The 72,089-nt window shown below is 36.9% G+C and overlaps 3 protein-coding genes across 3 annotated transcripts; all 3 read left to right on the top strand.

The window, feature by feature from the left end:
- The first annotated feature begins 8,570 nt into the window (after positions 1–8,570).
- CABS1 (calcium binding protein, spermatid associated 1) lies at positions 8,571–9,954 on the top strand. The gene has a single exon (XM_019468134.2). It carries the CDS (start codon positions 8,613–8,615, stop codon positions 9,819–9,821), a length of 1,209 nt encoding a protein of 402 aa, XP_019323679.2. The 5' UTR covers positions 8,571–8,612; the 3' UTR covers positions 9,822–9,954.
- Positions 9,955–24,413: 14,459 nt separating this feature from the next.
- Positions 24,414–27,894, top strand: LOC109278125 (transcription factor Sox-1-like). The gene is made up of 3 exons (XM_019468157.2): positions 24,414–24,467; positions 25,626–25,658; positions 27,375–27,894. Exons 1-3 carry the CDS (start codon positions 24,414–24,416, stop codon positions 27,837–27,839), a joined length of 552 nt encoding a protein of 183 aa, XP_019323702.2. The 3' UTR covers positions 27,840–27,894.
- A 15,221-nt stretch (positions 27,895–43,115) lies between these two features.
- SMR3A (submaxillary gland androgen regulated protein 3A) lies at positions 43,116–50,317 on the top strand. Its single transcript, XM_019468149.2, has 3 exons — positions 43,116–43,275; positions 44,533–44,600; positions 49,204–50,317. The coding sequence occupies exons 2-3, from the start codon at positions 44,547–44,549 to the stop codon at positions 50,200–50,202; spliced, it is 1,053 nt and encodes a 350-aa protein (XP_019323694.2). The 5' UTR covers positions 43,116–43,275; positions 44,533–44,546; the 3' UTR covers positions 50,203–50,317.
- Positions 50,318–72,089: the final 21,772 nt, after the last annotated feature.

Below are 72,089 nucleotides of genomic sequence, written 5' to 3'. Positions count from 1 at the left end.
GAGGACATAGTAACTATTATACCCGTTGACAGTGCCCTTGAGTATGTTGCAGATAACTATGCCTTTGAACTAGTGAGGGATGGAAATGGTCCCCTTACAAGAAAGACCACACTTAGGAATGACTCCAAAGTATTTGACTCTCATTCACCCCATGCCAGTGCTGCAGCCTCTGAACATGCATCCCAAGGATCTCTAACTGTTATCAAAACTACCAAAAAATACCAAAGCTTCATTCCCAAAGATAAAAATCTTAATTTTGACAATGATGCTACTGTTCTCAAAAGGTCTTCTGTCAATTTTAATACTAAGGTTCCCAGATCCATGATTCATTCTCTTACTGATTCAAGTTGGATTTTTTTACCTGAGTTTCTAGGTGAAACAATTGTGGAAAATACTTCTCCAATTGGTGATAACACCATCAACATTATCCCTGAAGGCAAAAGAATGGAGTACCTGTTTGATTCAGACCCAGAACTAATGATAAGAATGGGAGGGAGCAAGATATTCACTGATTCCACTGATCCTGCTGTGATCACCTATCCTATAGATTATAAAAACCAATTCAATAGGAAAGGTGTATCGTTTGCTTATCATAATAATGATGTACCTGAAGAAGCAAAAACCACTATATCAGCCAAATTGGACGCAAATAAACGTAAACCAAACTTGGCAGATATACTTCATTTGCAGAACAACATTATTCCTTTGGCTGAGTTCAACGTCATTCCTGATGATGATCTTCCCTTCATTGGTAAAAATACTGAGAAAGCAACCAACAGAGCTTCAATCTTTTCCTCATCTATGAATAAGGCAGCCAGGAGTATGGCTGATTCCATTGTTCTTCCCACTGAACGTAGTTATGGAGGAGGTGATTCAATGTTACCTGGAAAAGATGTTAAATCTAGAGGATTCCCATCTCTATTAACACCTGCCATACTTATCCCGAATTCCTCACCTGAAAATCCTGAAACTTCTGGCCTAATGACAGATAAATCTTCATCTGAATCTTTACTAAATAGGTCAGAAATGTTAGAAAGAGCAAATGAATATGCCAATGCCATTAATGGAGATGATGTTTCAGGGAGACAGGTCATAATAACTCAAGCTGACATTCATTCCTATCCATTGGCTTGGAATGTTTCTCCAATTGGATCAACTACTTTCTCAGATAGTACCACAGATGATGAGGCTGACTCATTTTTCTCTCTGAATACAGATACTCCTGAGAATTATATACCTAAGACTGACAAAATATATTTCAAATCTCAAAGAGCAATGATGAAAGCCTTTTTCCTTACAGAAGACTCTCAAGATAGTGTCTATGAAAGAAAGAAAATAGCTAATCTTTTTGATCAAGAAGATCCAGCTTCTAAATTGGAATTACATAATTTTACAAACACAACAGTTTTCATCCCAGCTATGAGGAAAATCCTTCCATCAAGAACTGAGCCCAACCCTCTCTACAAGGGTAACAGCAATATGGAAGATTCTTTTACTGTTAAATTTGATGCTACTTCCTTCAAACCTCAAACAACTCCCAATTTAAAAAGAATCTTTTTAGCCAATCCCACATTAACTCTTCCAGAAGAACCTAGGCCTACCTCTCATGATAAAGTTACTAACACAGGAGGGTCCATCACAAACACTCCAACTGGACTACATAGGCTTCGATGGAGGTCAAATTTTCCTCCTTCTTATTTTACGACATCCATGAGGACTTCCAAATATTCTGAACTTGTTCCTGTTACTAGTATGGGAAAAGACAGGACCAAGAAGATTGATCATAACATTCCACATGAGAAAATAATTATTCCATATGATAAAGGTATCATTTCACCTATTATCATTACCTCTGAAAAAGACATGGCGAACACTTTACAAGGGAATATATCTGAGCATAAAGACCTTATAAAGAGAGAGATGGCAGCTGAATATGAAATCATTTATTTTACAGAAGACATTTCAGAAAGAGTGGATAACATTTCTTCTACAGATAAAATCACTCCAGCATATTTGGACCATACAGCTATTATGTCTGATGACAGTGGATCTGAATATGTCTCAGATATGCATACTGCAGAATTAGAAGATAGAGCAGATAATTCCCTGATAAAAATGAGCACACTCATATATGCCCCCAAGACACATGTGTCTCATGCACCACATACCACAGTTACTCCTCCAGACAGTCTATCTAAAATAATATTACCAGTGTTCAAAGCCAGAGAAAACTACCAAGCTATGATTCTGAGACAGGAAAACAGCACTGACACTGATGTCATTGCTCTCAAGGATTCTAATGCCAATGTCAATACCAAAGCTCACAGACCCACAACTCACTTCCTAATTGACGCAAATGTAAATTTTCCTTCTAGTTTTTCTGACAAAACACCTGTGGGAAAAGGTACCATAAATGATGATGATGGCACCATAATTCCCTCTGAAGGCTTTGATTTAGAACATAAAATAATTGAGCATTCCCTTTCTCCAGACATAAAACTCGTAGCTGATAGCAAGACATTCACAACGGATACTACTAATCATGCTTTTAAAAACAGTGCTAATTTTCTCAGGAGACACATAACACCTATCATTTATAAAACATTTACATCCCAGAGAGGAGACACTACCACATCCAGTATATCTGACTTTACTGAAGATCAAACAGGTATAGCTACAGTATATGATTCAAGGTTTAGTAATTTTCCTTCAGCTCAGCCTTCCAGTGATGGCATCTCCAATGTGAAAGAAAACAAAGAAGATGCAATCAAGACGGCTCTTACTTTCTTTTATCCTTTGAAAAAGATGTCTGCCAACATGCAAAATGCTCCTGCTACTTCTACTAAGAACAAAAATAACATTGACCATTATAGCCTTCCATCATCGGGGAGTGTCAGGTCTCTAAAACTTGCATATATGGGACTACCTGAAATTCTCATCGTAACTTCTAAAGTCCCTACTAAAGAAACCGCATCTCCCAAACTTATAAAAGGCACAAACCTCTACTACCCAACAGTGTTAATATCAGAACCTGTGTCTATAGACTCACATTACTTCAATAAAGGCATTGTCTCAAAAGGAAAAAATACTAAAAGTCAAATAGTCCCCTTGGTCTATACTGTCCTCCAAGCTGATTCCACAGGTTCTTCAGACAACATGGCTAATGTCAAACCTAGCACATCTGCTACTGTTGTCACCAAGAGCAAAATTTTTGGTACTGATGAATTTCGTGATCAAAATGCAGAACCCAAGAAAACAACCACCAAGTTTTCTTCTCTTTTTCCTAATGAATATAGTAAACCAAATTTCTATTACACAAGGAAAATAACTAAAGCTTCTGCAGTGAAAGACACAGCTGAACTGAATCACCTTACAGATGTAAATAGAATAGGAAATGATCCAGTTATTCAGGTGGAAACAAACTCTCTAAAAGATGCTGACCTAAAGCCTTACCTTGTGAATAAAAATGTCATTGCTGATAATAAATCAGTGAACGAGGATTCTGACCGTGTCCCTGTAGCAGCTTACTCAAGCTGTCACATGCCAAAGGATTCCCTCCCAGATGGATCTGGTCCTCAGGGTCAGGTCCTTGAGTTCATTACTGGGAACTCAAACTTGCTAACAGAAGTAATTACCACTATTCCTACTGATGAAAAATCTTTATCTTACACAGAAATCATTTCCATGGTAGAAGGAAATTCTCAGTTGGAATTAAATTAGCCAATTTCAGAGCAACACATACTGAACTTCAAACTTCAGAAAGCACAAATGATACACATTAATCCATTGTCAAGATAAAAAATATATATTATTTAGGTTTCAATTTCTATTGTACCACAAGCTAACAAAGAAGTTGAAGGAAACACTTTCTTTAGTGCTGATATTCTTCAGTCACAGGAACAATTACTCCAAAGGGTATCCCTGAGAAGCCTACAAACAACAAAGCAGAAATGAGGGTCATATCTAACCCTGCTATCTACACCATCTTCCTTGGAAACAACAACAACAACAACAAAAACAACAACAACAACAACAACAAAAATAGTGACACCACAGGCCAACACATCCTTCAATTACAATTTCTTTACTCATGCACCCAGCATTCCAATCACTGGAGGGGAAGAGGCCAAAAATGTGGATGTTGCTATAACCAAATCTCAAGATATAACTGTTCCTCTCACCTCCCTGTTTCTGAAGCTGAGAATTCTCTCATGAATGAAGATATTGAACCTGAAACTTCCTCAGCAGCTACATTCCAACAATGATGATAATCACCTCAACTAAGATCAATAACTCTATTTTCTCCAATAAATTTACAAAATCTGAAGATACACAGACTCTTTTTAAAGTAGGAATTCTAATGTACACATTCAATGCGATCCCAATCAAAATTGCACCAGCATTCTTCTTGAAGCTAGAACAAGCAATCCTAAAATTTGTATGGAACCACAAAAGACCCCTAATAGCCAAAGTAATTTTGAAGAATAAGACCAAAGTGGGAGGCATCACAATCCCAGACTTTAGCCTCTACTACAGAGGTGTAATCATCAAGACAGTATGGTATTGGCACAAAAACAGACACATAGACCAATGGAATAGAATAGAGGACCCAGAATTGGACCCACAAATGTATGGCCAACTAATCTTTGGCAAAGCAGGAAAGAATATCCAATGGAATAAAGACAGTCTCTTCAGCAAGTGGTGCTGGAAAAACTGGACAGCAACATGCAGAAGAATGAAACTAGACCACTTTCTTATACCATACACAAAAATAAATTCAAAATGGATGAAAGACCTAAATGTGAGACAGGAAACCATCAAAACCCTAGAGGAGCAAGCAGGCAACAACGTCTTTGATCTTGGCCGCAGCGACTTCTTAATCAACACGTCTCTGGAGGCAAGGGAAACAAAAGCAAAAATGAACTATTGGGACCTCATCAAGACAAAAAGCATCTGCACTGCAAAAGAAACAACCAACAAAACTAAAAGGCAACCGACAGAATGAGAAAAGATATTTGCAAATGACATATCGGATAAAAGGTTAGTATCTAAAATCTATAAAGAACTTACCAAATTCCACACCCAAAAAACAAATAACCCAGTGAAGAAATGGGCAGAAGACATGAATAGACACTTCTCTAAAGAAGACATCCAGATGGCCAACAGACACATGAAAAGATGCTCAACATCACTCATCATCAGGAAAATACAAATCAAAACCACAATGAGATACCACCTCACACCAGTCAGAGTAGCTAAAAATGAACTAATCAGAAAACAACAGATGCTGGCGAGGATGTGGAGAAACGGGAACCCTCTTGCACTCTTGGTGGGAAGGCAAACTGGTGCAGCCACTCTGGAAAACAGTGTGGAGGTTCCTCAAAAAATTAAAAATAGAATTACCCTACAACCCAGCAATAGCACTATCAGGAATTTATCCAAAGGATACAGGAGTGCTGATGCATAGGGGCACTTGTACCCCAATGTTTATAGCAGCAGTTTCAACAATAGCCAAATTATGGAAAGAGACTAAATATCCATCAACTGATGAATGGATAAAGAAGATGTGGTTTATATATACAATGGAATATTACTTGGCAATGAGAAAGAATGAAATCTGGCCATTTGTAGCAACATGGATGGAACTGGAGAGTACTATGCTGAGTGAAATAAGTCAGGCAGAGAAAGACAGATTTCATATGTTTTCACTCATATGTGGATCTTGAGAAACTTAACAGAAGACCATGAGGAAAGGAAAGGGGAAAAAAATAGTTACAAACAGAGAGGGTGGGAGGCAAACCATAAGAGACTCTTAAATACAGAGAACAAACTGACAGTGGATGGGGGCGTGGGGGAGAGGGAAAGTGGGTGATGGGCATTGAGGAGGGCACTTGTTGGGATGAGCACTGGGTGTTTTATGTAAGTGATAAACCATGGGAATCTACCCCAAAAACCAAGAGCACATTTTACACACTATATGTTAGCCAACTTGACAATAAATTATATTAAAATTAATAAATTAATTAAAATTAAAATAATAATAATAAATAATAATAATAATAATAATAATAAAGTAGGAATTCTAATGTCCATAGGAGACACCACTTGTCTCAGTTAATTCTTTTAAAATTGCACATTACATTTCATCTGATAGATCTGAAGATATTCTCCATACAAAAACAGTCTTAATGGTGGGCATTAGTATGACATCAGCATTTTCAAAGTCTATATCTGAGGACTCTTTCTAGTCAAGTATCACTGAAAATCCTAAACTGTCAGATAACATTCCTGAGGCCTTATTGCAAACTCACCCTCTTTTGCTAACAACTTCCTTTTTTTTTTTTTTTTTCACTTAACAAAAGGGTTTTTTTTTCATCCTGGACCTGAAGAAATTGCTACTTAAATATAAACTTGATGCTCTTCTGAGAAAAGACAAACTGTTTCCATTAGTGTAATAGACACTACAACAATAGAGGAAAGTACTATTCAGATAAAGTGAACCTCACCTATAGAATCTGATCCTCTATCCTTAAGTCAGCTAGTATCTTTGGTGGTAATGACCTGTTGGTCCAATAAGAGTGTCCTATGTTCCCCAGAGCAGATGATTCCAGCTCCACCCTCAAAATTGCTAAAATTCCAGCAGTCCCACCAGGATTTTCACCATATGCTTCTTTCTCTTTGATAGATGACACACACTTACCATGTAAAGTGTCTATGTAAAGAGGTCAATGGTTAAAAAAAAAACAAAAAACAAGATAATGGTAATAATATTCTGTATAGCCAAGAAAAGCCTTTGTATGCTATAATCAATGTGATCCCACCTCACAGTTATATTAGTAGAAGCAGAGTTGATGTGAGCACAAGAGTAATCCCTGAAATTAAAGACTATTTGACAAATTAGTGTCTGCAAAGATGGTATCATTTCACCTGACATTTCTAACCAGGAACTAAATGCCTATAAAAATGAATATTTTGCTCCTTATTCTAACTCTATTCAATATAAGAAATAGTAAGTACTCCAACCTGACTTCTAGCAATTATACAGTTAACACTTCCTTTTTCCCACTTTTTGTACACAGAATAAAAGAATTCCTGCCAAAAAGACACCAATCTTCTGTTTATACTCATGCTTATTCTGAATTAAACCTCATAAACACTAGATAAGGGGGAGGGGGTGGAGTAGAGGTTAAATCAACCCAGTTAATCAACCCAGAGAATAGGTTTACCTTCTCATTTCCTTTCCTGCCACTGAAAATGACTTAGAAATAAAGAGCCATGCCTGTCATTAACTTAAAAGACTTTCCTCCTTGTCCCTGATGCTGACAGCATTTCTTATGTCAATAGAGACACTGAGACCCTTCATAGTGACATCTCCTTGAAGCGAAAACATCGCTGGAGAAGCTACCTGTGTCTTTAAAATGAAAAATTCCCATCTTAAAACCTATCATAGCTCTACAGAGAGTGGTCATGTATATGTCTATACCAGGCCAATCAACTAAGAAAAGACACTGTAAACTTGGAGGTTGAGTCCAAATCTAATGAAGAGAAAGCATTTGCTCTTGAGATGGAAACCACTGCTCTGACTGATACTGTTGCCCTTTTTCATATTTAGTTGTATCTGAGTCTGAAAATTCTCTTTCTTCTAATAATACTGGGAAAATATTAACACCAGACTATAATCTCCTTTCATCTAAATAGCTAAATATTAAGAATGGTAACAAAATGACGATGGTTGAATTAACTAACATCATTACAGGAAACATTCCCTCTGAAATTTGAGGATAAAATTCTTAAGGCTAATACAGTTATTCCACACTTTGATTTTGTTTCTCGGTGAATTCTGACATATAATGCCAACTCCCTGGCATTAGGTTGAAGTAACACACTCTACAGAAAAATTTCCTGAAGAAATTAAATCTACAAGACCTGATATCGTCCTTGTTAAGCATGTTAATTCACAAAAAAAGTAAGAATTGTAATGAAGAAGAAAATTACAAGAACCCTAAATATTACTTACTTATTATCTTTACTGAAAAAGTGAGAATTCACTCTCTGAAGAGGAAAACTAATTGAAATCCTTGCTACCTAATTACCTTCTGCATGCTACATTCATTGCCAAAACTGCCATCAATGTTTTTAGACATTTAAATAACCATAAATCTCAAGAGAAGACACTTCACCTCAAAAACATACTTTTAACTTACTTGAAAGACAGGCCACTTGAAACTAATGCTGATAATCTCATGGCTTCCAGAGTTCTCCCCACTGACACTCAACCCACAAAGTACCTGGCAGACTCTGCTATGTCTGTTTCAAGTGACACTAGCTCCATATTGGAAGGCACATCCCTTATAAACAAAAAGAAGACAAATCCAGCTGTGAATGTTGATTTCATAATCAGAGAGGATTCTACTGCCTTTTAATCTAATATCCATACTCTTGAAACCAGTTGCCCAATCAGACACAGAAACAACCTCCAAGGAGAGCCAGTGCCATTGGCTCTATGGTTGATGCAACAATCACCATGATGACCAATGCCTCAATCACTATCATGAACATCACTCTCCTGCCTAGGGAAACCACTGGGCCCAGAGAAAGGCCTGTGAGTGTGCATGGTGCCATTTTGTCCCATGGCTGAAGATGGTTTGCCAAAAATTTGCTCTCATCCTCCAACAGAAAGCAGCAAAACAACAACTGAAGCAACCATTTTATTTGGGGATGACAACACTATTCCTAAATCAGAAACAACTATGACCTCAGAAGGAGACCACATTACTTCAGTAAATGACAATACACTAGAAAGTGATTTTTCAACAACAGGCAACAAGTTTACATCTCTGAAGGAAAAACCAAAATCAGAAGATGATGCTGAGTCTCATCTTATTAGGTCATCAACCCATCTGGAGAAAGAAATTACTAGTCTGATAGGCACAACAAACTCCATGGCTAATGACTCTATTACTGAAAACTTCATTCCAGTGAAAATTGGTAATATCTCATCACCAAGTGCTACTGTTTCTTTAATAGATTTTTCCACTAACATAGCAAAAGAAGATATTCTCTTGGATGCCACTGGCCCAGGGAATGAATATGTCTCTATAACTTCTGAAGTCTCTGGCACACTGAAGGATGGCACCGCCAGCATTGTGGACACCCCTGCCCTTCCAACTAAGAAGGATGAACCCGATGTTAACAATTACAGTTCCTCAGTTAAATCCAATGTCACTGCTGATGAGGCTGTCCAGATCACTACCTCGTCTATTCCTGAGGCTGAAATCTCTTCTGCTACTGAAAAAGACTTCACCACTATTCCAGATATAGCTGCCCTTACAGAAGAGAAAATGACTGAAATTGACCTCAACATTCCAGAGGATGGCCCCAATGCTGTGCCTAAACTAACAGATTCTGATGAGGAAAAGTTCATCACTGTGTTTGAGCTCACTACCACTGTTGAAAGGTGCAAAGATAACCCAGAAGATGTTCTGATAACTGATGAAGAGTCTATGGATGAAGTCAATGTTTGGATGGAGAAAGATATTACAAATGAAGCAGAGAACCATCCCATTTTGCTTACTGCTGTTGAATCTAGATATGACTTTGTAGTCCCTACATCAGTAGATGTGAACCTCACGGAAGATTCATCTATTACTACAAAAGATCTGTCTGAAAATAATACAATGGAATCTGTAACTAAGGACAGTGAGCCACTTTCAAGAACTACCTCTGATCTAGATGCCCTAAGCCACGAGGACAATGCTTTTACTACTGAAATGGGTGTCTTTAAGCTACTGAAGGAAGAACCAGATGAGTTCCTGATTTGAAAGCAACAAAACATATGCCACATAGACTTGAGTAATAGCCTGGAAAGCTAGTTTTAACATCTAAGAAGTTTGTTCAGCAAAAATCTTATTAAGTTAAAGAATGTGAGAATTTAAGGCAAGTATTAGACTCAGAAAAATGCAGACGTTTAGCAATAGAGGTCATGCAGTAGAATATATTTATGGAAACTTAAAAACTCAAATACAAGAGTTCCCCTTATATCAAAAGGTTTAATTTAGTTATCTATTTACCTTAATATAAAAGTCTTTAATCTCAGCCTTCAGGGATGTGAAGAGAGAGCAATAAAGAAAGCTCACTTCCTACTACATTTAATGATGTATGTCACTTTAGTTAACCCTGAATAGCACATTTTAGTGTGAGTTGAAGAGAACTGAATTAACTTATCTCAAAAAAATTGTTGTAGTATTAAAAGTTTTGAAATGCTAATTCTAAACAGATTTTTTTCATGCAACCAATGATTCTCTTCTATTAAAAAATATATTTGCAATAATTAAGACTATTCAGTAATTGTTTAGCACCCACCTGTAAGAAATGTAAGAAATCTTATTGGGTCCCTGGCTTGTGTTGGACGCAAACTAAGAAAAAATGATTATTTCATAAACTTGTAAATTTGTCAGAAGCAATATTTTGTATAAATGTATGAATTAATTTAATTTTCTTTCTGTAAAATTTCTTTCCTGAATTTTTGTCAATTTTTTCAGGTCTTAATCACTGATATCATACTCTTCTTGTGCTTTTGGTTAGCAGTTGAAGGACATGTATCTTCATTTTTTTTCTGTCACAGACTTTTAAAATGGGTCTGTTTTCATCTTGCTGATTTTCCTTCAATAAATCTTTTGACAGCAACTGATTTACTGTGTGTAGATGTGTTTGATATTCCAGTACAGAATTCTGAAATTACGAGAAACATATAAGCACAGTTGACCTTTGAACGACACGGGGATAAGAGAGGTAAATTCCTCTCCCAGTCAGAAATCCACCTGTAATTTTGAGTCCTCCAGAGCTAAGCTACTAATAGTCTACTGTTGACTGGAATCCTTATCAATAATATAAATAATCAATTAGCGCATATTTTGTGTATCTGTTATATGCTGCATTCATACAATAAAGTATGGCAAGAGAAAAGAAAATGTTATTTAAAAAAAACACATGGAAGAGAAAATACACTTACAATACTATACCATAAAAAATCCGTAGATAAGTGGTCCTGCACAGTTCAAACATGTGCTATTCCAGGGTCAGCTGTAAAATTAAAGTCCATTGTTTGTTTAAAGAACAACTTAGGGGTATCTCAGTGATTCAGTCAGTTAAGTGTCCAACTTTGGCTCAGGTCATAATCATGCAGTTTGTGAGTCTGAGCCCTTCGTGGGGCTCTATGCTGACAGCTCAGAGCCTAGAGCCTGCTTCGGATTCTGTGTCTTCCTCTCTTTCTCTCTGCCCCTCCCCGCTCGCACTCTGTCTCTCTCTCTCTCAAAAATAAACATCTTTTTAAAAATTAAAAAAAAAAAAAAAGAACAGCTTAGCTCCAGATACCAAGGACAGAATTATTACACAGAGGCTCATAATTTTATTATATTTTTAAAAAGGAAAAACAAAGTCAAAACAGTAGGTAAATAGTAAGTGGTACACTCGGGGTGGGGGAGGAGGAGGGATTTACACCATTAGATGGACATACAGACTAGCATAATTACAGTAGCACGTTAAAACTCAGAAACACATTTTAACTAAAAAATTTATTACATGGTAAAGTGAACTTCAAAACCATGAAATATGATAAGTAATTAAGCCTTCCTTGACAGTTGACTATTTGAGAAAAATTAAGCAACAGTGTTAAGACCACAATCTAAAATAAATTCTACATGGACAAGAAGCTTAAATATAAAACCATAAAAAAGTGTAGAAGGAAACATGTATATTTATTCAAATGGAGCCAAAAAATTTAAGCATATAAGAAATGGAAAAAAGAAGATTCATAGATTTGATACCATAAATAGCTAAAATTCTGTACAAAAGAAAATCAACATAAAATCAAAAAGCAAATGATAACTGTGGAAAAATAATTGCATTATACATGGCAGTGAAAAGATTACTATCCTTATTCTATGAAGAACTCCTAAAAAGAAAGCATTTTAAATGAGCAGTAGAGATAAATAATTCATGAAATACAAATTGCCAGTAAACATAAGAAAAACTCAATGATTATAGTATTTAAAGAAAGTGAAACTATTACATACATTTTGTAATATATATATATATATGTATATATATCCATTTGACAATTGACAATGATAATTTTAAATATTCATTGTTGGCTAGTGCAAATTTCTCCACCCTTTCTGGGAGGCAGTTTAAAAGTACACGCAACATGTATTAAAAATATTTAAACTTTTTGGCCTATTTCGCAACTAAGAACTTTCTTAAAATTTTCTTTAAAATAGCTGACAGTTATTACAGGTTTTGTTGGGTTCACATTTAGAATAACACTGGCTTTTCATGACAATCCTATAAGAAAGAACAATATTATACCCATTTTACCGATAAAGAAACTGAGTCAGCAAATCTATATAACATGCCCAAGCCTCATAGTTACTATGTAGTAAAGGCTTCAAACCAGGCAGTCCTTCATAGCTCATGCTCTCTTAATCAGTATGCTCTCCTGGCTCTCACAGTTTTACAAAAAAAGGATGTTGGCAACAGCATTCATTTGATTCTATATGTTTATAAAAGAGAAACACTAAAAGTATAATCTAAAATTCTGGTGACATGGAACTGGTTACATTTCTGTATACCCATATAAAGCAATAGTATGGATTTTTTAAATGGTCTATAAAAGATTTAATCACATAGGGGAAAAGGGAAATTCACACTAAACTTCTAAATGAAGTTTAAATGCATTATTTCATTCTCTGCTTTTGTGCATTTACAAATGCATGAAATCCAGAATATAAAGTGTACACCAGGGGGATGAATGATTGTCAACATCATTTTTCATTTATAAAATATTTATTCTGTACCTGCTATGGTCCAAATACCTCAAAAGCCTCTTGTGGATGCTATAGTGAACCAAATGACAAAGCCTCCACCATCATGGAAATTAATCCACTGGAAAAGAGAAATATTAAACAAATAGTCTCAATCACATATGAAGCAATGCCAACTACAGACTGTGTTGGGTATTACAAACAAAAATAATAAGAGATTATAGCTGCAGACTTCACATAAGTTTAGATCCAGGGAAGTTGTCTCTGAGAAAGTGAGATTTAAACAAAGACTGACAAATATGAAGAGTTGAGGACACAACACGCCCGAAGCCCTGAGGCTAGAAATGGCCCAAGTTTCTCAAGGAAATGAACAGATCACGTGATTGGAACATGTGTCAGTTGAGAAAGACTTCAAGTTGAAACTGAGAAAGTAGCCAAGAACCAAATGTTTCTTGTGCTTGTTGAAAGCTATTTAAGGTTTTAATCATTTTTTTTCCTCAAATCAACTTTAGAATTGAGATAGGCAGCAAGCTGAAAGCATAATTATTTTATAAACTGCAACCATAGTTTCTTTCAGGGGCTTTGTTTAAAAAATAGGGTGTACCTGGATGGCTCAGTCAGTTGAGTGTCTGACTCTTGATTCCAGCTCAGGTCGTGGACCTGACATGACATCAAGCCCCACATCAGACTCTGCACTGAGCATGGAGCCTGCTTAGGATTCTTTCTCTCCCTATGCCCCTCTCCCCCACTCACACATGCTCGCTCTCTCTCTCTTTCACTAAAAAGAGAAAGGAAGAAGGGAAGGAAGGAAGGAAGGAAGGAAGGAAGGAAGGAAGGAAGGAAGGAAGGAAGGGAAAAATAGTTTGGTGTTACCTTTGACTGAAAGAGAGTGAGGCATAAGCTGGACTAGAACAGCTAAGCAATTAAAAAGATAATGTGTGCTAGAAGACAAGATAATGGGAATTTACAGATAGGACTGGACAAAGACAGGAAGAACAGAGCATGTTGGCAACTGGCTAGAGTTCAGAAATAAGAGTGTCCAGTGTTGTGTGTCAAGCAAACCTTTATAATTAAAAAAAAAAAAAAAATACAGTGGCTAGTGAGATTATTGGTGGTCAGAGGACATCAGACTTTTCAAAAAATGGGTACTTAATAATCAATTTTAAATTGTGCACCTTCATAGTAAAGTTTCTCCTTACCCTGAAATTTCATTAAACATCTCAAAGAAACAAGGTCTTGAATGCTATTCTTGAATAAAGGAATTGGTGAGCCTAAGGACCACAGCTAAGATAGGGAATTAAGGAATAAGTGTGAAACAGTCTTTATTCTCAAATGTACTAAATAGTGATGATTCTAGAAAGGAGTTTGGGGCATACAGTGGGTGGCCATTTCAGATAGTCTTATTTTACTGATGACCAAAGTAAAAACAGAAAAGCCACTGGACCAGGGTAACCAAGCCAGTAAGTGGCAAAGCTTAGCTCTCCACACCTGTAGAACTCTAAAGCCCAAGGTCACACAGCTTTGTGTGAATTGTTGAAGAATGAATCACTCAGTTTATAACCCTACTTCTTTCTCTATTTCCACTGCCACTCCCTTCTTTAAGCCTGCCTTCAATCCCGTAACTGGCAATCCACCTCTTGTCTTCTTTCCCACCAATTAATTATGCCCTGAAGTCCTCATCTTTCTTCTAAAGCCCTTTACTTGCTATCTTTACTTACTGTCTTTATGATAAAGTCCAAACTCTTCAGCAAGGCACACAAGCCTCTCTACATGATTTCCCTCCACCCACCTTTTTCCTCATCGCACCTTTACTTCTCCTGCCCTCCTTTCACACACTACACTCTATCTATACAAAATACTAAATGTATACTCCCTGACAGCTGGGATTCATGACTACTGAGCTGAAGAGTACCCAGTATGTACTCAATAAATGTTTATAAATGAAGAAATGTGAGGAATTAAAGTTTCCTTAATGTGAGTGACAATTACTGTTTTTGACCTAGCTTCTAACCCCTGCCTGCTATAGAATTTTATTTGTAATACAACTCTTTTACCTCCACATGTTTCAGTGAGATAGACCCCCCCCCCCAATTCCATCAAAGACCTAATTGCTCAGTGTCCCATACACCTTACCATGGTCATTCAAGAATAAGCACATAAATCAATCAGAGCAAAGAGAACACATTTGTGGAAAATAAACTTCTGAAAGAAATGTCAGTCTGGAAACATGTAGTGCAAGGAGCTTCTGGAGCCATCTAGGGATCACAAAGAGGCATGCTGCTGAAAATAAAGCCAACGCTGAAGAAATAAGAGCCAAAAAATATAAAGAACTGAGTTGTAGTCACATCGTATGTCAAACCTTCATATAATAAGCCTGGTCTGCTTATCTACCTGAGACAATACATTTTACATTCTAGTTAAATGAGTTGGGGTTGAAGTTTTCTGTTGGTTAAAACTGAAGTATCCTACTAAGAATACAAACAGTTTCAAGTTCCTGTGTCTTTATTCTTCATACTCTCTGTCCCCAGAATTCTCTGCAGTTTCACATGGTAAACATTTAATCATCTTTCATGACTCACCTCAAGTACTAGCTTCTCTAACCACCTCTAGATGTAATAACCTGTGTATCCCACTCACCATATATATTCTTCAATAATATCGCTTATACTTTATTGTATTTGATAAAAGATTCTCCTAAGTCACAAGATATCCTATTCATAGTTTGCTTTGACACAAGATACCTCTGTCCAAAGTTCCTCTCTGTCCTAACGTAACCCCTGTTCAAACCCTCATATATTCACAAGCCTCACTGTAACCCTTACCCACAGCTCCTCCTACCCTCTGCCATAAACCTATTTTTCATGTCTTAAGGAATTCCTGATCCAATATGAGAGACAAACAGGGAGAGAGAAAGGGAATGAGAGAGAGAGAGAGAGAGAGAGAGAGAGAGAACCAGTTTCAAAATGAAATGACCCTGACCATAAAGTTCTCCTAAAGAGATGTTCTACATAAGGATACATTAAAGAACATTTGTAACTTCGAGGTACCAAGAAGACTGGGGAACTGGACCAGTATGTGTTAAATATATGTGCATTACCCAATTCTTCCACCTGTTGCAGATTAGAAGCAAATAAATGATACATGAACTAAACTTTGAGTCTGCAGTCTATTTCCACAATACCACTGGTATGTTCTTTTGCATTTTTCACATACACTTCAAAGATAACAGAAGTCTAAATTGAAACTGGCATTCCCCTTCCTTCATTTTTCTCTTCTAATATTTTCTATCTCAAACAAAAGATACCATCTGCACAGTTGTCCAAGCCGGAAACTGGCACTCCTCCTTCACACCCCTCTCCCTTTTCCCACGTGCAACAACAAAAACAAAGTTTTCACCTCTGGGGTCTTCAGGAATCCACTCGCCTCCATTCCCATTGCCTCTTCTTTATTCCAAGTTTTGTCAAGCAAGAATATCATTTTATATCACAAATGTATCATGCCACTTCCAGCTTCATGCTCTAGTGACTTTCCACCAACTTCAGAATAAAGTCCAAAATCATTTTCTTATTTGTCACATTCTCCACAATCAGGACATTGCTAATCTATGTGGCCTCACGACATCCTACTGTCAACTTATACTCTTAAATCTTACCTATATAGATCTATTGGTTTCTTTAGAGCATCAAGTTATGTTTTGTGTCGGTATCACTAAACATGCTATACTCTTCCTGACACTTGTTAAAATTCCCAAAATACCATTTCCTCCAACCAGATAGGCCTCTGTATTTTCCCATCATACTGTCTCATAGCACAAAATATCTTGCGTTATGTAACACACATAATTTTTCAAGTTACCTGTTGTATTGATTTGCTAGGAAAGCTGTAAATAAATTACCACAAACTAGATGACTTAAAACAATAGAAATGTATTCTCTTCACGGTTCTGAAGATTAGAAGTCTGAAGTCAAGGTGTGAGCAGGGCTTCTGCTCTCTGAAATTTCAAGGGGAAGATCTTTTCTTGCTTCTTCTAGCTTCTGGTGGTTGCTAGCTGTCCTTGACATTCTGGCTTATGAACACATCATTACAATCTCTGCCTCCCTCATCAGATGATATTCTCTTGTGTGTCTCCATGTTCAAATTTCTCTCCACTTAGAAAGATACCAGTCATCGGATTAAGACCCTTAATCCAGCATGACCTCCTCTTAACTTTGTTACATCTTCAAAGACCCCAAATTTAATAAGGTCATGTTATCAGGTTCTGGGAGTTAGGACTCCAACATATTTGGAGGTAAGGGAAAGACATAATTCAACTCACAACACCTGCTTAAAGTTTGTCTCCCTTACTAAACTGTATGTTTGATAACGAAGAAGACCACATAATTGATCATCAAAACCAAACTACTTGTGAGACTGAAAGAAGACAGTATTAATAATGGCTCCACAACAACAGTCATAGAGTGTCCTGAATAAACAGCGCTGATCACCCCATTCTAAGAAAAGAGATCATACCCCTCTTGTCCACTGCTCACTTCTGACAGCTTTGGACACAGTAGATGCTCAATAAACATCTACTAAATGAATGAATTAAATGAAAGAGTGAATAGTGATTTCATTTATGAGGCTATGAATGCTCTTGGAGGAAAGATGGCATAAGCTGGATACTCAGAAATAAATAATGAGTTTACCAGGACAAGAAGGGGATTACTGGGTTCAAGCTGAGGGGAGGAAGGGCAAGGGCAAAAATCCAGAAGCATAAAAGTAGAGTTGACCCTTGAATAACACAGGTTTGAGTTCCACAGGTCAATTTACATGGGGTTTTTTTGTTGTTAGTGGTTTGTTTATTTTTGTTTTTGTTTTTGTTTTGTTTTTTTTTTTTGGTAAATACAGTACAGTATTATAAATGTATTTTCTCTTCCTTATGATTTCCTTAATAACATTTTATTTGGTCTAGCTTATTGTAAGAATACAGTATATCATACATGTAACATACAAAATATGTGTCAATAGACTGATTATATTATCAGTAAGACTTCACCAGTAGGTTATTAGCAGTTAAGTTTGGGGGGAGTCAAAAGTTATACATGGATTTTCGACTATGTAGGATGCTGGGACCCCTAACCCGCACATTGTTCAAGTTTCAACTGTACTTGGTGGGCTCAATAATACTCAAGTAAGTTTAGAGCACAGAGAATCTGAGAGAGAATGGTAACATATAAACCAAGTTGTACCTGATATTATAGCCTCACAAAAGCAAAAATAATCGAACTGTGTCAGACTATGTGTATTGGTCAGATTCTCCAGAGAAACAGAACCAATGATTGATGGATAGATGGATGGATAGATGTATGGATGTATGCAGAAAATTTTTAAAAATTCGCTCATGTAATTGTGGAGACTGTGCAGTTTGAAACCCACAACACTAGCTGGCAGGCTAGAAATTCAGGTTGAGTTGATGTTACAATCTTGGGTCCAAAACCCACAGAGCAATACTGCAGGCTGGAACCTCTGACACAGATTCCCTGTTTCAGTCTCTAGGCAGAATTCCTTCTTTTTTAGGAAACTTCAGTCTTTGCTCTTAATGCCTTTGACTGATAAAATGAGGCTCATCCACATTAGGGACGGTAATCAGCTTTAGTTAAAGTCAACGGATCATAAACGTTAGTCACATCCATAAAATACCTTCACAGAAACATCTAGACTAGTATTCGACAAACAGTCACCATAACCTAGGCAAATTAACATAAAATTAGCCATCACACCATGTGTTAACAACTTAGACTTAAAATTTCACATAACAACTCATTCCTGAGCTAGTTTCACAGGAATTAATGGCTTTTTTTTTTTTTTTTTTTTTTTTTTTTGCAGGAGCTAAAAAGACTTCTAAGGTAAAATGCATTGCTAAAATGTTGGGGTGAATATCCTGGAGTCTTTAAATGAGAATATGTATATGAAGTGTTCATTGAGCTGTATTTTCAAGGAGCTCCAGTAAATATCCCTAGGAACTGGGGCGCCTGGGTGGCTCAGTCGGTTAAGCATCTGACTCTTGATTTCGGCTCAGGTCATGATCTCATGGTTCAGTTCATGAGTTCAAGCCCCGCATCAGGCTCCCCACAGACAGTATGAAGCCTGCTGGGGATTCTCTCTCTCTCCTTCTCTCTGCCCCTCCCCTGTTCACACTCTCTGTCTCTCTCAAAATAAAAAAAATTAAAAACTTTAAATAGACTTAGGAGATAATGCTCTATATAACATGGGTTGAGAGATGCTATTGTAGAAAATGGAAAACATCAAAAGTTTTAAGGGGCTAATATGTTAATTGTGTTTTAGAAAGATTATTTTAGTGGAAATGTAAAAGTTGGATTGGGTATGTAGAGGAAGCAAGAAGTAGAGAGAGGAGAAACTAGAGTAGGAATCAGTAAGAATAATTATCAGTATCAATTATCAATATGAATGTATTCCATTTGTACCATCAATCAGAATGGTAATAAAATGAGCACAGCCTTAACTACACAGACACTTCAACATGAAAATTTTAGGTAGAAAGATGAAAGCTCGAGTATGAGCTCCAATTGGTAGTTGTTCTTAACCAAGTTGGCTGCCTCTCTTTAATGAGAACAAGCATCCTATAAGTTGAAATCCTCACATTTTCTCTCACTCTACAGAATTGTTTTTATTTTCATTTTTTGTTAGTCATATTCATTTGAGAGAGACAGAGACAGAGACAGAGAGACAGCAAGGGAGGGGGAGAGGAAGAGGAACAGAGAGAGGGAGAGAGAATCCTAAGCAGGCTCTGCACTGTCTGCATAGAATCCAACGTGGGACTTGAACTCACAAACCATGAGATCGTGACCTGAGCAGAAACCAAGAGTCTGACGCTTAATGACTGAGCCACCCAGGCGCCCCTCTCATTCTGCAGAATTTTGGATTAGATATAATTTACAACAAAATCAGAAAAGGAAAGGAAGTTCATGATATCTATTAACTTGGTCAAAAACACTATTTATCACCTAAATTTTTGCCAGAAAATCTATCAGTTGATAAAGACACAAAAATGCTTAAGACAATTCTCTGTCCATAGCTTATTCAGTATCATAGTTAATCAAAAATTTTCCTAACAGAAGTCAAACATACTTAAAAATATCTTGCTGCAGGGAAAAGTAAAAGCTGTAAAGATCAACAAATTTGGGTTAAAATATTGGCTGTTAAAACTATGACCTAGCTATTTTCTCAAGTCACAGTTTCTTCATATGCAAAAGTATATTCTATGTAAAAGCACACAGATCTAGGTCTGCATCTTGATTTGGATTTTAGGTTGCCTTCATTGTAATAAGCTATCCTTAAAATATATCTATATCTGTATCGATAGATAGATAGATAGATAGATAGATAGATAGATAGATATAATATAGATCTATCATGTAAACAAACTGAAAAACCAATAACCAAGGAGACAGTGTGTCCAGTGCCCTCAAATTCACTGTTAGGAGAAAAAGTCTGGAGGTTCTCACTTGACCTTCAATTCATCACTGGGTAAATTAATGCCCAGAAAACATACAATTGTTAACTTCTAACTTGAAAGAAAACTATTACAAATCCCATTACCCACCAGTAGACCATTCATGTGTAAGTACATGATGTTTACCTATCTTTGTCATGATGTATGACATTTTCAAGTAAGTAAAACTTACATGAAAGCAAATGTCAACTTACTATAATGCTCACATTTTGTATTATTTACTAACTGGTACATTTCTTCTGAGCAAGATAATTACTGTGGCACACAACATATCTTACTTGACAATTTAATTAAGGAATTATTAATCTTAATGCCAGCATGTTAAGTGGTGTCAAAATGGTTCACTAACTACCTTTTTCTCATTTTTATGTCCAGAAAAGGTAAGAAAAGAATGCCGTGTTTGCAGCTACCCTATAGTTACTAATGTTTAAAGTTGAGCTCATGTTAGAATCTCTAAAAATTAACTTTCAGGAATGAAGTACTTTATCCTACAAAGCTAAAGATGAACACAAAAGAAGCGACCATCTTCAAATACTTTCTGCCAGATCAGAGTCCACAACATTATCACACAATAGTAAGGCAAATATAAACAGCAGTCTTAATTATGAAAGTGTTCACAGACCTAGGGTTTATATTCAAGTTTCAATAATTACTGCTTTGTTACTAAAATGTCAAGTTATTTGAGAAAACACTATCTGAAATAAAGGAAAGAAATTGCCTCAGAGCATTATATTTAAATTATGAAGAATAAGCCTTCAATTTTTCTGATGCACAGTTAATCAGCCGTGATGTTTCCAAAAAAAAGGAGAAGGAGAAATGTCAGCTTTTGAAGATTATAACACTCCATTTTTTGCTTCAGGAAAAATTTGGATTAGCCCCGAAGCAAATGCTAAAATAATAATAATAATAATAATAATAATAATGTTTGATAGGAACAAAATAGAAAGGATAATAGAGAGGGGGAAAAATCCTTTATAAGGCATGAATTACTTGCACTCTTTCTCCAAGCTTCCAGACTTCAAAACCTGAGGTAAGGCTGACATTGCTGGACAGGCAGAAAGAGGATCCCTTGTTATGGTATCATTTTTAAAATTTCGAAGACTTAAATCAGTTTTCCTTAGATTTTGATTATATCTTGTTTCTAATTATTATAATCATCATTTTCCATATCTCAAACTGTTTTCCATATAATCCTAATAGACAATGCATTTGAAAGAAAATATGATAGGGGAGCCTGGGTAGCTCAGTCAGCTGAGTGTCTGACTTCGGTTCAGGTCACGATCTCACGGCTTGTGGGTTCCAACCCCGTGTAGGGCTCTACACTGACGCTCAGAGCTTGGAGCCTGCTTTGGATTCTGTGTCTCCTCTCTCTCTGCCCCCACCCCCTTTCGCACTCTGTCTCTCTCTCTCTCTCTCTCTCAAAATAATGAACATGATAAAAAAATTTTTTAAAAATGAAAGAAAATGTGATAAATAGAAAATAAATTGAGTTGCTTTAATAAATCGTCAATCTATAGGTTCTAGTCACTTATACATTAATAAAATGTTAACAATTTCAGTAAAAAATAATAATAAAAATAGCTTGTCCTCTGGAATCCCAGTTTTAAAATGATTCCTTTTTTAGACATGAATCCATATTATAATTTTGTACCTACAATAACAAAACTGTTTTCAGTGGCATGAACATATATGTGTGTGTGTGTGTGTATAAATATATATATATATATACACACACACATTATATATGTATGTACATATATATGTATATATATTATATTTTACTAATTTTGCAAGAAATCAATGGGCCTGCCTTTTTTAATTTTTATCAATTGAATGTTTCCATTCTATTTATCTCTTATTACAAAGGGAAAGGCAGGTAAATATCTAAATGCTCCTTATATTTTACTTGAGATTGTGACTGTTTCACATATGGAGATACACTTATTAATTTGGTTTTCAATTCTTATTCTTGGGTTTATTGAGTTGTGACAATTTCATCATAAATTAATGACTCCATTTTAAAAGCAGAAACTGGACCTCAGATAGGTTAAACAATGTGACCAGGGTTTGACAACTGAAGCTCAATTCCAATGACTATTGATCCAGTGATCTTTCCCTTATAATCAAAAGGAGATGTCCTACTTAATAAAATCATTGCTAAAGATAGTATTAATTCTCCATCAATTGGGTTGTGGCTATCATGGTTTCTTTTTTTTTTTTTTAATGTTTATTTATTTTTGAGAGAGACAGAAAGATAGAGAGCAAGTGGGGGAGGGGCAGGGAGAGAGGGAGACACAGAATCTGAAACAGTCTCCAGGCTCTGAGCTCTCAGCACAGAGTCCCAGCTAGTGTTCAGACTCAGGAACCATGAGATCATGACCTGAGTCGCAGTTGGACGTTTAACCAACTGAGTCACCCAGGCACTCCAACGGCTATCTTGTCTTTAAAGCAGTAACTTAAAGATTAGAAAAGTGGTCACATTTGAACATGAGATTTTGTAAGCATAAACAATTAGTCACTGATTCCTCTACGTAGCTACTTTTCTTCTTTGGGAGAAGAATTAGTTAAATGGATAGTGACAAAAAATATATATATGATTCATTACTGAAGTATGATATATAAATGTAAAGTTATGAAGAAAACATAACTTTTTTTAAGTTTATTTATTTATCTAGAGAGAGAGAGAGAGAGAGAGAGAGAGAGCAGGAGAGAGGCAGACAGAGAAGAAGAGACAGAATTTCAAGCAGGCTCTGTACTGTCAGCCCAGAGCCCAAGGAGGGGCTGGAACTCACAAACCTTGAGATCATGACCTGAGCTGAGATCAAGAGTCAGACACCCAACCAACTGAGCTACCCAAGTTCCCCAAGAAGAGATAACTTTATAATAGACCTCAAAGAACTTCAATTGGAGAGGTTTGGATTTGGTGGATTTGGTTTTTTTGCATTTGCTATCAATAGGAGAATCTAGAAATAATGATCATATCAAAAGAAAATAAAAGATTTAGCAGAAATGTCAAATTTCTAAAAGTTACTCATGAATAATAAAAATAATACTAATGGCAATATTAATATGAATATCTCATTTCTGCTTGTCATATTTTTAAGTTATAAATTAATGTTAAAATTTTTTTGTCTAAAGTCTATGCAAGTATGTAAAGTCTATGTAAGTCTATGTAAGTAGGTAAAGTCAAAATCAGAGCCAGAAGATTATTTTAATGGCAATTTCTTGATTTCTTTTATGTGTTTAAATTATAAAACCAACAAAACACTGTAAAATTTTAATAACGGAAAATACACATACATATTAAACCATCATATCACACTTATTTTATCCTTCATTTACATTTCCTCTCTTATCCATTTGAATAATTTATACAGTGTGCTATTTAAACTTTTCACTTGTGTTATTTGAATAATTTACATACAGTATGGTAGTTAAACTTTTCACTTATTATAACAAGCATTTTTTAAATTTCTATAAAGTCTTCATGATTATCAGTATCCAAGTTTTCTTACCTATAAGTAACATTAAAATGATTTAAATTTTTTCCTATTGGTTAATTTACTAAAGATCATTCTGAAGACAGATTATTTAGGTTAAAGATACAAACATTTTCATCTTTTGCATATTTCCATACTGTTTTTCAAAAAAATTATCTCAGTTAATAGAACCAATGGCTGTGTGCAAAGATATCAACTTCACCGTCTTGATCATAATTTGGTTTTAGGTTCTCAAATAACTCTTCAGTAATTATAAAATAGTAGCTCAAAAAATAAGTTCTCTATGTTTTCTTGACAGTAAGACAAGGGTTAACTTCTGTCTACATTTTTATCTATATTGGTATTGCCATGGTAATTCCTTATTCGTAAACTTTCCACATATTTGTTGGACTATTCTTCTTATAAATTTGATAATTTTTTATTATACCGTATATATAACATATGCCATAGACATGCTTTGACATATATAAATGTTTTTCCTTTGGTTAAAATTTAGCAAAAACAAAATGATATTTTTTTATTCTTCTACCAATAAAGCATCACCTTTTGCTGCCTGCTTCTAGAAGACCCTAAGACAAAATGAAGGCTCTCATTTGGATCGGTGCCATCTTGATTGTCACTGCTTGCTTCTCGGTAAATATCACATATCCTCACCTGTGTTAATTTCCTTATTTAGTTCTTAATCATAAGGTGTACATTCAGTTCATTGTTTTATGTTAACCTAACTTTAATCCACACAAACCTTGTTTAATTTTATTTTTGCCTAAGATCTTAATTTAACTTTCTTTGTAACCTTTTTGTTGACCTTCAGATTCAATCAACATTTTTATTTTTTTCCACACATTTTTAGTCTTTAGAATTGCCAACATGTGTAAGTAGGATATTGTAGTGTTATGATTTTAAATTATGTATTCTGATTCCACTTCTGCAACAGCATTCCTGAATAACATTTAGTCTTTGGTAAGCACCTCAAAAAGAAGGATGTCTGAAGAAGAAATCTGATTATAGGGAACACTATAAAATACATTTCTAACCATATAAGGGATTTCACATGGATAAAAAAAAATTACGAAATTCTAGACATGATATATAACTCCAATCAAAAGCAAGTGCTTGCTATCCCCTTAACAGTTTTAGGTTTGTTTACAGTAAGCTTGCACCTACATTACATTATCTAAAGGGTAGGTTACACTGTCTAAGGCTTATTGCTGCAAACCTAATCCAGTATCATTTCATGAACAACCAATGTCTTACGGGCACTGCTAACACAGTGCCTCTTCCCTGTTGTTCCATGCTAAAATGTAACAGCGAGGAATTTCCATCCAGTGAAAAACCTTATTCCAGAGCTCTTTGGATCACCCACTTTCTCTCCCAAAAAGACAGGCTGATTTTTCCTTATGTCAAGTTTATAAAGATACTGTAGTGGTCCCCAGGCTTGGCACATGAGTAAACGGTAGCTATTATGATGAAAGGAGCCAAATCTTGCACTACCTGTAAACTACAGACTGGTTGGCAACAATCCATGAGAATGTAGAGGGAGAGGAGCACTTCTGCCTAAAGACCTCCAGAAAAACTGATTGTCCTTATCCTATGAACTGTGTGCTCTAAACTATTACAAGGTCACTCACATTTAACAATGACACTCAAAATTCTAAAACTGTACTCCATTCTATCCACCTAACCCAACCACATATTACCCTCAAACAACTTAAAATCAGTATTCTTGAAATACCATATATGCTCTGGGTCTAATTTTTTTTATATACATTTGTATTCTCTATTTCCATTTAGCCAGCTGGTGCACATAAGCGGAAAAGCTTCAGGGTAAGTTTTGTTTATATTGCTAGTTATCTTTTTATATTTTCATTCATAATCAAAAGTCAGTTATGTCTGAAGAGTTGATAAGGTGCAAATATTTTCTTTTATTCCCAACCTAAGAGAGTCCTTCAGCAGAAATAGTTCTGTGAACATCGAAACCTTGCCTCCAGTTGCCTGCCTCTTTGATACATATAAATCTGCAGTGGAAGCAGAACAACTTAGCACATAAAAAGCAAAGTTCACCTAGACTTCAGTACCAAAACCTATCTACATTTGTTTGTTCAATGTAAATGTCTTTCTCTTTATAAATATTAATTTTTTTTTTTAGTAGGGAACATTTCCTATGATCCTAAAAATGCAAAAACCTAGGTTTTTTTCCTCAAAAACAATGGTTTTTCATGGGGAAAAAAAATTCAGAATCATCTGGAAAGACTTTTCCAAATCACAAATCCCTGTTTCCACTCTCTGCCATTTTTTTAAATTCTCATAATCCCCATTTTGTGTCCCAGTGGAAGTGGGCTGCATGGCAGGGTGTGTTACCTAAAAATACTGTCACATCATCCCGTTACATCCCCTGCTCTCCCTTTTGCCCCTTCTAGGACAAGTACCCTAAATGAATCCTTAAAATCCAAAACATTCTCCTGCTTCTAATGCAGGACAAACAGTGGAATAAACAATGTCTAGGTTTAGTGACACAAATTGTGCTGATATTTAGAAAAAAATTCTAGACCTACCTTGAAAGTTTATGATAATTTTGGCAACTTATTTCTCCTTCATCATAAAGTCAAGTGCCCAACTATTTCTTAGAATTTATTCACTTTGGCAACTAATGTTTCATGAAGAGGCATAAGGAGTGTCATATTTAGAATCCCAAGAATCAACTTCTGCCTGTGAAGACAAAATGAGAAGGGTTTAAATGGAAGTCTGAAGGGAATATCAGGTTAAAAGCCCATGTAACTAAAGACAATTAAATTTGTCCCTGGCCTTGCTATAATGAGGTTTTCACTGGGTAGGTATGCACTGCGTGATCTAAGGTACTTCCAACTCTTAATGTCTGCAATTCTGTGCAAGTGAGTGAACTCATGGAATGCTCTATCAATCTCACATTTGGGGTCTATGAACACAGAGCAATGCAAAGCTTCCATAGTTTCCTTTTATTCTCTATTCAGAGCAATAAAGTGCATTATGTTATTTTCTAGGATAAAAATCAGAACAGCATGTCCCAAAAGGGTCTCCATGAAACACTAAAACACTAGTATGAATAAATGATACACACACACACACATACACACACTTCCATGATAAAGTAAGTTTGGGAAATATTACATATCCCTTGGATATGCTAAATATTCATAGCATATTATATTAATAACTCTAATAAATCCTATAGTAAAGAAATGTGTTTACCCAAATCTTTTCCACAGTCATTTGACCACCAAAATTTTTTCAACATTTTGGCTATAATGGATCACATGTTGGGAAAATCTATAATAAACTACCAGGCTTTAAGAATAGCAGAGATACAGTTTATTTTATATTTCACAAAACGTCATAACTCAAAACCCTCTACTTGGTAGGAACACCAATCAAATTACTTAAGGAATGAAGTTAGAATATTTACCCAAATTTCAGTGATAATATAGACATATTTTTAAAGCCTGAGTTCAGGTTTATGCATCTCACCTGTTTATAAAACAATTGTGTTTCATATTCTCTCTTAAGTTTAGTGAAAGTTCTGAAGAGCATTTAAAACTACTTAAACAATTAAGTTCTAAGCTGTCAAGAGGATATTTTGCAAAATCTGAAACAGCTCCTGGAAGTCCATATGGTCACCACGGTCGTCATGAACCCCACAGAGGTCGCCATCCCCCTCACTACCCCCACCATCACCAAAGCCCACCTGGTCCACCACCCAGACCTATATCACCACCTGAGAACACTGTAAATCCTCAAGCACCATCAGCCCCTTCTAGTGCTGCCCCAATCCTAATTTATACCACCGCCACTGCTGCTGCCAACACCACCACTGCCACTGTTTCTGCGGGAAAAACTGCAGGCGTGACATCCACCACCACGGCTCCCAACACCCCCCAACCTGAAGACATCACCAATGGCCCTGTGGCTGGCACTACCACTGCCCCAGCAGCTAACCCTACTACTGTCAACCAGCAACAAGTAATTCAGTAAATTCCACAACAGTCCAAGATTACAAACGTACCAAACCACAAGGAGACCAAGGCAAATCAAGGTAAACAATACTTTCCAAAATGTTTTCTAACTAAATGAGTAACTTTACGATGTGTCTAAATAAGGGCAGGTGGGTTTTTCCCACATCAAAAGAAATAAAAAGAAAACGACATGGCAATGAGAAAGAATGAAATATGGCCTTTTGTGGCAACGTGGATGGAACTGGAAAGTGTTATGCAAAGTGAAATAAGTCATACAGAGAAGGACAGATTCCATATGTTTTCACTCCTACGTGGATCCTGAGAAACTTAACAGAAGACCATGGGGGAGGGAAGGAAAAAAAATGGTTAGAGAGAGAGGGAGCCAAAACATAAGAGACTCCTAAAAACTAAGAACAAACTGAGGGTTTATGGGGGGTGGGAGGGAGGGGTGGGTGGGTGATGGGTATTGAGGAGGGCACCTGTTGGGATGAGCACTGGGTGTTGTATGGAAACCAATTTGATAATGAATTTCATATTTAAAAACAAAAGAAAACTAGTTTTTAACTCTGCCATATGGATTAAAAACTCTTAATACTTTTTTATTTCAAAAACTAAATTTGGTTTCCTTGAGTTGATAGGTTATATCTGTAAACACAATGCTAGCGGATTCCTACAAAAGAAAGAAAGATTTTGAAAGATCACTAATATGTATTTTGACCTTCTGTTTCCAGTGCTAAAATGTGTTTTATTTCCCTGAAATAATCACTTATAATTAGGGCTTTTGTAAATAAAAGTTAGTGTATACTTCAAAGTTTATTAAATCTGGGGCGCCTGGGTGGTTCAATTGGTGAAGCGTCTGACTTCAGCTCAGGTCATGATCTCATAGTCCGTGAGTTCGAGCCCTGCGTCAGGCTCTGTGCTGACAGCTCAGAGCCTGGAGCCTCCTTCAGATTCTGTGTCTCCCTCTCTCTCTGCCCCTCCCCTGCTCATGCTCTGTCTCTCTCTGTCTCAAAAAAAAAAAAAAAAGTTTATTAAACCCCACAAAGTGTGTACTTGACATAAAGGAATGCTCCCTCCTTCTTTCAGGACCTACCAACTCTAATAAGGCACACAAAATATATGTATATGAAATATTTTAGCAAATATTACAATTAGCCTTGAGAACAGAAATATAAACTAAATCACAACCCATAGAAAAGCTCTCTTGCTATATTGACTGAAACATACACATCATGATATAACATGATCCTTAACAAATATTGAAGATACTGGAGAATATCACATATTGCTCCTATTTCTGAATATAGGTGCTCCTAATTACAAATAGAAATGAGAATTATCCCTATTATGTGACAAAAATAATAATCATGGATACCAACTGTAGAACACTTAGAATAGTTCCAGGGCTGTTACTGCACTAAAAAGTCTTTGTATTGATTCCCATTTAATACTCATAGCAACCCTGTAAAGCTAATATCATTGTCTGCTTTTTAGAGATGAGGAAACTGAAGCTATGAGAATTTATGAGACTTTCCAAAGACCGCAAGGTATAAATGGCAGATTAGTCTTCAAACTCATATCCATTTAACTCTGAAGTTCCAGCTTCTAACGTTCTTCCCAGCATTCAGTTATTTTAAAACAACTGGATGGAGCTAGACAGTATTACACGAAGTGAAATAAGTCAGTCAAAGAAAGTCAAATGCCACATGATTTCATTCATACGTGGACAAAAGACAAAGACAGGGGAGAGACAGAGAGGCAAACAAGAAATAGTCATAACTATAGAGATCAAACTGATGGTTACCAGAGGAAAGGTGATAGGTGAAATAGGTGATGAGGATTAAGGAGTGCACTTGTGATGAGCCTGGACGTTGTATGGAATTGTTGAGTCACTGTATCGTACACCTGAAGCTAATACTATACTATATGTTAAATAACTGGAATTTAAATAAAAACTTTAAAAAATTGGAGAAGAAAGAGCTTGTGTACTTTTAATTAATGGCTCATAGTATTTTGTTTTGTTTTTACAGATCCTGAAAAACTGAATATTGATATATTGTGATCACCCTCTCTCACCGTTTCAATTTTAACAAAAATACAAGAAAAGAAACAAAAACAAATGGATGTGGGTTCTTACTACTTCTTCTTTAGTCTTGCTATACTGTACACATTTCCAAAGATAATTATATGTATGCATTTGACCACATGTGTCTTGGTCTCCTCTTTATTTCTCAGTTGAGTGACAAAAGTATTACCGGCACTTCCACTCTTTCAGATGGACCCATAACACACAAAGCATGTGTCTAGAAAAAAATGTAAATATTTCATAGGCAAAAAAGATTCAAAAAACATAGAAAGAATAAGTTAATTTTCTACAGATCTACAGATATTCTTTTTCTGAATATCTGAAACACTATCCCTTCATCTAAAGAGGAATTTTCTCCAGAGATTGTTCAACTAACATTTTGTACCATTCCATGAATCTTTTCTTTTCTTTTCTTTTCTTTTTCCTTTTCTTTTCTTTTCTTTTCTTTTCTTTTCTTTTCTTTTCTTTTCTTTTCTTTTCTTTTCTTTTCTTTTCTTTTCTTTAGAGAGAGAGAGAGAGAGCATGAGCAGGGGAGGGACAGAGAGAGAGAGGGAAAGAGAGACTCCCAAGCAGGCTCCACGCTGTCAGCTCAGAGCCCGACATGGGGCTCAAACTATAAACTGTGAGATGATGAACTGAACTGAAACCAAGAGTTAGACGCTGAGCCCACTAAGCCACCCAGGAACCCCTCCGTGAATCATTTCACCCAAAAATATATTAGATCAATTTCTAGTTGACAAATTAATTCATTCAAGTGATTTAGTAAAATTTACCTATATCTAGGTCAGGGAACAAAAGAACACAAATATAAGTAACTCAATCACTTACTCCTCAAAGGTTCAAGAGGCAAAGATAGAAATAAGGCAATTAACTCTAAACTGTATAAGGAATCGGTAGTAAACATTATATGCAAAAGTACAAACAATAATGAGCAAACAGGGGAGGAGATATTTATTCCCCTTCAGGAAGAGCAAATACTTATAGAAAACCTACAATAGATAAGTTATTATAAGAGACACAAAAAATCTCAAAATCTTGGTATTGAAAGGTTGAAAGTGACTCACTAGCTAAGGAGATGCAATCCAGTCCTGAAGGAGTAGAAAGTAAAGGCCAAGACTGCACATAACTATGATGAGGGCCATAAAGAAATGATCCCCAAAATGTTTTATGGAATTTCACTGAGGAGATTTCTTTTTAAGTTTCATGAAGAAATGAAAAGCAAAGGAATGATTTCAAGTGGCAGAAAAAAATGTAGTAGCTTCACCACTGATAAAAACACAGCAAATGCATGGAGGTAAGAGAGAAAATAGCATTCATATCCATGCCCTCCAAATATTTACTAAGTGAACAGAATATGCCAGGCCTGTCATTCTAGGAATACAAAAATGGGTAAGATACATACCACACTGTCAGGTTGCTCCTAATCCCACCAAACAGAAATTGGCCATGAATATAGGACATACTAGAAAAATAGATATTATAATGGAAAGTGATCATCATATTATCAGATTAGAATTTCAGATTAATTCTAAAGAAGAGAGAATCAGTAAAGATTTTACCACAGAAGATTGCTATAAAAAAGATATCTATAGAAAATATAGCTTATAAAAAATAATAACATTTGATTTCTTACATGTGCCAAACCCTAAGAGCTTGATGTACAAAAACCATAACCCTATAGGAAAATAATATTGACACTCTAGGGATAGGGAAACTGAGGGACATGGAGGTTAATCAAATACCCAAGGGCAAATAGTAGCTAAATGAAGAGCAGGCATTTAAACCTAAGTAGTCTAGCCCATGCTCTTCACTTCTGCCAAAAATGTCTAGGAACTATGGAATGAAGAAATAAGGAATCTATAGTGATGGGCCAGTCAGCTTTGTGTTCTACGTATCCTACAGTCTTATAAGGAAAAGTTTCATTCAACTAGGACTGTGCAAACTCCACATTAATGTAATTCATAGTGTCTTTATTATCAGCAATAGTTTAGAGCACACGTCTTTTTAATCACAAGTTTTTCTATATATTTATTATACAATGAAAGCAACAGGAGATAAAGGAGGAGGAGGAGGAGGAGGAGACTTGAGGGGGTGCAGAACTAGAGAGAGAGAAAAAAAAGGAGGAGGAGGAGCCATAAAGGCATAATCATAAGAGAAACCCATATTTAGACCAGAAGGAAGAAAAGCAAGGACAGTCGACAGAAAAGGAGAAATCAGGGGTGAGAGAACTAAAAAAATTTCTCATAAAAGCCAAGAGTAGAAAAATATTTAAACACTTTTTTTTATTATTTTAGAGAGTGAGAGAGCACATACACACGCTCATGAGAGAGAGAGAGAGGTGGGAGAGGGCCAGAGAGAGAATTCTAAGCAGGCTCGATGCCCAGTAGAGTCCAATGCAGGGCTTGATCCCATGACCCTGCGGTCATGACCCAAGCCAAAATCAAGAGTCCAATGCTCAACCAAGTGACCCACTCAGGTACCCCTAAATACTTCTTAAAAGGCAGAGAAGAAGAAAAAAAGAGAAGTATAGGGAGTACATGAACAACAAATTGTTTAGAAATGAGTCTCAATGTTGTCCAAATTATAAAAAGAGGTAAAAACTGAGTAAGCAATAAAAGAGGCTTTGCATTAAAAAGACCAAAAGAGGAATGCCTGGTTGGTTCAGTCGGTTAAGCGTCCAACTTTGACTCAGGTCATGACCTCATGGTTCATGGTTCCAGCCCCATATTGGGCTCTCTGCTGTCAGTGCAGAGCCCACTTTGATCTCCTGTCCACCTCTCTCTCTACCCCTTCCCCACTGGTTCTCTCTCTCTCAAATTAAATCAATAATTAAAAAAAAAAAAAAAAAAGATGACCATAAGCTTTCTATAGTTTTCAGCATACAGATCGTTTATATCTTTGGTTAGGTTTATTCCTAGGTATTTTATGATTCTTGGTGCAATTGTGAATGGGATCAGTTTCTTTGTCTTTTAGTTGCTTCATTATTAGTGCATAAGAATGCAGCTGATTTCTGTACATTAATTTTGTATCCTGCGACCTTGCTGAATTCATGTATCAATTCTAGCAGACTTTTGGTGGAGTCTATCAGGTTTTCCATGTAGAGTATCATGTCATCTGCAAAAAGTGAAAGCTTGACTTCATCTTTGCCAATTTCGATGCCTTTGATTTCCTTTTATTGTCTGATTGCTGGTGCTAGAACTTCCAACACTATGTTAAACAACAGCAGTGAGAGTAGACATACCTGTCGTGTTCTTGATCTCAGGGAGAAAGCTCTCAGTTTTTCCCATTGAGGATGATATTAGCTATGGGCTTTTCATAAATGGCTTTTAGATGTTTAAGTATGTTCCTTCTATCCCGACTTTCTCAAGGGTTTTCATTAAGAAAGGATGCTGAATTTTGTCAAATGCTTTTTCTGCATCAATTGACAGGATCATATGGTTCTTATCTTTTCTTTTATTAATGTGATTATCACATTGATTGATTTGCGAATATTGAAGCAGCCCTGCAGCCCAGGAATGAATCCCACTTGATCATGGTGAATAATTCTTTTTATATGCTGTTGAATTCGATTTGCTAGAATCTTGTTGAGAATTTATGCATCCATATTCATCAGGGATATTGGCCTGTACTTCTCTTTTTTTGCTGTGTCTCTGTCTGGTTTGGGAATCGAAGTAATGCTGGCTTCATAGAATGAGTCTAGAAGATGTAAAAGATCTGTATGCTGAAAACTATAGAAAGCTAATGAAGGAAATTGAACAAGATACAAAGAAATGGAAAAGCATTCCATGTTCATGAATTGGAAGAATAAATATTGTTAAAATGTCAATAATACCCAAAGCAATCTACACATTCAATGCAATCCCAGTCAAAAGTGCACCAGCATTCCTCTCGAAGCTAGAACAAGCAATCCTAAAATTTGTATGGAACCACAAAAGACCCCGAATAGCCAAAGTAATATTGAAGAAGACTAAAGCGGGAGGCATCACAATCCCAGACTTGAGCCTCTACTACAAAGCTGTCATCATCAAGACAGCATGGTATTGGCACAAAAACAGACACATAGACCAATGGAATAGAATAGAGACTCCAGAATTGGACCCACAAATGTATGGCAAACTAATCTTTGACAAAGCAGGAAAGAATATCCAATGGAAAAAAGACAGTCTCTTTAACAAATGGTGCTGGGAGAACTGGACAGCTACATGCAGAAGAATGAAACTAGACCACCTTCTTACACCATTCACAAAAATAAACTCAAAATGGATGAAGGACCTGAATGTAAGACAGGAAACCATCAAAACCCTAGAGGAGAAAGCAGGAAAAAAACCTCTCTGACCGCAGCCGCAGCAATTTCTTATTCAACACATCTCCAAAGGCAAGGGAATTAAATGCAAAAATGCACTATCTGGACCTCATGAATATAAAAAGCTTCTGCACTGCAAAGGAAACAATCAACAAAACTAAAAGGCAACCGACGGAATGGGAAAAGATATTTTCAAATGACATATCAGATAAAGGGCTTGTATCCAAAATCTATAAAGAACTCACCAAACTCCACACCCGAAAAACAAATAATCCAGTGAAAAAATGGGCAGAAGACGTGAATAGACACTTTTCTAAAGAAGACATCCAGACGGCCAACAGTCACATGAAAAGATGCTCAAGGTCACTCCTCATCAAGGGAATACAAATCAAAACCACACTGAGATATGACCTCACACCAGTCAGAGCAGCTAAAATGAAATCAGGGGACTATAGATGCTGGAGAGGATGTGGAGAAATGGGAATCCTCTTGCATTCTTGGTGGGATTGCAAACTGGTGCAGCCGCTCTGGAAAACAGTGTGGAGGTTCCTCAAAAAATTAAAAATATATCTACCCCGTGACCCAGGAATAACACTGCTAGGAATTTACCCAAGGGATACAGGAGTGCTGATGCCTAGGGGCACTTGTACCCCAATGTTTATAGCAGCACTTTCAACAATAACCAAATTATGGAAAGAGACTAAATGTCCATCAACTGATGAATGGATAAAGAAGTTTTGGTTTATATATACAATGGAATACTACTTGGCAATGAGAAAGAATGAAATATGGCCTTCTGTAGCAACGTGGATGGAACTGGAGAGTGTTATGCTAAGTGAAATAAGTCATATGGAGAAGGACAGATACCATAAGTTTTCACTCTTATGTGGATCCTGAGAAACTTAACAGAAGACCATGGGGGAGGGGAAGGGGAAAAAAAAGTTACAGAGATGGAAGGAGGCAAACCATAAGAGACTCTTAAAAACTGAGAATAAACTGAGACTTGATGGGGGGTGGGATGGAGGGGAAAGTGTGTGATGGGCATTGAGGAGGGCACCTGTTGGGATGAGCACTGGGTGTTGAATGGAAACCAATTTGACAATAAATTTCATATTTTAAAACAAAAAAGAAGACCAAAAGAGATAAGCTGATGGCTTGAAAAAGTAATCCAGTCAAGAGCATAATTTTGTATTAGGGAAGATGAATTAGGAATTATGTCCAGTTGAAAATGAGAAATTTAATGTTTAATTTTAAAAGGTGATAATCAGTAAAATTGCATCTCAGAGAAAGCAGAAGGAATTAGGCTTTCTAGGAAGAAACCTGATTTTTTTTTAAGTTTGTATTTAAATTCTAGTTAGTTAACATACAGTATAATTTTGATTTCAGGAGTAGAATTTAGTGATTCATAACTTGTATATAACACCTAGTGCTCCTCACATTTAGCCATCCCCTACCACCTCCCCTACAGCAGCCCTGTTTGTTCTCTACAGTTAAGAGGCTCTTATGGTTTATTTCCCCCTATTTTTTTTTCCTCCCTTCCCTTATGTTCATCTGTTTGGTTCTTAAATTCCACATATGAGTAAAAGTATATGGTAGATGTCTTTCTCTGACTGGCTTATTTTGCTTAGCATAATACACTCTAGCTCCGTCTACATCATTGTAAATGGCAAGGTTTCATTCTTTTTGATGGCTGAGTAATACTCCATTTGATATATTTATATATATAAGTTTTCCATTTTATATATACACACACATACCACATCTTCTGTATCCATTCATTAATTAATGGATAACAGGAAATCAAATTCAACAGTACATTAAAAGAATTATTCACCACGATCAAGTGGGATTTACTCCTGGGCTGCAAGGGTGGTTCAATATTCACAAATCAAACAGTGTAATACATTATATTGATAAAAGAAAGGTTAAGAACCATATGATCCTCTCAATAGATGCAGAAAAAGCATTTGACAAAATACAGTATCCCTGCTTGATAAAAACCCTCAACAAAGTAGGGATAGAAGGAACATACCTCAACATCATAAAGGCCATCCACAAAAGACCCACAACTAATATCATCCTCAATGGGTAAACTGCTTCTTTACAAGACATAAATAGACTCTCTCAAGTGGAAGCTAGTGATTTTTCCTCAACTTTCAACCACATGGAAATGAGGCAGATATATCATTCTCTTAGCTGCAACCTCCCTACTGTGGTAGATGGTGCTAGTAGTGTTCCTAATCATTTACTTCCACCCTTTATAAAAACAGGGTTTTACATTTTCACTCATTGCCATGAAGCTTGCAGGGCATCTCTCCTTCTCTGCGTAATATACCTCCCTATCTCATTGTCAGGCTTGGCCCTATGACCTGCTTTGGCTGCTGAAATGTGAACTCAAGTCACAGTAGGCAAATTAACAACAGGAATCCCATCACATCTGCTCTTTTTCTGTTTTCCTTTATACTCAAGAGCTGCATGTCCTAAATAGAAACTTTCTTCAACCTGGTCCTGGAATGGGAAGATACGGACAGTGGAGTTGCAGAAGCATTCTGCCAACAGTTGCCAACACTTGACATGAAAGAAATATTTATTTTTGTTAGACATTAGGATTTTGGTGGTGGTGGTTGTTGCTTCAATAAATACGCCAACTAGCACAGAGACCATTACTCTTCATTCTTCTAAAAAATTGTTCCCAATTAAATGAAACCTGTGCCATTTAGCCACTCCTCCTTCTTCACTTCTTTATTACTGCCATCAATTAAGCTCTTAGCCACCGCTCTCACTCTCTGAAGAAATTTGGACCAACCCCATTGCCACTACAGTTCTGGGAAATGTCACAGTTCACACTGACCATCCATTAAAATCCAGATTGCTCCATTCTTTGATCACTTCTTTTTTTTTTTAATCTCCTCATCTTGAATGATCCTTACTTCCCTTCAGTTGTACAAGTAACCTGGACCTTCCTATCATCACATTGATACATCACCTATAAAGACATACCTGATCAAAATACCTTTGATCAAAACTTCCCATCTCCCAGATATTGTACTCAATTATTCTCACTATATCAACTCTTTAAACTTTTTAAACTCTCCAGTTCCTGGACATTTGCCATCTTCCCAGAGTCCCCTCTTCAACTTTCTTTCATATCCAGCTTAGATTTTTATAGTCCATCAATCTAAACACTAGCTTGCAAATATCTTCAACTTTCTTTTTATTTTTTCTAGTTACTCACAAATCAGATATAATCCCAATATTTGATTAATAGAAATAATTACTTCCTCTGCATGTATACAAAATCTACCCAGTGCTGCTCTGGAAAAATGCACAACTTTAGAGAGAAAGAACACTAAAATTTGAGGCCTCCAAACTCAAAGGGGCCCTCAAGTCTGCCTTGAAATCCTACAGTTTCCCCAGTTTTCCTCTCTAGTTCTCCATTTGGTCTACTGCAAATATCCTCCATGTAACAGATCTATAAACTCAAACCCATCTCACTTGCAGTTGAAATATTCCTGACAACACCTACTCATTTTTTTCGTGGCGGAAGTTCCATCTGTTGTTACCTTTTCAGGGTTCCCTACAAGCCCTGTTTTTGCTATTTACCCATACTACTGTTAAATCCTCCAGCCTGGGTTCAGTGTTAACTACATAAATCCCATTCTCCTTTTCGTTGCCTTGGTTCACATCCCTCTACGGTCCTGAAATAGCCTTCCAGGTATCTGCATATGTCTTAGTCAAGTTTAACCCTCTTGTCTGAATTACCAACTTCTTTCTATAATTTTATCTAATTCATAAGCATTAGCCTTGACACTGTTCTCTACTTCACCTCCCGATACCCATATTCCATAAAAAAGACCTGTTGAATACACCCCTTCAAAATCTCTTGACTCTGTCCATTTCTCTGTAGTCTTATTGCCACAGCCCTAGGCCATCTGGATAACTGTAACAGCTTTCTAGTAGGCCTTTCTTCCACCAGTTTCACATCTCACTATCCACTCTCAATATAGCTCTAATACTTAGCATAAGCAAAATCAAAAATACCTGTTAAAGAACTAAACCTGAATATGTCAATTAAGTGGTGAAATCAGGAGTTATTCTTCATCTAGAATAGCGGTTGTCTATTGGGAGTGATTTTGTCCCTGAGAGGACACTTGGCAATGTCTAGAACATTTTTAGCCATTATAACTGGGAGAATACTACTGGCATCTACTGGGTAGAATCCAGGGATGCACAAGACAGTCCTCCACAACAAAGAATTACCTGGCCCAAAATATCAAGTGTCTAGATTGAGAAACCCTATTGTGGACTAACCCCAATTTTAGATTCTTTAAAATTAAAAACTGAGGCAGAAAGTTGGGGACATAAGTATGTTTCTTGAATTAACAGCCCCAATTTTTCACAAGTCCCTTTATAGAAGCCCAACAGTTGTATGCTCTTGCACTGTCTTCAGTCTTCACCATTAGCATATTTTGGACATTGGAACAACATTGTATCACCCAAACTTGAGAAAGGCAGAGATCTGAAAAAAAACATTTACACATTTCTGTTTTTCTTCTGAATTTCTCACTTCACTATGAGAACATGCCCAGACTACTAGAGGGATAGGAGAGACATGTGGAAAACAGCTGAGCTGTGCTAGCCAGAGCCATCCTAGACCCACCAGCCCCCACCCAACTCACCAGCTGAACAGAGACACATAAGCAAACCCAGACAAGATCAATAACGCCCAGCCAGATCAAGAAAACTACTAAATAAACACGTAGACTTTTAAGAAATACTAAACGGTTGCTGTGCTAAGCGTTCAAGTTTCTGCAGTGGTTTGTTACACAGAAAAAGTTAACTGATACACCAAAAGACCTAAAAGTCAATCTATATCTCAGAGTCCCATTTCCCCCTCATCAGGGCCCTGAGCTATACATTACAGATCTGTCTCGGTTGAGAGTTCAACCTTCTCTGGACCTCTGCTGTTCTAATAATTGAGTCCTGAGTGTGCCCCTCAATTTTTTTCTGCCTTTTTAACTGCAGGAGATTGGAGTTTCTTCATTTATTTTGAGAGAGAGGGTGAGAGCCTGCAAGTGCACATGCTAGTGAGTGGGGGAGGGGCAGATAGAGCCAGAGAATCCCCTTGTCAGCACAGAGCCCACAGCCTGATGCAGGGGTCAACAAGACACCATTTTCCCCCAAAATATGAAATTGTTATGTAAGGCATTTGCACTAGCTTTTAGGCTATGACATATATAACTTTCATCATGTTTCAATATATTTTATTTTTAGAGTCCTTATTTTGTAAGCAACAAATTCTTACCAGTAGACTATAAATAATCTTTTTAGGAATACATTTTATGAAAACAAAACAAACAAAAAAGAAATAAATCTTATTAAATAAGCCTGATATGGCCTTAGTAATAACTCTGCCCCTCTGTGAGGCTCTTTCTGTATTCAAAAACCAGGATGTTAATTTTTTCTTGACTAGGTCTTAAACTTATTTGGCATATTAAATGAGAAAATAAATAGAACATAATCTATTAACTAACAAATGTATTACAGGTTAAAATTTTTTAAGTATTGGAGCTAGTTTACAGAGAAAACTTGTATGCAACCATATTTTTAAAAAGTAAAATATGAAAAAGGAAATATATTTTGAAAATTAAGATGAAGCCAGGAATATTCCCCAAGAGAGATCTTGTAAGGGGAACTAAATTCATCTGGTTACATGACTGGAGTTATCAATCCAGCAAAATTCAAATTAAACAGCAATTGTATACTTATTTACATTCAATGCTGGAGATATTCTGGTTAAACTGTAAAGATAACTTTCACATTTACTATAGAATAATATGCTTCCTGCTTGAAAATAAATGAGAAACTTTCTCAAGGCACTGAGTAGGAAGGAAAAGTACTTCTCAAGCAATTACTGTGTTTTATTTTAGGGACATTGTGAATTTTTTAGCTGATTGAATTTTTCTTTGAACTTTGGCTAATGAAAGCTCGGGGAAAAGTCTGTAATAAACTTCCAAAACTTTCTGGTCTGGGTCTGATGCAGTATCTATGCTGTACAATTCAGTTACAGCTTTTCTTCAATCTGCAAAGTCTGTTATTAATGCCACACAACAAATTCTAACCAATCCTACACAACAAATATTTCCACAAAAAAATTTTAAGCAATCTGTAATTTCAAAAGCATGATACATATTTAAAGTGTTATTAATCCAGAAGCCAAATCATCTACTTCTAAATAATCTTTAAAAAACATGTTCATATGCTTTCCAAGGCGTTCAAAGAAAGAGTTATTACTAGAGCTGCAAAACAGGACAGTGGACTTAAATATACTGCTGTATGACAGTTTAATTCTGCTAAATCTAATTATATCAGGAAAATATTTTCTGCCTGTCACATAAGGCTCTGCATTAACAATAGTGTGACTCCACTGTCACCTTGAACTTCCTATGGCCAGAAACTTTAGCTTTTTTTGGTACTATTCTAGAAGGTTTTCATTCCGAATGTTTTAAAGCCATGAATTAATTGAAGATTAACTGGAGTGACCATTTCTATTTCTTAACAGACGTGTGCTTCTGTTGGCTTGTGTTGCTCTAATTTTTTGCTGATGACAACCCATTGGGAAATTGTTTTTCAGTTTTGCCAATGTTCATACTATGTCCTTCAGAGCCAATGATCCATTACAGTGGAGTCCACACCTGGAGTCAAAACATTTGGCTGATAAATATGTTGGCATCAAAACAAGAAAGAAGAGATACTCATCTTTTGACAAATTGAATCATTCTCAGACAAGAAAGTGGTTTATTGAACTTTCCATGTTAATTTGGAGATAGAATCATCTTCACTATTTGCGCATATAATTGTTCAGTAACTAATCGGGGCCTAAGATTAGCAAACCAGTAATACATTTTATTGCACATAATTATGTCACTAAAATTTTTAAGACAATGAATTGCAACAAAGCAAATGAAATTAAGTACAGTAATTTAAAACTAAGATCAGCTCTCAAAGTAGGCCTTCTTTGTTTCTATACCACCTATGACTCCCAAAAGATTTTTTTTTTATTTTTTTAAAGTTTAGTTACTATTGAGAGACAGAGAGACACAGAGCATGAGCAGGGGCAGGATAGAGAAAGGAGGAGACACAGAATCCGAAGCAGGCTCCAGGCTCTGAGCTGTCAACACAGAGCCCAAAGGGGGCTCAAACTCACAAACTACAAGATCATGACCTGAGCCAAAGTCGGTCACCTAACTAACTGAGCCACCCAGGCTCAGTGTGTTTAAAGACTTTTAAAACTGTAAACCTTTAAATATCCTGTGACTTTAACAACTAGCATTATGTCTGACACCCAGTGGGTATTCAATAAGTGTTGAATAAGTAGGTGAACAAAGGTGAATAACTAAATTCCATGACACAAAAATTAGAAATATTCACATTTTACAAATAAAGGAATTGAGGCACAATGAGGTAAAATAACTCGTCCAATATTAACCAGCAAATAAATGTTTGTAGTGTGCTTTGAAGTAAAATAACCTGACTATATATGCACTTGATTAATCTCTGCAGCATACTATAACATATGATGTTGGTTAAGTTTATGAGGGTTATTGAGATTTGGGAGGCAATGTGGAATATTGGTTAACCCATTATTTAGGCTTTGAAGTGAGCAGACATAGGTCCATTATTATCCATTGTAAAACAAAGATAATAATAGTACTCAGTTATCCTGCCACATCCTATATGGTAAAGGCTTAATAAATAATAGCTATTACATTATTATACAACAATCTGCAAGAACCAGAGATTACATTATTATTTCTCAAAGCCTGGGTTTATCAAAAATATAAAGCTGTGCCTTTCCCATAGATATCCATCTCAAAGTAAAACTCTCTCTGTATAATTTTCCACATAATCAAAAACTTCATGGCATCACATTTTTGTTTAATTTCTCAAGTTAGTAATAGCAAGTACCAATGTGACTTTTTTAAAGACAATCTCAGACCACTGTTATAGTTCTTCATTAGAAAAAGGAAATGCCCTAAAAAATTTCCACTTAAGGATCTTTTATATAAATATATTGACATAATTACAGACACAGAAAATTAAAATAAATTTAAGATTGAAAAACTGCATGAATCTTGACTATTTTCCTTTCACCACTAGATTTTTTTCTTGCTATTTTCCAATCTAGATCAAATCTTAATCCAAGAATTCATTTTTCTCATCTTTAAAAAACATTTACTAAATTAAGCCATTGCTGCATAAATTGGAAAAAGAATATATAGGACCAGATACGTACAAATGTCCAAGTATAAAACAGTAATACAATTTCATTATTTCAACTGAAAGAAGAATAGAAATGTGAAACCAACAAGATATAGCACAGTGGTCAAAACAGTCAAGCAATATATTTGATATACCCTGTCCATAACTGGCCAGATACTTGTATGTGATATTTGGTAACATCTATTTAATAATGACTTCTAATTCTAATTCTGTTTTTTTTCCTCCAAAATGTGTCTAGACTGTGTTAGAGTTCAATTTTAAAGTTATGATTTTTTTTATTTCTCACATAATGTAGTTAGCTCTTAGATAAAATAGGAAATATGGTGATAGTAACATGTAACAAAAGATGACCCATTAAAATTATTTGAAATAGAACAGCTACACTTGTTCTTTAAAATAAAGAGACAATAGGTAATAGTGCACCACAAACCCCAAGTTATTTCATTAGACAAAAAGACATTGTGACTCATTGTATGACATGTTTCCTCAGGAAACACCAATTATTGAATGGGTCAAAGCACCTCAGAAATGAAAAAAAAACATGCAGAAAAAGATTGCAAAATTGTCAACAATGACTTTCCTATCTTCTGTTTAAAGAACATCAACCCACAAGTTATTTTATCTTCTAACTAGCCTTTCCTTTATCATCACTAGAAATCTACTGCAATATATATAAGAGCTGAGATTTCTTGTTCTTTCTCACCTTCATTTGTCACCTAATTGGCAGGAATAATTTTGACCAGCAGATTAATCAGCCCTACTAAGAAGGATCCTCATACAACGGTAGGTACGTGGAAATATGAATTGAAGAACTCTTACTTTGAATACCAAATTTTTCTCAGACTTTCAAAGGTATCATTTTGATGGGATTCTTATAGAACATTGATTTTCACCAAAGGAATAATATATACTTATATGAAATCTGATAAGCCATAAAATGCATTGAATTTTGAGAAATTCTGTATGTCACAATAAAGCATTCATGCTAGGCATGTGGGACAAGTCCATCCATTTACACAATCAATCAACTTTTTCCCATAATGTACCTTAACACTTTTGTGCTTCATAATGACCAGAATACTATCAGATATAACTCTGAGAATATACTGTTCTACAGTATATTTTTATTATTGGTTTTGCCTTTGCTTTTTTTAAACTTTTTATTAAAATGTGTCATAGAAAAAAGAATGCTTAAAGAAATAACCATATGTACCTGTAATTAAATATTCACTGAAATTTTGTCCCTAGGATTCTTTTATAAGACTAAGACTGTTCAGCTAACACATTTAATTGATGGTCAGAATTGACTGTCAGAAAAACCAGTCTGCACAAAGGTGCATAAAGTTACTTTCCCAGAACTCAGGCTATCATGTCCTTGCAATATATTCTAAATTTAGAACCTATTGACAGTAAAATACCTGGACACCTCTCTTTTTTCTACCCTGGTCTTTGTATATGAATTTTTGGAATTAGTTAGAGATTGCTCATGATAGGGCAAAATAACTTAGTAGAATATTGTTAAAAATATTATGTGACAATTTTTCTTTAAACTATGTCTACCCGGGTGATTTTTTTCCTTTCCTTATTTTCTAGGTGTTCCAAGAAATTTAATTTAAAACATGATCTAGAGAAAACATCAATAGCTCAAATACAAGTCTGCAGAAATCTATAAAGTAATGTAACCATTATTTAATAATACCAAGATGTTCAAATCCAAATAAGTACCATTTCAAAGTAGTTATTTCTGAAAGCAAAAACCTTATGTCATAAAGGCTTCCAATAAGTAAAACACTTTTAAGAATAACTCTTTGCCATTACCTCCAGTGTCCATTTACAAGTCAAAAGCAAAAACTAATTCCACCGTTTTATAATTCAATGTTATAAAACCTACCAATATTGCTCCAAAATAACATTTAGGCAAATTTCTTAAAATACTACCATACTATCCTGTACTACATCATAAACAAAGAGTTGGAATACATTCCAAAGAGTACTTTTTTACAGCAATGCTGATCAGCCATTCATTGTGCTTACTTTCAGAGGTAATCATAAAGATGAAACCACTGTGCCTGATCACAGGCCTTCTGGCTCTTGCAGCATGTTTCTTGGTAAGTCTCCTTAATCACATCTTCATATTTCTCTCACAATTATCACTTCGGATTTCTTTTCACATTAATAATGTTACCCTTCCTTATATGTTAGTAGCTATCAATGATTGATGAAACACTGTTCTAAGGCTTTAATTTAAATTTAAATTTAAAATCTAATTTAATTTAGGGAATCTGGGTGGTTCAGTCAATTAAGTGACCAACTCTTGATTTCAGCTTAGGTCATGATCTTGTGGTTTGTTAGGTTGAGCCCCGCGTCAGGCTCTGCTCTGACAGTGTGAAATCTGCTTGGGATTCTTTTCTTTTTTTTTTTTTTTTTTTTTTAATGTTTATTTATTTTTGAGACAGAGAGAGACAGAGCATGAACAGGGGAGGGTCAGAGAGAGGGAAACACAGAATCTCAAACAGCCTCCAGGCTCCGAGCTGTCAACACAGAGCCCGATGCGGGGCTCGAACTCACGGACCGTGAGATCATGACCTGAGCTGAAGTTGGCCACTTAACCCACTGAGCCACCCAGGCGCCCCAGTGCTTGAGATTCTTTCTCTCCTTCTCTCTCTGCTCCTGCCCTGTTCAGGCTCTTTCTCTTCTCTCTCAATGTCTCTCTCTCTCTCTCTCTCTCTCTCTCTCTCTTTCAAAATAAGTAAGTAAACATTTTTTAAAAACAATAAAATCTAATCTAATTTAAATAGCCACACATGGCTCAGGGCTACCATGTTGGATAATTTAGATCCATAATATCAGACTGCATTATACAGACATGTATAAATATGGGTTCCTGCATATATAAGCAATTTCACAAGTAGGTAAAGCAAATTTATTGCAGATTTTTGATCCTATATACTTAAAGACATTATTTGAATATCTTTGAACATGTTATTGGAAGTATTTCTTTATCTATAAAATGAGATACTTAGAGCAGTTTTTCTCAACATGGGGTTCATGTGTCATCTAAATCAAAGTTATTTGACTCATTTATTAAAAACAGAGTATTCCAGGCCTTATCCCAAAAGAATAAGAGTGTCTGAGAGTAGGACCTGGGAATATGCATTTTGCCATGGACTCAGGGGCTACAGACGTTTATATAACACCTACCATGTATAAAGGACTGGGTTAAGCACCACAGAAGTTACTAAACATTCAAAGTTGCAAGAGATTTTTTTAAAAAGCCACAGGTTTTTGTCTTTTTAAATATTAAAATGATAACTTCAAAACAGGGATAGATTAACTCCAGTTTGGGAACAGATTAATTCCATAGTAATTTCTACCAAAGAACTGTAAAATCTAACATCAAATGGAAAAAAAAGAGTTTTGGGTTTTTTTTCAGAAAACTAGGACTTCTACAAGGCAGACAACATAAACTTATTCTGAAACTTGAAACAATGCTTCTTCCATCTACTCTCAGAAACTTGAACAAAAGGAGGCAATTAAATAGGTCATTCAGGTAGTCTGACCTTGACCATGTAAGTGCATTATAAATATGACATAATTTTTGATAAACCAATAAAACATACTGACATATTTAAAAGTTACATTATGCCTTACTGACCCCATCCTAAAGCTGACTTTCAATATTTTCATGTCCTCAGAATATAAGAGAAGCACACGTTATTTTAAAGGATTAGGCTTTGATTATGTAACAATGATTTTTTTTTTTTTTTTGCAAAATAAACTTGAGAGTTCCAATAATACAAGCAGTTTAGCGTAAGTAGTTTATTTTTATTGTATAAAAATTCTTTAGTAAAATTTAACATTCATTCATTATTTTAAAAACTCTCTTAGCAAACAGGATTGAAGGAAATTTCCTTAATCAGATAGAGGTCTTCTACAAAAGGAAGGAGCCGTCTTCGGCACTCAGCACCAGTCTCAGTCTGTTCTTTACTAATCTAACAGACCTGCTCAACCTTCTCCTTTCCCGCTTCTACAAGGGGGAAGAAAGAGAGCCACACAGGTCATCAAGATGTCTCTCTCCTCACTCCCATAGCATAAGCAGTTTAAATAGAAATAGGCCTTTCACCAACTTAATTGCATGAGATTCATCATGGTTAATAATTACCGAAATACAGAAACGCAGAGTAGAATATCCTTTTCATATAGCAGGGTAAGTAGTAATATTGGGTCTTCCTTCTGTTATAGGTAATTTTCGCAATGCTTTACAGACATTATCCCACTTAATCCTCAAAGCAAATCTGACAAAGGGACTACTCTTAGTCCCATTAAAATATAGATAAATTTAGATTCAAAGTATCCATGTCTTAGCTGGATTGTTCTTAAACTAATACAAGAAATTAACTCCAAATACATAGCTTTGTTGTAAAGGAAAGAGGTGAAAAGACAGTGATAGTAATAAGGGAATTCATGGTTGAAAGTAGACTCTTTAAAAAGGTAAATTGAACATAAATGATAGTTGTTTCCTAAGGAAAAGTCAGTTAAAAGACACATATTAAAGTGCAGGGGGAAGAAAGGGGAAAATTGACAGAGCTCTGAGAAAATACTTGTAAAGGAAAAGGAAATATGTAGATTTTAATAACTTTGTGGTTGTGTGGCCAGTATATTGGTGAAGTTCATTTCTAATCGCTTGCATTATTTTGGAGTAGAAGGAAAATCATCCTGGTGGGGTGACTGAGGGTCAGGAAGAGGTAGAGAACTTCAATAAAATTGCATAAACTTAGAAAATTATAGGCCTCTGGGGAATAAGGTTCAGTTAACCTGAGATGCTTGAAAAGATCACAGGGCAGTGCTAAGGCACTATAAATGGGTGATGGCTCAGTACCTCTGACATCTGCTGCCACTGCTCAAAAACCTGTAATTGGGAATCAGGGAGACAGATGAGTCAGAAGACAAAATAATCGTAAAGTTTAGAATTTGCAAGGGCAAAATGCCACATGAACAAATACATGGAGGACCTAAGAACAGAACGAGGGAAATGCAGACACCTGTGTCTGACACAAGTCCTCAGCAGAACAGGACTTGTGCATTCTTACGCTACAGAACAGGCATATTTGCACTCCATTCGGCATGCTCTCTCCCCATTTTTTGTTATTTTGACTTCCTTTCAAAGTCTGCCTTCTCGGTTCAATGATCCTTAATCTTTCCTAAACCAATCGCTCTAAATCTCTAATGTATTTGTTTCCCACACGATTTTTCAACTACTTTTACTTCCAAAAACTGCAACCACTGTACTAGTGTTAACATAACAAATAGTAGTATGTAACATTTATTGAACACAGTATCTGGGCCAGCCTTCGCCCGAAGCACTTTACAGGTAATATTTCACAACAAATCTGACTCAAATCTGAGACATCTCACCCACTTCAAATCTCAGACAACCTCAAAGTTGTCTCAAACTTGAATTTGGCATGGGAGGGGGGTTTCTGAAACATCCCACATTAAAAAAGGGAAAAATTCTGATCATAAATTGTAAAAGTGTTTCTAAACTTTACAAAGCTACAAAAATGAATTTAAAACTACCCATAATCTCAATACTCAGAAATAAACGTGACTACCATTAAAAAAAAAAAAAAAGGTAGGTGTTGGGTACTATTATGAACATCATTTTTCAGATGAGGAAAGAGTCTCCAAAAGGATTCCAACATTCACACAATCTCTAAGTAGCAGGGGCAGAATTCAAACCCTGGCATTACACTCGACGGACTATCATTCTGCTTCCATTTGGGCCATTTTGTACTGTCTTGTACTGTAACCACTTGGTCTGTAGACTTACAAAAGGCATGTCTGCATGCCCGCAGCTCCTACTTTAGTGTACCGCACAAAATAAGTGCTCAATAACGTGTTTCACTGTTTATTAGTGTTCGAAGACTGAAATAATCCCAAATGCTTGAATGAGATATAAAGAAACATTTTCCTCATTTGGAATTGATTCCAATCACAGGCCCTACCAAAAACATAGGATATGATTTTACTCACGATCTTTTTCCCCATCAAACCTACCTCAGCTTTCATTTAAGAGCCTAGGCATTCAGAGGGTGAAAGAGAACTCTTCCCTTTCTCTGAGACAAACTTTCAGACTGTGTAAGTTAGATGTGTATGTAAGAGTTTTCTATTGCTAAATAACAAATTACCACAAACTAGTAGCTTTGGAAAAAAATGCATTTATTATCCCACAGTTCCTTTGGTCAGACTCTGGCCTTGGCTTGGTTGAATTTTCTGCTCAGGGTCTCCCAGGACTGAAAAGGTATTGTCAGGACTGTATTCTTTCCTGGAGCTCAGGGACCTCTTTTCCAATTTGGGTGGCTGTGGGCAGAATTCAGTCCCTCGTTTATAGGACTGAGGTCCTTACTTTTTTGCAGGCTATGAGCCACAGGGCCCGCTACTACCATCTACTTCCATGTGGTCCTCTCCACAACACATTTTTTTTGCTTCAAAGCCAATAGAAGAGCACCGCAGTTTCAAATATCTGAATTTGTCTGACCTGCAGAACCCATTTTAAAAGGACTCACCCGATAAGGTTATGCCAGTATATGCCAGCAGGGGGCAGGAATCTTGGAAGTCATCTTAGAATTCTGCCTGCCACAGAGAGTATACATTCTTATGCTTAACCTAGAAATACCTAATTAAAAATTGTTCACTTCTGTTTTCCCACAGCCTGGTGAGAGTCACAGAGGTCCCAGGAGACAATATCCACCTAGGCCACTGCTTCCTCCTCCTCTACGGTTTCCTTTTGGTCCAGGATTTGCTCCACGCCTTCCTCCACCTTATGGCCCAGGGAGAATTCCACCACCCCCTCCTCAGTTTTTTGGCCCCGGGAGAATTCCACCACCCCCTCCTCAGTTTTTTGGCCCCGGGAGAATTCCACCACCTCCTCCTTTATTCCCCAATGGCCCAGGTTATCCATATCCAGCTTTCCAACAAAGACGTTATCTAATTCGATTTCCATTCATCCCTAGATTCCCTCTAATGTATCCTTTTGTCCTCACACCCCAAATACAAACTACTACAACAACAGGTTCCGCTGCAACCACAACTGACCCCACTACCTCCCAAACGGACTCTGCCACTCCCATGACAGCTTCTCCTCCCCAAGAGACTACTATCGCTTCTACTCCCCAAGAGACAATGACAGCTTCTCCTCCCCAAGAAACAACTACCACTTCTCCTCCCCAAGAGACAACGACTTCTACTCCCCAAGACACTACTATTGCTTCTACTCCCCAAGAGACAACAACTGCTTCTACTCCCCAAGAGACAACAACTGCTTCTACTCCCCAAGAAACAACTACCACTTCTCCTCCCCAAGAGACAACGACTGCTTCTACTCCCCAAGAGACTACTATAGTTTCTACCCCCCAAGAGACAACAACTGCTTCTACTCCCCAAGAGACTACTTTAGCTTCTACCCCCCAAGAGACTACTATAGCTTCTACCCCCCAAGAGACAACGACAGCTTGTCCTCCCCAAGAGACAACGACTGCTTCTACTCCCCAAGAGACAACAACAGTTTCTCCTCCCCAAGAGACAACAACCACATCTACTCCCCAAGAGACAACGACAGCTCCTCTTCCCCAAGAGACAACTACCACTTCTACTTCCCAAAAGACAAGTCTCAAGACCTTTTTAGATAGACTCATTTCAATTTTTGGATGAGAATGAGATATTCCATAAGCTCTAACCTTTGGGAGGAATAATCTCAGAAAGAAACTATAAAACAACCCACATAAACATTATGACAACAAAGTGAAAATAAAGAGTTGAGCAACAATAGGAAACCTCCAGTGTGGTCATGTGCACCCTGGGTCTGTCCCCCCTTTTCCGCCCAAATAAGATTAGTACTGCCAGAAGCCTGGCCTTGTAACATGAAGTTAAAGAGGTAATTAGGGGAAAATACAGTGAGATATCTGGACTTGTACTTAGAGTGACGGAGCTGTAAGATTAGGCAACAAGATGCTCTCTTGAGTACCACAACCCATCATACAACTACAAAACACAAAATAACATATTAGTAGATATTCAAACAATCTTAGCTCTCCCCACAGCATTCTCCCTGAAATATTCCTGAGTACCACAAGATCATTAATTATAAATAAGCTTTCATATTATCTGCTCAATTCCGGAGTAAAAAATGCCTTTCTAGCAAACCAAAATACCTAAGTGAACTATGGGGCACAAGTCTTGGAATATGATATGAAAAATCATTTTCCAAGTTAAGGAACAGATAGATGATGGTTTCAGAAATCAATAATGAAAGGCTGATGGGTGAGACTCCAAAGTTTCCATTGCTTCCAACTATTAGTTAAGGTTTTAATCAAAAGTACTATGACTATTTCAGAACACTATATCTCTCATACATTTTTGACTTTTAAAGTCATTTTCCTTTCAAAAAACAACTACTTACATTGTCAACAATCACATGAATCAAAATTTCTCAAAGATAGTTATTTTAAGCATTAATTTGTTTATATGTGCTTAATTTTATCTTTAATCCCACATAGTTCTTGAGAATCTACTGTGATACAGAATCTCTTTCAGTAGTTAAGTAATCAGCAATAAGGAAAGCTGTCAAAGTCACTACCTTCCTGGAGCTTCCATTCAAATACGACCAAAAAAAAAAAAAAAAAAGTAAATACATGTATATGTAAGAAATGAGAAGTGCTTTGAAAAACAAGAAAGGTAAAAAGATACAAAGTGGTATTGATAGTTCGTTTTATCTGAGATAATCAGAAAGAACCTCTCTGATAAAGTAGTATTTAAGCAAAGACTCCAAGAATGTTAAGTATTCAAAGATCTAAAGAAATCGTACTGAAGGCAGAAGGGATCCAACATGTAAAAGTCTGAAGCAACAGTGAATTTTTTATGCAAGAGAACCAGAAGAATGCTAATGTGGCTCGCACTTAGTGAGAAAGGAAGAGAGTTGAAAGGAAATACTACCAAAAGGGCAGAGATAGACAACATCATAAAGGACCTAGGATCAGAATTTTATCCTAAATGTATGAGAGGTCATTGGAGCTTTACATAAAGGAACAACATGTTCCAATAAGCATTTTCAAAACTTCATCTGTCTGCTGAGTACCACACTGTAAGGAGAACAATAGTAGAGGCTATTTCAAGAATCCTGGTGGGAAACATGGTGGCTTAGACTAGGGCGGGATCAATGAAGAAGGGGAGAAGTGGTCAGACATAGAAACGGCTAAAAAAATATATACATTCAAAAGTATTTTATGAAGTGTTGGACCTGGATTTTACTTTTTTATTTTAATTTTTTTTTTTAATTTACATCCGAGTTAGTTAACATATAGTGCAACAATGATTTCAGGAGTAGATTCCTTAATGCCCCTTACCCATTTAGCCCATCCTCCTTCCCGCAACTCCTCCAGTAACCCTCTGTTTGTTCTCCATATTTAAGAGTCTCTTATGTTTTTGGACCCGGGTTTTAAAGGAAAAGAAATAATCTATAAATAACTATGATATTTTGAGCCCAAGCAAGCATGTGAATAATGGTGTCATTCAGTGAGAGAGGTAAGATTAGAGAGGAATCATAGTTTAAAGATTTGGAATATCATGGTTCGGCACTGGATATGTTAAGCTTGATATCTCCAACTTCTGTATTATTTTTTATTGCTGCAATAACATTATCACAAACAGCATCTCAAAACCATAAAAATGCATAATGCAAATGCAATATCACACTGTTCTACAGACTAGAAGTCTACAAAATAACAAGGCTCAACTAGGTTCTCTGCCTGGAGTCTCACAAGGCTGAAGTCAAAGTTACTGGCAAAGCTGCATTCCTTTTGGAGGCTCTAGGGGAGAATGTTTCAAGGTTCATTCATCTCTCCTACATATCTCTTTTGTCTCAACTCCTGCCACATCTCTCTGACCCCTCCCAGACAATTTTTTTCTACTTTCTAAGAGCTCACATGATTATATTCAGCCTACCAAAATGATCCAGGATAAGCTCTATGTTTAAAGATATATATTTTAGTAACACCTGAAAAGTCCTTTTGCAGATGTACCTAGATTAGTATTTGGTTAAATAACTAGAGGATGGAAATCTTGAGGAGCACATCCTTTAATAATCTGCCTACAACTTCCAAGTATAGATACTGAGCAGACAGGTTATATGCAAGAGCAGAATAAATGGGAGGACTGAGTTTAACTAGGATCCCAATTTTGCCAGGGAAGAATGACAGAAAAAAAAGATGGGAAAGAGGAACTATTCAAGGAATTAGGTTATATATGAGCTAAGCTATACTGCAAAGGCCGGTGTAAGTTTACAAATTGGGTATAATGACAACTCAGACTTGGCTAACTATACTTCCACTTTGTATTATCAAATATGTGAACAAGCAAAAAAACAATAGATAGAGATCAAGAAAATGCGTTAAGTGGCTTCCTGGCACTTACCTTCTTCCTTATATAGGCATACCCAAATTTTGGAAGTTCAACAGCCAATGTAGACTGAAATATCTACCAAATCACAGAACCCATAACTGACTTTAAACTGGTGTGCATGGGGAGAGGTGCATCACCACTGAAATGTCCACTGTAATGCCTTTTAAGAAAGTACTTGCTGAACGAGTTATTTAACGTATCTTCCATTTTTTATTTCTTACTGTGCCATCAAGTCAAATCAAGGTTTCTGAGCACTGAACATGGACATGGTCTATGACAGCATCAAGAAAAAGATTATAGAAGTGGACTATATAATCTAAGCTAGATAACAACAACAACAAAAAGCCATAAAGACATGAGGAGTGTATTTAATATGTTTTATTGCTGTTTGTCTTCAGTTCCAGTAATTTATATGCAACTTCTTATATGTTAGAAAAGGAAAAATTAAGAATCATATTTCCAAGACAGAGCTGGTATTCTGAATGTGATTGGATACAATCCAGTGGGAAAACATTTACATGAGATTTTGAAGGCAGAAGTAGGACAAAAGCCATCTTTTGGCTGCTTGGGCTACTGGCAAACAAGAATGGAGGTATATGAGGTGGCTGACTACTGCTTCATGGGTGTAAGACAGTTCAGTTGCAGAGGAGCAGTTTTGTGCTCTCTGAATCACAACTCTAACCCTATAACCTTAAGGTCAATAGACAGTGGAAGCCCCCTCACTGCTACTCTTTCAATCACTCTTTACAATGCTTTGTAAAGTGTAGTTATCTGTATGGACTCCCTTTCTATGTGAAAGAAAAATGGCTTATTTGCTTGAAAAGAATGCTCATAAATACAAAAGAAAGATAAGAAACAAGGAATAGGGGAATACAGTCAATAGAGAGCAGACCGCTATCTAATATTGTATTGGTAAAAGAGGAGGAATTGTTTAAAAACTTGCTAAATAAGGACAGTAGTAAAAGGATCTGGATGTGGCTGAGGGCAGCAAGCAAAATTGACTGGAGACATGTAACTTATAATGAGTGGGATGAAGAACATTTTTTATAGCAAATGTTGTGTGTGCTATTGTGAGGAAGGAGCCAGGTTTAGTTAGTTTATGATTCAAGGGAAAACCCCAAGACAGAAAGGCACTTGCTCATTATGGAAACTCTATTGACATAATGGAATGTGCTGATACAAGCTCTTTAGCCAATCACCAGAAAACCATCCCTTCAGATACAGACATCCCATAAAATTCCTTCATTTCAAATCTGGGACTCTAGAACCTCTTCTCTGGTCCATTTTTCTTTCTTTCTAAATTTTCCTTCCTCTCCCTTTATTAAATATCCTTTTCAGTATCGCTAGGCTCTTTAAGTCCTCCTGATTCTTCAGTATATGATTACCATTTGTAACTTACTCATTTCCATTCTCTTCCTGGATCCTAATGGTGAAAAAATTATGCTGTTATCAGTGAATATTTCTGAGTTATTACTAAATTGACTACAACATTTAACACCAACAACCAAGTATTATAAATCCATTATATATTTGAAACTGACTGCAAAATATAGGTACAAAAAGATGGATAAAAACATATTTGATATATATACAGTTGACCCAGAAACAACATGGTGGTTTGGACATCAATCCCCACTCAGTCTAAAATCCACATATAACTTTTGACTCCCCCCAAAATTAACTACTAATAGTCTACTGTTGACTAGAAGCCTTACTGACAACATAATTAAAACATATTTTGTATATGTATTATATACTGTATTATCACAATAAAGTAAGCTAGGGAAAAGAAAATATTCTTATGAAAATCATAAAGAAAATACATTTACAATACTCTACTACAAATAATCCATGTAAAAGAGTATCTTAGTTCAAACCCATGTTGTTTAAGGATCAGCTCTGTACGTGTGTGTGTGTGTGTGTGTGTGTGTGTGTACTGCTCTACAATACATGCATTAGGGCTTTCCTTCTTGAAATGAGGCTCAGAGAGTTACAATAACTTAGCTAAGAACAAGCAGCTCATTAGTGGCAGAGTCACGATTCCATCTCAGGTAGATCCATATTCTTTACACAATGCTTACAATTTCTAACATTCCATTTTTATTTAGTTTTCACTAACTCTCACTGTCCACTTTCTCTGCTTCCATTCTTAGATTAATGAACATTGCTGAGGGAGATCACAAATCTATGTTGTCAGGACAAGCTACATATTCCTGCCATTTACTACAAGTCAATTTTATCTACTCTTTCTCCTCTATGTTACGAGCAGCCCAAGAGAAAAAGTGTAAATCACTCATCTTTACAGACATGCAAATTAAAATTTCGACAATTGTTTAAATGAAAATAAAATTAAACCTTGAGCCAAGATGAAACATTAATATAAAAAGAACACCACGTATATAACCATTCCTCTTATCTTCAGTACACAGGAGCTTGCTAAATCTACTCACAAGGATGAAAAATAATCTCACTTTGGTTTCTGTTAAGTACTCTTTATTTAATTTTCTGACAGTAATGCTGGGTAATGTTTACTTCATAATGGCAGCCTTCTGAAGGTGCCTCTCCACACGGGTTAGGTTCTACTGTGATGTCATTCAGCAATGCCAATTACAAACAATATGGATGTAGCAACACCAGGATGGTCGGGTCTCTAGAATATCTCCCATGTTCCCAACTATATCATTAAATAATGGGTTTAAGAAATTCACAGATATCCAGGAAAATCCTGCACGAATATAGGTCAAAGGGACTTTTATGGAAATATTTATTCAAGAGTCATTTTAAAGGAGTGTCAAATCTCTTAGAGAACTCTTAAAGTGAGCAGAGAGTTTAAATGTCAAGGAAATTCAGATTGTAGCAGAAACTCTAGGGTGTCATAGAGAATCCATTTCCCTTTTCTTTCTGGACATACAGATGGGCTATATTTCCAACCTACCTTGCAATGAGGTGTGGCCATGTGCCTTAACTTAAGGCAATGGAATGAGAGCGAAAAGTGGTGTGTCACTTCTAAACGCAGCCATAAATCTTCCCTGTGTGTTCCTTCATGATCTTTGTTATTTGCACTTGGGTCTCATACCCTGAAGCCCCTCCTGCAAGCATGTAAGTTTTTGTAGTTCCAAACATTACCTTTCTTCCTTTAGCCTTAGCAGTGCTAGCTTCTTCCTATCTCCATGATACTTTAGTGTTCTCACTTTACCTTTTCAATTACCCAGTTAACAATTCATAATGCCTAGTTAATGATACTTGATATTAAATTCTCTCAATTAAAAATAACTGGTGCTATTTGTGTCTCCTGATGGACCATGACTGATATAGTAACTAAGGGGATGCAACACCCACTGGGCTCTACTAGCAGCAATGGTCTTGCATTCAGGCCATGATGTTCAAACTCACACAACAAAATATTCCTCACCAAGTACAACTGTACTTAGCATTCACTTAGAAAGTATACAAAACATGTAACATCACAGAATGCTTGGTAACCGTTTGGTGAAGATTTGGTGAATGTTAGACTTCCTATGTCCCACTTTGAACCTAGGATGTGCATGGTCATGGGTAACAAGTCTGAATATGAATGGAAAACTTAAGTTCAGAGAAGTCTTAATGCCTTATTGATTGCAGGAAAATTTGATACAGTTAATGGGCCTTGGCTGGGATTACTGGAGGCTCAGGCTAGAGGGATATTTCTATGGGTTTACCATAGCCAACCTAAACTATGATAACATCTCACCCATAAAAGTGATGTTCTGGACATCAGCTTTAGCAAGAAAAAGAAAACCAAAAATAAACTTTGGGGACTACCAAATTAAAAAGGAAAGCAAAGAAAACCATCAACAAAACCAAAAGGCAACTTCTGAATGGGAGAAGGTATTAGCATAATATATCTGATAAGGGGTTAGTATCCAAAATATATAAAGAACTTATACAACACACCAATAATAATGGTAGTAATAATAACAGTAATAATACTAATCCAATTAAAATGGGCAGAAGACATGAACAGACATTTCTCCACAGAAGACATACCAATGGCCAACAGACACATGAAAAGATGTTCAACATAACTCATCATCAGGGAAATGCAAATCAAAACTACAACAAAATATCACCTCACACCAGTCAAAATGGCTGGTATCAAAAAGACAAGTGTTGGCAAGAATGTGGAGAAAAAGGGAACCCTCGTACACTGTTCATGGGAATGTAAGTTAGTGAAGTCACTATGGAAAATAGTACTGAGTTTCCTCAAAAAATTACTAATAGAAATATCATATGATCTAGCAATTCCACCATTGAGTATTTGCCCAAAGAAAATTAAAACACTAATTTGAAAGATATATGCACTCCAATGTTTATTGCAGCATTATTTACAACAGTCAAGATATGGAAGCAGCCCAAGGGGAATGGATAAAGATGATGTGGAATGTGTGTGTGTGTGTGTGTGTGTGTGTGTGTGTGTGTAATGGAATATTACTCAGCCACAAGAAAAAGAAATCTTCCACTTGTGATAACATGGATGGACCTAAAGGATATTATACTAAATAAAATAAGTCAAAGAAAGACAAATACCATATGATTTCACTTATATGTGAAATCTAAAAAACAAAACAAAGAAACAGACTCAACTACAGAGAAAAAGACTGGTGGTTGTCAGAGGGGAGGTTGGTGGGGGTTGGGTGAAATAGGTGAAGATAATTAAGAGGTACAAGTTTGTTATAAAATAAATAAAAGTACAGCAGAGGGAATATAGTAATACATACTGTAATAATGTATGGTTACAGATGGTGACTATATCTATCATGGTGAACATTGAATAATGTATAAAATTGCTGACTCACTATGTTATATGCCTGAAACTAATATAACATTTTTTGTCAACTATACTTCAATTTAAAAAAAGCATCCAGGGGCGCCTGGGTGGCTTGGTTGGTTAAGCGTCTGACTTCGGCTCAGGTCATGATCTCACGGTCCGTGAGTTCGAGCCCCGCGTCGGGCTCTGTGCTGACAGCTCAGAGCCTGGAGCCTGTTTCAGATTCTGTGTCTCCCTCTCTCTCTGCTCCTCCCCTGTTCATGCTCTGTCTCTCTCTGTCTCAAAAATAAATAAACGTTAAAAAAAAAAAAAGCATCCAGTATAGAACTCGACAATTTACATATGCCAATAATGTTGTGTAACAAATTGCCTCAAAATACATTGGCTTGAAACAAACAAAAATTATATATCATCTAGAAGAGATTCTCCTTAAACACAAAGCCACTGAATAACTTGGAGAAGGGGGGGTGTGCAGGGGAAATTGAAAAAATAGATCATGCAAAACATATCCAAAAGGAAGTTGGTGTACTTATATTAATAGCAGACAAAATACATATAAAGATGAGAAGTATTATTAGAGATAAGAAGGCACATTTACTAATACAAAAGGATTAAATTCAACAATAAGTTAACAATTTTAAATTTGCTTTAAAACACAGCCTCTATGTATAGAATGCGAGAACTGACAGAACTAAAAGTGACTATTATAATGGGGGAGCAAACATAAATCACTGACTTTAATTGTGCTAAATATGGACTACTTTAGAAAACATTTTATCTGTTAAATAATTTTTTTCACTAACAACATTAAGACTCTACCCACAACCTGAATTTCCTCTGATAAAAGACAATTGCTACATTAGGTATTGTTTTAGAAAGTATCTAGTCTAGACCTTTTAAAGTCAGGTTTTAGTTAAAGTTTCACTTGAGTAATAGTTTTTGCTTTTAAAAGAAGTGTGTTTCTGCCTGCTTCAGGCACTCTAATCTTTTTGGGCTATGACCCATGCAGAATTTGTTTCAGTTTTATCAATGCTTATCCTAAATCCTTCAGGCAAGGTTCTATTACAACTAGAAATCACAACTTGTATTTAAAACACTTGGCTGAAAATTTATCTTGGCATAGAAACAATTTACAGCACCAAGGAGAAAGAAAAGTTAACTTTTAACAAAGTAAGACTTTTTCTAAAAAAGGTAACAATTCATGAAGTAGTCAGTATTAACTTAGATTTGTTGGATCCTATAAATGCAGAGCAACAGACTTGTATCAATAACATTTAGCAACCTAATAAATTGTGCATGAGCTCTAGTTGTCAATTCCATGAGATCATTAGCAAAGACATTGCAAGGCAAAGAAAAGTTGGTAGTTTAAGGTCAATTTCAACTCAATTCCCCCATCTCTACTAAAAGCCTTAAATCACCTCTAAAACAGAAATATGCATTACCCTGAAATTATAAGACTCATCATACCAAAATTTTTTAAAAGCTGGATAAAGTTGGGAATAAATTTCCATTCAAAGACTAACATTTACTGATTACATGGATTAGATTTTATAGGTCCAATTTCATTTCATCTTCAGGACAATTCTATAAAGTAGAATTAGTACTATCTTATTTTGTAGATGAGGATGTTGAGACATACGTGATTAAGTAGCTGCCTATACAACACACAGCTAAAAACAAGAAAGGGGTTGGGATTTCAATTCAGACTACATGACTTCATCCCCCACACACCACTAAACCACACTATAACAAAAGGCTTTCCCATGTTTCTGACTACAACTCATAAAGTAGGAACTTTTTCTAGAACCATTTTAGAAATGAGAAAACAGAGAGAGTATAAGCATCTTAAACGTACAACAGTGGAAGGACTGGCTTTAGCAATCAGACGCCAGTGTCTTTGCCATACTCCACACACTACCCTATTTCTCACAGACTTTTTGTTGTATTGCCTTGTCTTGTAGTTTAAGGGGTTATAGCTCCTACTAGATTTCAGATTCATGTACGGAAAATTCATGTCTTAAATCTGTTTCCCTTAGTCCCTAAAAAGGTGTGTTGTTTATAATCATATCTCAATAAATAGCAACACAATTAATTAATGGTTCAGAACCTGGAATCTCACCAAATTCTTAGAATGTGGAGTAAGAAAATGTTTTCCTGGGTATTTCCACTGAAGCATTTACCTCCACTTGAAACTACTTCCAAACTGGTCTCTCTCAATAGGCAATCAAAGCAATCTGGCCTACTCTAAACCTGTAGGGTTTTTTTTGTTTTGTTTTGGGGTTTTTGCATTTAATGCCATCTCAGTTTTCATTGAGTGACCAGAATTGCAGAAAGAAAGGAACATTCTTTATTCCCTCTTTTTTCTAACTTATTTTCTCAATGAAATATTTGACTATATGATTTTAAAATGATATACACTAATGTTTGAGCTTTAAATAATCAAATTTAGAAATGTTTTTTGTTTTGTTTTTGTTTCTATAGCCCAGTGAAAGTCAAAGAGTTTTTACCTCTATAGCCCAGCGGGAGTCAAAGAGTTCCCAGAGAAATGTATCTACTCAGCCAGCAGCCACCATCTCCTCTAGTCTAAAACCAGAGACAGGTTCCACGAGGTCTTCCTCCTCTCTATGGCCCAGGATTTATTCTATCACCTACTGCTCTTCTTTTCAGTCCACCAAGGTGCATTCTACCATTTCCTTTTTGTGGTCCACCAGGGCATATTCCTCCTCCTTGTCGTCATCATCCTCCTCTTTCTCCTCCTCCTCATCTGCCTCCAACTCCTTCCTCCAACCAAGTATACATTCCATATCAACCCCTTATCCTGGGACCTATTAAACAATCTCAATCCTTTCCAAATCCACCTTTCCAACCAAGACCTTACCCTCAATGCCTATTAATGTGTCCATACACCCATCTTCCCTAATTCCTGCATATCCTATTTACTGATTCTCCTCTAACCCTAAATCCACAATTAAAACAACCACTGCTACAGTCAAAATTACTACCACTTCAGGACTCACCACCACATGTGGGACCCAAGGAATTTAACAAAAATCCCCTGCCCCTGGACAAGCAGAGCAAGACTAACTCCATTTTGTGCTATACCCACCATCTCATGTATAACCCCCACATGACCTACTTATTGGTTAAGACACTCCCCCACCCTAGTCAAGCTGCTGAGCACACCCTTACTGGAAACCGGCTCATATAGGAATGTGGAACCCTTAACCGCCAAAGAATGTAAACCCCGCCTTTTTTGCATGCCAATTCTTAAACCCCGCCTTTTGCCCGCCAAACTTGCACGCCAATTCTGACCAGAGTGATAGGCTAGTTCAAACAGTTACTATAGAGTAAATTGTAATTCAATTGGCCACCTGCTTGTGGACTGACAGGACTATGCAACTTTCTGTATGTGTTACAATCTCATTGGCCACTAAAACCTCTACGCCTTTTAACCTAGGGGTCCAAGTCCCTGCTCCGCTATATCGGGTATACTTGGGCCCAAGCTCGAGCTTCCAAATAAACCCTCATGCATTTTCATTGGTATCAGCTCCTTGGTGGTCTCTCGGATTCGAAATCGGGAGCATTACACTCAACCGAAACCACTACCACTTTCATGAAACCTGCCACCACAGCAATCACTACCACCAATACAACAGCAGCCATCATTACTTCCACAGAACCCACTATAAGAGGAGCCATCATCACTTCTATAGAACCCCCAACAATAGCAACTACCATCACTCTCACAGAACCTACCACTACAACAATCCCCACCATCACTGCCACAGAACCCACCATCATGACAGAAGGCATGGCCTTCTTAACTCTACCTGCCTCTTCAGCAACAGAGTCTACCTCCACATCAGTAGCAACCACCATCACAGCATCTACCACAGCTACTACTGAAACTGTGAACAACCCTCCCTCCACCATATTCCCCAGTACCAGTGTCGATGTTACAACTCCCAAACCAACTTCAGCAAAGTATTCCAAAAAGGAATGATCATCTGTGTCAAATGCTGATAATAGATCAAGTAAAATGAGGACTATGAATGGACCACTGGATTTAGGTACATAGAGGTTACTGGTTATCTTGATAACAACGACTACTGTGAAAGATTAAGGATTAAAGACTGACTGAAGTAAGTTTAAGATGGAATAGAAGTGCATTTTAAGTAAAAATAATTAACTCTTTCCAGATATTTTTCTGTAAAGGAATGTGTTATGGCTGGTGGGAAAAGTAAGTCAAAAAATATGTTTTTACTATGGAGAATAAAGTGATGGTCACCAGAGGGGAAGTAGGTGGGGAGACAGGTGAAACAGATGATGGGAATTAAAGAGTATACTTGTCCGTGATAGCACTGGGTGATGTATGGAACTGCTGAATCACTATATTGTATACCTGAAATATGGTATGCTAACTATATGGGAATTAAAAAACATTTTTAATGCAAAAAATAAATATTATTTTCCAAAACAGAAATATGCTTTAATGCTGATAGAAACATTTTTGGAGGAACAAAATATTGATGCAAGATGACTGCAAGAGCAACATCCTTGAGTAGGAAATAGGAGTAGCATCTAGAGCACAAGTGGGTTAGCTTTTCATAGAGCAGATTTACATCTATGGGGAAAATGGGAAAATGAGAGTAGATGGGTGCAAATGTTGGTAGGAAAGGAGATATTGTGGTGGGAGTTTGAAGAAATTTTCCTCTGATCATTCAATTTTCTTAGGAAAGGAGGAAGCAAGGTTATCAGCTGAGAGTAAGAATGGAAGAGGTTTGGGGATTCTTTGGAAAGAAAACGGTAAAAATAAACTGCAGAAAAATGGAGTGAGGGCACTGGCAGTGGTGGGGAGGGGATTTGTTACTATCCAGCAGAATGGAATTCTCACAGGCAATGTTTAACTAGATTTATCATGTGTTCACCACTTTCTTTGCCCAATATAATCATAAGGCATAAAATTTTAGGATGAAACTTTTCTTTTAGCAAAGCATTGATTTCTATTGTTAATGGAAACAACAAATGAAAAATTCACCTTCATTTCTAAGGGAATCTGTCTTTTCTCATTTTCAGGCTACTTTTATTAATTTCTTTTTGGTTTTTGATACTCTACACTTTCACCATAATGTACAGGGAGAGATTTCATTTTGTGTATTTATTTGGTGTCAGGCTTCTTAAATCTCTGGGTTGGTGTCTTTGAAAAATTCCCAGCTGTTATCTCTTAAAATAATACCTCTACCACATTCTAAGAAAAGTATGTTAGCCTAGTCCTTGTCATCCCATCTTCCATTTTAACACTTCTTATATTATCTACTTATTTGTTCTCTATGTTGCATTCTGCATAACTTCTTCATATTAATCTTCCAGTTCTCTCTTGAGTTGTGCCTAATCTGTAGTTAATAAGAATATATTTAAATGAGGTGGGGTTTTTTTCAATTAGTGTTTTGTTTTGTTTTTTTCCTTTCTAGAAGATAATTTGCTTCTTTTAAATTTTACCTTGTTGGTCAGGACGGTATCTTGACAGGAGAAAGATCTGGGACTGAGACTGGGAGGGATCCAATCTCCAGCTGCATGGCTTTCTTTGGACTGGAACTGGCTCCCTGTTCCCGCACCTGGGGAGGAGGGGAGGCAGGCCTGGGTGTGTTGGTAGGTCAGAGGGTCAGTTCGCAGCTGCAGAAAGTAGTTCCCTCCTTGGAGGGCTGTACATAGTACACAACCTACCTGTGTCCGCCACCCCCAGGCACAGTGGCTGGGCGGAGGGCACAGTCTGCAGGAGGAAAAAGGCCGCTGTTTCCCTGGAGTGCTGTGGGAAAAGACAAAGGCTGCCTGCATCCGCCACCCTGGGGACTTGCAGCGCAGTGAGGGCAGTGGCTCAGTCCTCAGTAGAAGGCTGTCCTCCCTGAAGTGCAGCGGCACAGACAAAGCCAGCTGTGAACACATAACACCACACTGAGAGGCACTTCCCCAGTGCCAGAGCACATGGAGTGAATCCTAGCCAAGCACAGGGTCAGAGGAGTTGGCAGAGAGAGAAGGACCATGGCAGTGAGGACGACTCAAACTGAGTCCACAGGTCTGGCTCCGTGGAGAAGAGACTGGGGGGTCACCAATCCGCCCTCAACACCACCAAGGAGGGGCCTCAGGGATCACTCTCCCGGGCCCATAGTGGAGGTGGGTTCAGAATATGCCAAACTACGCCCCCTTGCCCTGGATAACTGCGTATCCACTGGAGCTGCACAGACCCTACAGACAGTTCCTCCCAGCAAGTGATGCAGCATTGCCTGGATTAACGCTAGGTCAATTCTGGATATATGGGTATATTCTGCCCCCTGCCCCCATTTCTCCACCTTGTCTCTTCCCTCCCCTAGGCTGGTTACTCTGGTTATTGGTTTGTCTGAACAGACATATTTAATCCATTGTCTTGATACATGTTCTACACCTCTTCTTTACACTCCTTTCTCTTCCTCTGGAATAATCAAGCCATATAGTTTCTTTGGGTAACTTTATCTGCGTTTCTTTCTCCCTGCTTCCTTCTTTATTTTCCTTTCTCTCTCTCTGGATTGAGCCTTTTAGTCTCTCTGCCTAGTCAATGTTTATTTTGTTTCTTTTTTCCCCCCCGCTCCTGTCATTTCTCTCTTTGTAAGTGCTCTTCCATCAGCACTGCCTCCGCCCTCTTCTTTACTTGTAGTTGGAGTTTTGGGGTTTTTTTGTTTTTAGTCTTTAGTTTTTTTCTTTTTGTTTATTGGTTTGTTTGTTTTATTTGCTTATGTGTTTGCATGTTTTTGTCTCCTGTTTGTCTATCTGTTTTCCTTTACAGGGCTACTCCAAGGAACAAATCAAAGCACACCTGGTGGAGGGTCCAAAATATTACTACAACTAAGGTAATAAAATAATCAAAGTCACAATAACAGAGAGAAAGTAACAATTTCCGAAAAAAAAAAAAAACTCCTGAAGGGCCAGGCCCTGAACAATGTATGATCCCCCTTTAATATAGCAGGTGCAGAGCACACAACAAGCTTTTCAAATGCATAAGGGACAGAAAACTAGCCAAAATGGTGAAACCGAAGAATTCTCCTCAAAAGAAACTCCAGGAAGTAATGACAGCTGATGAATTGATCAAAACTGATTTCAGCAATATGATGGAACAAGAATTTAGAAAAATAGTCATGAAATTAATCGCTGGGCTTGAAAAAAGCATAAGGACAGCAGAGAATCTATTGCTACAGAGGTCAAGGGACTAAAAGTAGTCACAATGAATTTAAAATGCTATAAATGAGGTGCAAAACAAAATGGAGGCAGGCACAGCATGGATTGAAGAGGCAGAGGAGAGAATAGGTGAATTAGAAGATAAAATTATGGAAAAAGAGGAAGGTGAGAAAAAGAGAGATAAATCCAGGAGTATACAAGGGGAGAATTAGAGAACTAAGTGATGCAATCAAATGGAACAATATCCATATCATAGGAATTCCAGAAGAGGAAGAAGAGAGAGAAAGGGGATGAAGGTATACTTGAACAAATCATAGCTGAGAACTTCCGTGATCTGGGGAAGGAAACAGGCATTGAAATCCAAAAGGCACACAGAACTCCCTTCAGATGTAACTTGAATCAATCTTCTGCATGACATATCATAGTGAAACTGGCAAAATACAAGGATAAAGAGAGAATTCTGAAGGCAGCTAGGGATAAATGGGCCCTAACATACAAAGGGAGACACATAAGGGTAGTAGCAGACCTATCTACTGAAACTTGGCAGGCCAGAAAGGAATGGCAGGAAATCTTCGATGTGATTAACAGGAAAAATATGCAGCCAAGAATCCTTTACCCAGCAAGTCTGTCATTCAGAATAGAAGGAGAGATCAAGGTTTTCCCAACCAAACAAAAACTGAAGGAATTCATCACCACTAAACCAGCCCTACAAGAGATCCAAAGGGGGACTATGTGAGTGAAATGCTGCAAGAACCACAAAGGACCAGAGACACCACTGAAAGCATGAAACCTACAGATATGCCAATGACTCTAAACCCACATGTTTCAATAATAACACTGAATGCAAATGGACTAAATGCTCCAACCAAAAGACATAAGGTATCAGATTGGATAAAAAAAAAGACCCATCTATTTCCCATCTACAGACACTCATTTTAGACCTGAGGACACCTTCAGTTTGAAAGTGAGGGGATGGAGAACTATCTATCATGCTACTGGAAGTCAAAAGAAATCTGGAGTAGCCATACTTATATTAGACAAACTAGACTTTAAATTAAAGGCTGTAACAAGAGATGAAGAAGGTCACTATATAATAATTAAAGGGTCTATTCATCAGGAGGAGCTAACAATCATGAATGTCTGTGTGCCGAACATGGGAGCCACCAAATATATAAAACAATCACAAACATAAGCAACCTTATTGATAAGAATGTGGTAATTGCAGGGGACTTTAATACCCCACTTACAACAATGGATAGATCATCTAGACAGAGAATCAATACAGACACAAGGGCCCTGAATGATACATTGGATCAGATGGACTTGACAGATATATTTAGAACTCTGCATCCCAAAGCAACAGAATATACTTTCTTCTCGAGTGCACATGGAATATTCTCCAAGATAGATCACATACTGGGTCACAAAACAGCCCTTCATAAGTTTACAAGAAGTGAAATCATACCATGCATACTTTCAGACCACAATGCTATGAAGCTTGAAATCAACCACAGGAAAAAGTCTGGAAAACCTCCAAAAGCATGGAGGTCAAAGAACATCCTACTAAAGAATAAATGGGTCAACCAAGCAATTAGAGAAGAAACTAAGACATATGGAAACAAATGAAAATGAAAATACAACAATCCAAATGCTTTGGGATGCAACAAAGGCAGTCCTGAGAGGAAAATACATTGCAATCCAGGCCTATCTCAAGAAACAAGAAAAATCCCAAATACAAAATCTAACATCACACCTAAAGGAACTAAAAGCATAACAGCAAAGTCACCCCAAACCCAGCAGAAGAAGAGAAATAATAAAGATCAGAGCAGAGTGATCTGCTTTCTCCTCTAGGGTTTGATGGTTTTCTGTCTCACATTCAGGTCCTTCATCCATTTTGAGTTTATTTTTGTGAGTGGTGTGAGAAAGTGGTCTAGTTTGATTCTTCTGCATGTTGCTGTCCAGTTCTCCCAGCACCATTTCTTAAAGAGATTGTTTTTTTTTCCATCATATATTCTTTCCTTCTTTGTCGAAGATTAGTTGGCCATACATTTGTGGGTCCAATTCTGGAGTCTCTATTCTATTCCATTGGTCTATGTGTCTGTTTTTGTGCCAATACCATTCTGTCTTGATGATGACAGCTTTATAGTAGAGGCTAAAGTCTGGGATTGTGATGCCTCCCACTTTGGTCCTCTTCTTCAATATTACTTTGGCTATTTAGGGTCTTTTGCGGTTCCATACAAATTTTAGGATTGCTTGTTCTAGCTTTGAGAAGAATGCTGGTGCACTTTTGATTAGGACTGCATTGAATGTGTAGACTGTTTGGGTAGTACTGACATTTTAACAATATTTATTCTTCTAATCCATGAGCATGGAATGTTTTTCCATTTCTTTGTATCTTCTTCAATTTCCTTCATAAGCTTTCTATAGTTTTTAAATACAGATTTTTTACATCTTCCAGACTCATTCTATGAAGCCAGCATTACTTTGATTCCCAAACCAGACAGAGACCCAGCAAAAAACAGAGAAGTACAGGTGAATTTCCCTGATGAATATGGATGCAAAAATTCTCAGCAAGATACTAGCAAGTCCAATTCAACAGCATATAAAAAGAATTATTCACCATGATCAAATGGGATTCATTCCTGGGCTGCAGGGCTGGCTCAATATTTGCAAATCAATCAATGTGATACATCACATTAATAAAAGAAATGATAAGAACCATGTGATCCTGTCAATCGATGCAGAAAAAGCATTTGACAAAATTCAGCATCCTTTCTTAATGAAAACCCTTGAGAAAGTTGGGATAGAAGGAACATACTTAAACATCATAAAAGCCACTTATGAAAAGCCCACAGCTAATATCATCCTCAATGGGGACAAATTGAGAGTTTTCTCCCTGGGATCAGGAACAAGACAGGGATGCCCACTCTCACCGCTGTTGTTTAACATAGTGCTGGAAGTTCTAGCACCAGCAATCAGACAATAAAAGGAAATCAAAGGTATCAAAACTGGCAAAGATGAAGTCAAGCTTTCACTTTTTGCAGATGACACGATACTCTACATGGAAAACCCGATAGACTCCACCAAAAGTCTGCTAGAACTAATACATGAATTCAGCAAAGTCACAGGATACAAAATTAATGTACAGAAATCAGTTGCATTTTATACACTAATAAGGAAGCAACAGAAAGAGAAATAAAGAAACTGATCCCATTCATAATTGCACCAAGAAGCATAAAATACCTAGGAATAAACCTAACCAAAGATGTAAAAGATCTGTATGCTGAAAACTATAGAAAGCTTATGAAGGAAATTGAAGAAGATACAAAGAAATGGAAAAACATTCCATGCTCATGGATGCTAGAAAGCTTATAAATAGGATGTATAGAAAGCTTGGGGCACCTGGGTGGCGCAGTCGGTTAAGCGTCCGACTTCAGCCAGGTCACGATCTCACGGTCCGTGAGTTCGAGCCCCGCGTCGGGCTCTGGGCTGATGGCTCGGAGCCTGGAGCCTGTTTCCGATTCTGTGTCTCCCTCTCTCTCTGTCCCTCCCCCGTTCATGCTCTGTCTCTCTCTGTCCCAAAAATAAAATAAACGTTGAAAAAAAAAATTAAAAAAAAAAAAAGAAAGCTTATAAATATTGTTAAAAGCAATCTACACATTCAATGCAATCCCAATCAAAAGTGCACCAGCATTCTTCTCAAAGCTAGAACAAGCAATCCTAAAATTTGTATGGAATTTGTATGGAACCACAAAAGACCCCAAATAGCCAAAGTAATGTTGAAGAAGAAACAAAATCAAGAGGCATCACAATCCCAGGCTTGAGCCTCTACTACAAAGCTGTCATCATCAAGACAGCATGGTATTGGCACAAAAACAGACACATAGACCAATGGAATAGAATAGAGACTCCAGAATTGGACCCACAAATGTATGGCCAACTAATCTTTGACAAAGCAGGAAAGAATATTCAATGGAAAAAAGACAGTCTCTTTAACAAATGGTGCTGGGAGAACTGGACAGCAACATGCAGAAGAATCAAACTAGACCACTTTCTCACACCATTCACAAAAATAAACTCAAAATGGATGAAGGACCTGAATGTAAGACAGGAAACCATCAAAACCCTAGAGGAGAAAGCAGGAAGAAAACCTCTCTGACCTCAGCCACAGCAATTTCTTACTTGACACATCTCCAAAGGCAAGGGAATTAAAAGCAAAAATGAACTATCTGGACCTCATGAAGATAAAAAGCTTCTGCACTGCAAAGGAAATAATCAACAAAACTAAAAGGCAACCAATGGAATGGGAAAAGATATTTGCAAATGGCATATCAGACAAAGGGCTTGTATCTAAAATCTATAAAGAACTCACCAAACTTCACACCCAAAAAACAAATAATCCAGTGAAGAAATGGGCAGAAGTCATGAAAAGACACTTTTCTAAAGAAGACATCCAGACGGCCAACAGGCACATGAAAAGATGATCAAGGTCACTCCTCATCAGGGAAATACAAATCAAAACCACAATGAGATACCACCTCATGCCAGTCAGAATGGCCAAAATGAACAAATCAGGAGACTAGAGATGCTGGATAGGATGTGGAGAAACGGGAACCCTCTTGCACTCTTGGTGGGAATGGAAACTGGTGCTGCCTCTCTGGAAAGCAGTGTGGAGGTTCCTCAAAAAATTAAAAATAGATCTACCCTATGACCCAGAAATAGCACTGCTAGAAATTTGTCCAAGGCATACAGGAGTGCTGATGCATAGGAGCACTTGTACCCCAATGTTTATAGCAGCACTCTCAACAATAGCCAAATTATGGAAACAGCCTAAATGTCCATCAACTGATGAATGGATAAAGAAGTTGTGGCTTATACATACAATGGAATACTACTTGGCATTGAGAAAGAATGAAATATGGCCCTTTGTAGCAACGTGGATGGAACTGGAGAGTGTTATGCTGAGTGAAATAAGTCATACAGAGAAAGACAGATACCATATGTTTTCACTCTTATGTGGATCCTGAGAAACTTAACAGAAGACCATGGGGGGAGGGGAAGGGGAGGAAAAAAAAAGTTAGAGAGGAGGGAGCCACACCATAAGAGCTCTTAAAAACTCAGAAATTTGGGGTGCCGGGGTGGCTCAGTCGGTTGGACATCCGACTTCAGCTCAGGTCATGATCTCAGAACTCGTGAGTTCCAGCCCCGCATCAAGCTCTGAGCTGTCAGTGCAGAGCCTGGACCCTGCTTTGAATTCTGCATCTCCCTCTCTCTCTCCCCTCCCCTACTTATGCTCTGCCTCTCTCTATCAAAAATAAATAAACATTAAAAAAAATTTTTTTTAAAAACTGAGAATAAACTGAGGGTTGATGGGGGGTGGGAGAGAGGGGAAAGTGAGTGATGGGCATTGAGGAGGGCACCTATTGGGATGAGCACTGGATGTTGTATGGAAACCAATTTGACAATAATTTTCATATTAAAAAAAAAGAGGTGTGGTATATTTATATTTATATTTACATTTATATTTATAATGGAATATCACTCAGCTATAAAAAGGAATGAAAACTTGCCATTTGCAACAACATGGATGGAGCTAGAGAGCATTATGCTATGAAAAATAAGTAACTCAGAGAAAGACAAATACCATATTATTTCACTCCTATGTGGAATTTAGAAACAAAACAAACAAGTAAAGGGAAAAAGAGAGAGAAGCAAAGCAAGAAACAGACTCTTAACTATAAAAAAAACAAATTGATGGTTACTAGAATGGATGTGGGGGGATGGATTAAATAGATGATGGGGATTAAGGAGGGCACTTGTGATAAGCACTAAGTGCTGTACGGAAGTATTGAAGCACTCTATTGTACACCTGAAACTAATAATATACTGTACGTTAATTAACTGGAATTTAAATTAAAACTTAATAAATAAAATCTAAATATACTATTTTCAACAGCATCCAAAATACTAAACACTTAGGAATAAATTAAATAATAATTTGCAAGAGCTATATATAGCAAACTATAGAAAATGCTGCGAGTAATTAAATAAGATCCAAGTAAGTGGACATGCATACTACACTTGGGAATTTTAAGATTCATTTTAAGATTTAATTCTTTCCAGGGATGCCTGGGTGGCTCAGTTGGTTGAGCGTCCGACTTCAGCTCAGGTCATGATCTCACAGTTTGTAGATTCGAGCCCCGTGTCAGGCTCTGTGCCGACAGCTCAGAGCCTGAAGCCTGCTTCAGACTCTGTGTCTCCCTCTGTCTCTGCCCCTCCTTAGCTCACACTCGCTCTCTCTGTGTCAAAAATAAATAAACTTAAAAAAAAAAAGATTTAATTCTTTCCAAACTGGTCTACAGCCCAAATGCAATCTCAAGCAAAATCTCATTTTTTTTTTTAAGAAATTGGCAAGCTGATTCTAAAATGTATATGGTGGGGCGCCTGGGTGGCTCAGTCAGTTAAGCGTCCAACTTCAGCTCAGGTCATGATCTCACAGTTCATGGATTCAAGCCCTGTGTCAGGCTCTGTGCCTACAGCTTGGAGCCTGGAGCTTGCTTCAGATTCTTTGTCTCCCTCTCTCTCTGCCCCGCCCATGCTCATGATCTCTCTCTCTCTCTCTCTCTCTCACTCGCTCTAATAAACATTAAAAAAAAAAAATTTAATAAAATGTATATGGAAAGTCAAGGAATCAGAATAGTCCAAATAATTTCATAAAGGGAGAAAAAGCTGGAGTACTATACTTCCCAATGTAAGACAATATAAAGCTAAAGTAATCAACCTGATGTGGTACTGCTGTAAAGACAGACATAAAGCTCAATGGAATAGAACAGACAATCCAGCAAGAACCCACGCATACACAGTCAACTCATCTTTTGTGAATGTACTTGCCCTTGAAACTCCTGACTTCTAAATCTAGCAGAGTAGGCTGGATACCAGTTAAGATCTAGTGTTCTGCTGCTGCCTTCCTGTGGGCCTCCATTTCCAAATGCTACCTATTCCCTTCTAGATTTTGTATCGCTGTCTGTCAACCGTCAGGAGACTCCCCACTGGACTGTAACCCTTAGTATCTGTTTTACATTTATTGTCTGTTAACTTAAAATGCCATTTTCCACCCGCTATACTGAGC

The sequence above is a fragment of the Panthera pardus genome, unplaced genomic scaffold (assembly GCF_024362965.1).
Source record: "Panthera pardus isolate Hobbes unplaced genomic scaffold, ASM2436296v1 HiC_scaffold_13, whole genome shotgun sequence".
NCBI lineage: Eukaryota > Metazoa > Chordata > Mammalia > Carnivora > Felidae > Panthera > Panthera pardus.
Note: the sequence above shows the minus strand (reverse complement) of the source record. Positions and strands in the feature narration are given on the sequence as shown.

Coding starts and splice junctions, on each gene's coding strand:
- CABS1 (XM_019468134.2), top strand. CDS start 8,613: ATGGTGCCATTTTGTCCCATGGCTGAAGATGGTTTGCCAAAAATTTGC.
- LOC109278125 (XM_019468157.2), top strand. CDS start 24,414: ATGAAGGCTCTCATTTGGATCGGTGCCATCTTGATTGTCACTGCTTGC. Junction 24,468..25,625: donor TTGTCACTGCTTGCTTCTCG/GTAAATATCACA, acceptor ATTTCCATTTAG/CCAGCTGGTGCACATAAGCG. Junction 25,659..27,374: donor ATAAGCGGAAAAGCTTCAGG/GTAAGTTTTGTT, acceptor TTCTCTCTTAAG/TTTAGTGAAAGTTCTGAAGA.
- SMR3A (XM_019468149.2), top strand. CDS start 44,547: ATGAAACCACTGTGCCTGATCACAGGCCTTCTGGCTCTTGCAGCATGT. Junction 44,601..49,203: donor CTCTTGCAGCATGTTTCTTG/GTAAGTCTCCTT, acceptor GTTTTCCCACAG/CCTGGTGAGAGTCACAGAGG.